The sequence below is a fragment of the Nicotiana tomentosiformis genome, chromosome 12, assembly GCF_000390325.3.
Source record: "Nicotiana tomentosiformis chromosome 12, ASM39032v3, whole genome shotgun sequence".
NCBI classification, from domain to species: domain Eukaryota; kingdom Viridiplantae; phylum Streptophyta; class Magnoliopsida; order Solanales; family Solanaceae; genus Nicotiana; species Nicotiana tomentosiformis.
In genome coordinates, this window is record NC_090823.1 from 136,747,965 (window position 1) to 136,819,567 (window position 71,603).

The 71,603-nt window shown below is 40.9% G+C and overlaps 4 protein-coding genes across 12 annotated transcripts; 1 reads left to right on the forward strand and 3 right to left on the reverse strand.

Moving 5' to 3' along the window:
* Window positions 1–1,509: 1,509 nt before the first annotated feature.
* LOC138903456 (protein CHROMATIN REMODELING 25-like) lies at window positions 1,510–3,452 on the reverse strand. The gene is made up of 5 exons (XM_070191429.1): window positions 3,336–3,452; window positions 2,924–3,042; window positions 2,706–2,838; window positions 1,745–1,864; window positions 1,510–1,659 (listed from the first exon to the last, which is right to left on the reverse strand). The coding sequence occupies exons 1-5, from the start codon at window positions 3,450–3,452 to the stop codon at window positions 1,510–1,512; spliced, it is 639 nt and encodes a 212-aa protein (XP_070047530.1).
* An 11,457-nt stretch (window positions 3,453–14,909) lies between these two features.
* LOC138903457 (uncharacterized) lies at window positions 14,910–15,737 on the reverse strand. Its single transcript, XM_070191430.1, has one exon. The coding sequence runs from the start codon at window positions 15,735–15,737 to the stop codon at window positions 14,910–14,912; it is 828 nt and encodes a 275-aa protein (XP_070047531.1).
* A 5,969-nt stretch (window positions 15,738–21,706) lies between these two features.
* Window positions 21,707–42,302, forward strand: LOC104113755 (uncharacterized). 9 transcript variants are annotated; one of them, XM_033660671.2, is made up of 12 exons: window positions 21,707–21,863; window positions 22,330–22,435; window positions 23,038–23,084; window positions 23,206–23,358; window positions 23,519–23,574; window positions 24,463–24,535; window positions 25,115–25,220; window positions 25,435–25,566; window positions 39,846–40,331; window positions 40,438–40,506; window positions 40,586–40,658; window positions 41,916–42,302. In XM_033660671.2, exons 5-11 carry the CDS (start codon window positions 23,537–23,539, stop codon window positions 40,648–40,650), a joined length of 969 nt encoding a protein of 322 aa, XP_033516562.1. In that variant the 5' UTR covers window positions 21,707–21,863; window positions 22,330–22,435; window positions 23,038–23,084; window positions 23,206–23,358; window positions 23,519–23,536; the 3' UTR covers window positions 40,651–40,658; window positions 41,916–42,302. The 9 variants fall into 9 exon arrangements, with proteins under 9 accessions (XP_033516562.1, XP_033516563.1, XP_009622320.1 ...); XM_033660672.2 differs by lacking the exon at window positions 22,330–22,435; XM_033660677.2 differs by lacking the exon at window positions 23,519–23,574 and having other exon boundaries at window positions 21,708–21,863.
* A 779-nt stretch (window positions 42,303–43,081) lies between these two features.
* On the reverse strand, window positions 43,082–46,855 carry LOC104113757 (tubulin alpha-5 chain). The gene is made up of 5 exons (XM_009624037.4): window positions 46,581–46,855; window positions 45,355–45,569; window positions 45,059–45,258; window positions 44,274–44,782; window positions 43,082–43,579 (listed from the first exon to the last, which is right to left on the reverse strand). Exons 1-5 carry the CDS (start codon window positions 46,691–46,693, stop codon window positions 43,267–43,269), a joined length of 1,350 nt encoding a protein of 449 aa, XP_009622332.1. The 5' UTR covers window positions 46,694–46,855; the 3' UTR covers window positions 43,082–43,266.
* Between the last annotated feature and the right edge of the window lie 24,748 nt (window positions 46,856–71,603).

Sequence of the window (71,603 nt, forward strand, 5' to 3'; positions counted from 1 at the left end):
TGTTGTAACAATATATCCTCTTCGAAATATTTTGCACAAACCCGAGCTTTCGGGTCGATTGGCCAAATGGGCCGTAGAAATCAGTGGGTACAATATTGAGTATCGACCACGAACCGCCATCAAGTCTCAAATCTTGACGGACTTCGTGGCTGACTTTACGCCGGCCCTCGTACCCGAGGTTGAAAAAGAACTACTGATAAAATCGGGTACATTTTTGGGAGTTTGGACCCTCTTTACGGACGGTGCTTCGAATGCGAAGGGGTCCAGGCTAGGCATCGTACTAAAATCACCCACATGTAATATAGTTAGACAATCTATCAGAACTACAAAATTAACTAACAATGAGGCCGTGTATGAGGCCATGATTGCAGGTCTCGAACTAGCTAGAAGCTTGGGAGCGGAGGTCATAGAGGCTAAGTGTGATTCCCTCCTCGTGGTAAACCAAGTTAACGGGACTTTTGAAGTCCGAGAAGACTGAATGCAGAGGTACTTTGATAAACTACAAGTGACTCTACATCGATTTAATGAATGGACCTTGCAATATGTACCTCGAGAATAGGATAACGAGGCCGACACTCTTGCATACTTAGGTTCGTCGGTCGAGGACGGCGAACCCAACTCGGGGACTTTTGTACAACTCATGAGATCGGTAATCGAAGAAGGTCACGCCGAGATAAACTCCACAAGTTTAATCTGGGGTTGGAGAAATAAGTACATAGAGTACTTAAAGAAAGGGAAGCTTCCATCAAATCCAAAGGAGTCGAGAACTTTGCGCACAAAGGCAGCACAATTCACTTTGTTCGAAGACGGAATGCTGTTTAGAAGGACGTTTGATGGACTGTTGGCAATATGTTTGGGACCGGGAGATACCGACTACATCATACGGGAAATTCATGAGGGCACTTGTGGAAATCATTTCGGTGCCGATTCGCTGGTCCACAAAGTAATCAAAGCAGGGTATTATTGGACCGATATGGAGAAGGATGCAAGGGAGTTCGTTCGAAAATGCGACAAATGCCAAAGTTATGTGCCCATGATTCATCAACCAGGGGAACTACTCCACTCGGTCTTGTCCCCATGGCCCTTCATGAAATGGGGAATGGACATCGTTGGCCCTCTCCCATCGGCCCCGTGTAAGGTTCAGTTATTTTATTTATGACTGATTATTTCTCTAAATGGTTGAAGCACAGGCTTTCGAGAAAGTCAAAGAAAAGGAAGTCAAAGACTTCATTTGGGACCACGTCATATGTCGATTCGGTATGCCCTCCGAGATTGTATGTGATAATGGAAAATAATTCATCGGCAACAAAGTAACTAAATTTCTCGAGGATCACAAGATCAAAAGGATCTTATCAACACCTTATCATCCCAGCGGGAACGGACAAGCCGAATCGACCAACAAAACCATCATCCAAAATCTTAAGAAGAGATTGACCGATTCCAAAGGAAAATGGAGAGAAATACTACCCGAGGTTCTATGGGCATACCGCACAACATCGAAATCCAGTACTAGAGCAACGTCATTCTCGTTAGTTTATCGCGCCAAAGCTCTGATAGAGCTGGATTCCAATCAGGATCAAACAAAACCAGACGGTTCCCACCGATCAAATTAAGACCACAACCTCCAGCCTTGCTGCTCAACAGAAATGCAAACTCATCCTAAAATATGCACTAAATAAGTCTTGCTAATGCCAAATCTGTGAAAGCATAAAAAAAATTAAAGTGTAACAACATCCCCGTGTACCTTTGTTGGATCATTGAAACGATTAACTAGCTTCTGTCTTTTACTAATTGATGTAGTTCCATCAAGTCTTAAGAAGGGATATCTCCTTTCACGGCATAATTGAGAGAAAAGGTCCAGCGTCTGATTATTCACAACGTACACAGTTAGGACAGACGCAAAAGAAAGAAGAGAAAAGTAAAGTGAGATTTCAGTTACTGACTTATACATTAGAAAAGTTGATTATAGGTAAACAAATAAATAATGATATATAGCAGTGTTCGAATCTTGAAAGCAGGCTGTTAACCTTTGCTATCTTATGAAACAGATGTTATAGTCATCAAAATAGTCTGATTGTCTGACTGATGCTAAAGTTTTACCAGCAGAAATTAAACCGAGTAACTAAAGGAGCTAGAGACTAGATAGATAATACAGCCACTTGATCCGATTACAATTATGGAAATCAGATTATTAATACCGAGAAAAACATTCGGTATTTAGGAGATGAAGATCATTGTGGCATGTACCTCACTTTTAGAAAACATATGAGTACTCGACCAAGAGTTAGAAAGGGAAGAACAAAGTTAGCAAATCTGCAAAAGGAAGTGCAATTCCTAGGATTGACTAAATATGGAAATTATACCAGACTAAGGTAATGACAACAAAAGCACCGTCAATAACTATCTTCCCTTTCTTTTCTAACATTATCCTGACAGAGCCCATCAAAAAATACAAATGCTTTTAGACAGTATAAAAAATGACTTGGTGATCTTAACAGGCCCATTAATTAATGAAAACACTAGTGGCGAGTACATTAAGCCACCCAAAAGCCCTCCCAGAACATTAATTCATAATTGTGATCAGAAGCTGAAATTAAAGCCAGAGCAAACTAAACATTCGTTCAAATCGAAGAAAACTAACACATGTAACAGAAAAACTTGTATTTCACACGTCTGATTCTGTTAATAGAGTTACTCCTCGATACCTGTGTGTAGTTGGAAACCAAAACAATCCTATCATCAGTTTTCTGACGAAGTTGAGCCAGTAGCCGGGCTAAGACATGCATTTTCCCTGACAGTTCAACCCACAACCCAGATCCGCCAGTCCATGAGTCACACCTAGCAGATTATTTGTAAGATTCCTTTATTTGGGAAAAAAGCTGAAGATCGATTTTCAGAGAGACAGTGGGCTAAAATAGCTTACCTTCCAGAAAACATTTCTGGAGGGAAAAAGCGGATGCAGTCCTCAAATCCTGATGTCCCTGGACTTCCACTTCGTATTGTGTCGTATATCAGCTTCAAACATTTGACATTAGTAAGCAACTGTTTTGTTACTTGCAAAACTGACTAAACTCAAAAGGATAATATCATGGTTTGGACTTTGTTGGAGTAGGAACTTTTGGCATTTTAAGGTGGTATGAAAGTAATAAGGAAAAGCAGTAACAAGTTAACACAAGGGGGACAGGACCCAGGGCTTAGGTCTCGTGTTAAAGAACCAACACGTGATGTGGGTGTTAGGTGCACGTTACAGGTTCAAACCCTGCGGTAGACAAAGTGTGGTGTTTAAGTTGGAAGGAGGGTCAATTGGCAAACCCATACTCCCCGGAGTTTCTAACCTGTGCGCTGCTGGAGTCAGGCAAGAAACCCACATGAAATTTCTTCGATATCAAAAAGAAAAGAGAACCTAGCATCAGGTTTCGATATGCAACACAGGAATCAAATAACGAGACCATGAATACGAGCCTAGAATTGTTGGACGAAAAATGCAAAGCCGCTCTCGTCCGATTGGCCGCCCAGAAACACCGGATCGAAAGGTACTACAATCGAAGAGCCAATCTTAGACATTTTAACATCGGGGACTTGGTGCTAAGAAAAATCACCCTCAACACCTGAAATCCGAATGTAGGGAAACTGGGTCTGAATTGGGAAGGACCGTACCAGGTTCTCGAAATCATCGGAAAAAGATCCTACAAGCTCGGCACGATGACCAGCGAACAACTACCGAGAAATTGGAATGTATCGCACCTAAAACGATACTACTGCTAAGGTACGCCCTCTTCCATTTTCATTTATATTTTAAACTAACCCTTGCAAGTGTTCGACCAGAAACAACGATGGATTCTTCGACACGAAGCTTTTAGGTTTGAAAGCACGCATTGCACTCTTTTTCTCTTAAACCGGTTTTGTCCCAAATGGGTTTTTCGGCGAGGTTTTTAATGAGGCAACCTTTGATCGTGCTAACTTAGAAAAATTCAACAGTATCCGAGGCTTCTTTACAATCAACCTCGAATACTTGGGGGCATTGCCCTCGAATGTCAACTTTGATGCAAGGAAGTTACTTCATGGCAGCACAGTCTCGATAGGAAAAATTTGTAAGGGCCAAATGGTCAAACGAACTGTGCCCGTGTAGTTTGCTCGAGTCTTGGCACAGAACATGTACGCATGTATCATCATTTATAAAGAGAAGTATTTTTCTTTACCGATATCTCATGCCTTAGAAAAAATTTTCTACTTTACAATTTCATGCTCTTGATCTATTATATAAACAGGCTTAAGGGCTGACCATAACTCGGATAATTACCCCCACGCTCGGGGACTGCCTTCCGAAAAATAAACGAGATCGAATTATTAAAACTCCGAGATCATAAGACCTTTTAGGCAACCCTCGATTTTTATAGGCAACGGCCACCCCACTCGGGGACTGACAGTTCGGGCAAGCTCGAAGTAAAATGGGAAGATAAGCTCAAGGGGCAAATCCCGAACTAAAAAGGTTACAGCTGAATTAACACGGTTCGGAGACGTCCGAATTCCTTAACAAAACACGCCTTCTAATTCTTTTATAAACCGGTTAAAAAGGCTGATCTGTGCCAAACCCACACTACTATTGAGTAGCGAGGCGGTCGATGCAATAATAAACCCAACAAAGGTCGGGATCGAATCCACAGGGAGTTAGAATATGGGATTAGGTGTATATCTAAGTTAATTACAAGTTTTTGGTTTAATTACACTTCCACAAGTTTGGGTTTGATTTCTACTTCTAACTTTACTCTAAAGATTGCAATAATTAAAATTAAGGACAATATTTTTGTTGTTGTTTTTCAAATGTTTAAAGAGACTAGGGTAGTGACTTCTACCTAGGTGGATATCTAACGAGTAGCAAAATCTAGGGTAAACTTGATTAGTTAAGATTGTAATATAGCTATCACACCCGGGTACTCACTCTATACCTCTCGGTAGTTTGAGTAATTTTGCCCAATTTGGCTTTCTCAAGTCCAAATGGGTATTCATGCAAATCAAGTGATATTAGCTCAAGTTGGGTATTACTATTTCTAGGTTTAACCCTTTAATTGGAGCTATCAATTTCTTGAGTTCACCCCAATTCCCTGTTAGCCTAGTTTTCCTAGACTTAGTCCCTCTTTCTCAAGTAGAGACTAAGTCATAAAGGCATGAATCAATTTTTACAACCATTAATTCTTGAGTTCTAGCAAGAACTAGGCTAAATATCACTAACCCATTCACATTCAAGCCCTAAAATAAAATACCCATTAAATACCCACACTAGGGTTGGGTCACAACCCTAGCTATGGGTTTAGCTACTCATGGAAATAACATAAATTAAAGATGAAACGAAGATAAAATCCATAATATTAATTTATGGAATGAAAATCTAATGTTAAGAAGTGAATCTAGTACAAAATTTCCGAAAATAGAAAAGTCACCCATCACAGGTGCTCATATAAAACATAGCATCCCCTAAAAATGACAAAAAGTTATATTTATACCAAGCTGAAAATATCTGACAAAAATGCCACTGCGGAGGTTGTGCGGCCGCGTAATTCTGAGTGCGGCCGCACTCTTATTTTCGCGGCCGTATAATTCTGATGCGGTCCGCGTTCTTCTCTTTTGGATCTGGGTTGGGCTGAACTTTCGCGGACCGTATAATTCTAAGTGCGGCCGCGCTTCAGAGTATGCGGTCGCATAAAAGTGATGTGGTCCGCACTTGCTTGAGTTTGGCTTGAAATCAACTCTCTGATTCTTCATCTTGCGGACCGCATAATTTCGATCGTGGCCGCACAAGGGACTTCCACAGCCGCACAATTCTGGTGCGGTATGAACTTCTCTCTTTTGCTCAAGTTGTCACCTCTCTGAATCTCAGTCATCGTGGTCCGCATAATTTCAATTGCGGCCGCACAGGAACTTTCGCGACCGCACATTTTTGGTGCGGTTCGCGCTCATCATTTAGCCCAAAATCTCCCTCTTGCGGACCGCATAATTATGATCGCGGCCGCACAATATTTGTGTGCTCCGCACTTGAGACCTTTTTGCCCAGCCTTGGTTTTTGTTCAACTTTTGACTCCTTTGTATTTGATTTTGATTCCTTTGGCTCATTTTGAACAATTCCTGCAAGCAAGCATATTTCATTAGTTTCCGGGAATACCTTCAAGTATTTTTTGCCTAAAACACAAGTAAAAGAGAGCAAATAATAGGTTAAAATACCTACTTATCAACTCCCCCAAACTTTAGCTTTTGCTTGTCCTCAAGCAAATAAGGTAATTCTCAGTTTCCCACCTCCACTAGAAAAAAGGATATTTCAGTTGGCCTAAGGTGAATCAATCATGCATAAATTGGGACTAACAATTACCCTCAACACAAATGAATTATCAACAACACCATGTTTTGACCTTTTGAGTACCATAGTTCTAATGTGACACTAGAGCATCAAGAGCTGACTTAATTTACCAAGGAAGCTCGCTCTATCACGTAGGTCATTGTGGAACCCAAACTCCTCCTCCTCTACTCTCCATGAGCAAATCTCACTTTAGAATGTAACACTCAAAACAAGGATTGTGAAAAAGTGCACTCATCTCTCTCAAAAGAATGTCACAAGTCCGGCTCTAAGTACCATAAGTTTTCCCTTATGTAAATCACCACTAATGTAAGCTCACTCAACTTGAAATCATATAGGGATTTTGCGGGAATGTAATGAAGACTTTTAGATCAAGGTAGGACTTATCGGCATATGATGGTTTCATCTTTCCTTAAGCACTCCATTTCCTCTTTTTGGCTCATGCTTTCTTGACTCTTTGAGTCATTTTCTTCTTCCTTATGGGAACTAGAGAGACGTAATTTCACTCTTTCTTGCTCATGACAATCATTTTTCTCCTTTTCTAATCAATCCATGCCTTTCATCATTGCTTTCTTTGAATCCCTCCAACTTTCTACTTTATTCACTTTCTTTTTGACATATTTCTTTTTGGCCTTTCTTCCTTTTCTTTGCCTTCCCTTTTCTTTATTTTTTTGTTCTTTGTACCTTTTATCACTTTCACATTCCTCGTCTCTCCCCCAAACTTATACTTTTGCCAATTGTATCAAGAATGCTAAGGAAAGATCGGGTGCCAAAAGAGGGTCATTATAAAATGGATAAAGGCTTGTAACATAGCTATTGAATGATAAAAGGGCTTCAACTCAAAGGGGTTGAGTAGGGATATCACATTGGTAGGCTACGGAAGCTTTCAAGTTTAAAATTGGATCAAGGAGAACCTACAATCATTTCTCAAGTCGAGCTACACTTAGAATTTCGCCTAGACAAACATTCAGGGCAAGTTCTAAACTTATTGGCACGGAACTTGGACTTGCAATTCAATACCTCACCTCTCAAGCTACTGGATTGTTAAATAGAACATAGTCAAGGGTCCACAACAACCCTAGCTAAGATTGAAAATCACAAATGGCTCAAAGAAACCACTCGATGATTGTTTTAGTCAACAGAAGAGTCTAAAGGTCACAACTAGAGCTATTCTTTACCAATCAACTTGTTTCTAACCATAAGGTCGAAGGTAAATATGTTAGTACCAAGTGAAGCCTGCTTGAGACACCTTTTTTCATTACTACTATATATACAAAAACATAAATAAAACGGACTCAATCCCTTAAGAAGGTTGTCACGCCATCCATCGTTGGGAAGAGCTACATGGTTCACACAACATTCACCTTTGGAAAGAACCGTGGCATTAAGAAAACAAAAGGCTTATTGTTCACACAAAACATAAAAAGAAGCTAACAACTTAAAAAGAAGCTACTAAAGTAAATAAAAAGCTATGCTACTAAGGAAAAACAACAAAAAAAGTTATGAAATAACTACAGAAAGTAGACTGAATATGTACAAAATGAAGTAAAGTGAATATATCCATAATGGAAATGAATATATACATCGAATGGTAAGAATATATACATACCAAAAGTGAAAATAAAGATAAAGAAAAATAGTATAATGGTTATTACATACCAAATGTCATCAAATCAAAATGGACCACCCCCCAAATGAAAAATAGCATTGTCCTCAATGCTCATAACAAATAAGGACAAGGAAAAAGGGTAGAGAGTAGAGAAAACTCCCTATGTGGTCTTTGTATGCATCGGGTCCTCAACATGGACGGGGTCCTCGGCATGCATGGGCTCATCAGCACCCTATGTATCCTCTAACTGGATCTCCACATCCTCTGACTGGGGGACTACGGGTTGCTGAGCATCTGAATCAGCTCATCAGCAGTATGTGAAGTGGCAACCGGCTCCTCAGACTAGCTGGCTGCTGCCTCTGATGCCTCGAGCACTGCTGCATGTGCTGATGGGATTGTCTCCTCCATGAGCAGGTCTAGTGGAATATCACTAGAAGAAGCAATCTTCTCAACCTCTTTGCTCAACTTCTCCACTGACTCCTTAGATGCCTGAGTCTTCCGCTTCTTCATAACCTGCTTCCCCAAATCCTTGATAATCCTCCCATGTGTATAAAGAGTCTCTCGGATCTTCTTCTGGTCATCCAGAATCTTCTTCAAAGAGTCCTCCACTGATGGAGGTACCTGAAGCTCTGATGGGGCTAAAGACTGTGCTGCCACTGCAGTGGATATGGCAGTCAACTTTGTGGTAGTTGCCTGCATCCAGTTGTTGAGACCGAAAAGTGTCTGTGAAACCCGCAGTGCAGTCTGAAGGTAGGTAGAAGATGTGGGCACTGGCAGTGGCAATGAGAGGGATGGTCCGGAGGAAGGAGGAGGCATGGTAGCTCCTTCGACAGAAGTACCGGCTATTGTGGAGGGCTCGACAACTGACCCGGTGGCCACTACCCCTGGCTCTTCAGACTGGCCAGTGGAGGTAGTGGCTTTACCCTTGAATTTAGGGTTGTCTGCTCCCTGGAGGTGGTAACATGAGAAAGGCTTTTTAGCCTTCACCTCTACATCAAAATGTCTCGTCTCTACCCCTTGGTCTTGGAAATACTCTGTGAGGAAGTTGGGGTAGGGATAGGATCTTTCTTCTTTCTGGACTGCATTGGAGATGTTGTAGGATATCAAGTTTCCTACATTAATAGGATAGCCTGCCATGATGGAAGCTACCAATACTGCCCGGGGGAGTGGAAGGACATTCTCATGCTGGCACGGGTCAAGACGGCTGCACACGAATGTTTGCCACCCTTTTGCTTCAAAGTTAAGAGTGGATCTGACAATTTGAACTCCTGCTGTGAGCCATGCATGTGTTGTCCCCGGAATAGCAAGTATATCAGCTAGCTATGGGCGAACTGCATCACCCAAGGCTAGCTTCTCCAGGTATTGCACTACCTCGACCTCCTCAAATCCTATATACGTGTTCAGTGTGTGGCCATCAAACATGATTTTCAAGTTCCGGAACTTCGTCACCTTTGTACCCTTTTTGATGTGGGCAACATTGGCATAAAATTCCTTGACGAGGTATTCATTGGCATCTTGCAACCGGCTGGCAAACCATTTCCATCATTTTCTCTCCGTAAATTGCTTTAAGACATTCGGATTGTGCTGGCTTAGGTCTTTGGTTATGGATTGTCGCTCAAGAGTGAGCGACCTTTGGGGCCACCATTCCCAAAATTTTGCATACGCCTTCTCACTTACAAATCTATCAGCCCACACCTACGACTTCCTTGATATAGCTAGGCCTCCCACAATTGTGTCACCCCCTCTCCCGTCATTCGGGGCCTCATCATCATCATCTAAATTGATTGGGGTAGCTGTTGTGGCAGGTGTTGTAGCAAGCGGGGAAGATGGTTCAGATGCCTGACTACCTCCCTCTGAGCCATCAGAAGAACTAGAGGAGGAGGTAGGTTCATTGACTAAACGTAGTCTATTGGGGAATTGTTGTGATTGTGCCCCCGGTTGTGGTTGTACAGAATCCCCCTCAGAAGTTTCCCGGGATGTGAGGTATTCACTAGTGTCTGAGGAGTCCGGAGGTGGTCTACTGAGAGTAGTCTTTTTGCCCTAGACTTTCTGGATTGCTAGTGGCATGTTAGGTTTTCCTCTACCCCGACCTCGGGAGGATTCTGCCCTCCCTTTGGAAGTATTACCTCGACCACGAGAACGCACCATTGTTTGCAACACACAAGCAGTGAAAGTCAGTTAGAATTGGGGTTCAATATATGTTATTGAATTACAGTTGAAAAGAAAGACATTGCTTCTTAGAACAGGGAAGCGCGGACCGCACAAAAGTGAGTGCGGTCGCGGACTGCCCATCGCGGACCGCACAAAAATGAGTGTGGCCGCATAATACCCATCGCGGACCGCACAAAATTGAGTGCAGTTGCGGAGATCCCAGGTTCAGACTACTGGTTCTCTGAAGTTACCTCAGCGCGGACCGCATACTTTTGAGTTCGCCCGCAAAAACTCATCGCGAACCGCACAAAATTGAGTGCGACCGCATAATCAATTTGTTGAGTTTCTGAAGTTTAATTGTGCGGACCGCACAAATTTGAGTGAGGCTGCAAAAACCAATTGCGTACCGCACAAAATTGAGTGCGGCCATACAAACTTAGCAATGACAAGTTCCTTCAACCTAGGGTATCGCGGACCGCTTAATTTTGTATGCGATCACATACCCTAGCGCGAACCGCACAAAAATGTGTGCGACCGCGAAATTCAAATCAGAGCGGCACTGAAGTACGATTAATACTAGGGTTTTCACTAATTAGGCATGATTTGTGGCAATTAAACAATAAAAGCTACTAACCCCAACCTCCATTATGCATTCAAACACTACCCACGTGCTTCTAAGCAAGAATTAAGCATCAATTTGACATTTTTGCCATGAATCTAATCCTGGATAAAAAGAACACTAAAACAAAGAGAAAAGAAAAGAAAAAGATGAAATTAATTCATTGAAATCAACAAAACAGTAATGAAATGTAGTAGGAAATCAACACTTGATGAATACGGGATGAGATTGAAAACAAGAAAGAGTGCACTGTGCTTTAGTCTAGCTTGAGAGGTTAGAGTGTGTAAAGTGTGAATAGTCTCAAAAAGACCTATTTATACTCTGACCATGTTGGCCCACCGACTTACCTGAGTGCGGCCGCATAATTTTGGTGCGGTCCGCACTCTTTACCTTTTCTAACTTAGCAGCTGATTCAGTGACGCGGTCCGCATAAAAATGGCTATGGCCCCACAATATGTGCGGTCCATAAAATTTTGATCGCGGCCGCGATTTTGTCAGGCCAAACTTTAGAGAGTTGGAATTTTCTATCTTTCAGCTGTGTGACCGCACATAGAATTGTGCGGCCGCGAAGGGCTTGTGCGGTTCGCATAATTCTGGAGCGGTCCGTACTATTTCACCACTTGGCCAATTTTTGTCTTGTCAATTTTCTGCACTGCACACCCAATTCCTGCATACACTTCACAAACCATTTAGTCAAAAATAATGCCTAATCTAACAAGAAAATCAAAATAAAGAAAAACACATGGGTTGCCTCCCAAGAAGCGTCTGATTTAACGTCACGACACGACGCATGTTACCATTATTCATTTGAAATGGAGCAATGCCACAACATGGCCATCATCAACCTTACCAAGGTAGTGTTTCACCTGGTGCCCATTGACTTTAAAGATCTCACCATTTTTATTTTTCAAATCAAGAGCACCAAAAGGAGTCATATGTACCACTTCAAAAGGACCACTCCATTTTGATTTAAGCTTTCCCGGAAACATCCGTAACCGAGAGTTGAATAAAAAAACAAGGTCACCTTCTTTGAATTCTTTGTTCAGGATATACTTGTTATTAAGGTACTTCATCTTGTCCTTATACAAGGACGAACTGGAGTATGCATAAAATCGAAACTCATCAAGTTCATTCAATTGCTCCACCCTAAGATTTGCAGCTACATCCCACTCAAGGTTAAGCTTCTTCAACGCCAACATAGCCTTATGCTCAAGTTCTACCGGGAGGTGAGAAGCTTTTCCGAACATTAACCGATACGGAGACATACCAATTGGTGTTTTGTAAGCTGTTCTATAAGCCTAAAGAGCATCGTCAAGTTTCTTCAACCAATATGTCCGGTTGGCATTCACAGTCTTTGATAGAATACTCTTGATCTTCCGGTTGGAGACTTCAACCTGTCCACTTGCTTGAGTATGATAGGGGGTCGACACTTTGTGAGTCACACCATACTTAGAGAGTAAAGTATCAAAAGCTTTGTTGTAAAAAGTGTGATCCCCCATCACTAATGATGGCCCTTGGAGTACCAAACCTTGTGAATATGTTCTTCTTCAAGAAAGCTAACATACTCCGAGCTTCATTATTGGGCAAAGCCATGGCTTCAACCCATTTGGACACGTAATCCACAGCTACCAATATATAGGTGTTCCCACATGAGCTCACAAATAGACCTATAAAATCAATGCCCCAAACATCAAAAATATCAATCTCCAGGATCGTGGTGAGAGGCATCTCATTTTTCTTGGAGATCCCACTGGCCCTTTGACATTCATCGCAACGCTTAACGAGATAGCTTGCGTCCTTGTAAAGGGTAAGCTAATAGAATCCACAGCTTAACACCTTTGTAGCAGTTCTCGCTCCACCATGGTGACCACCATATGGAGAAGAGTGGAAAGCTTCAAAAATACCCAATTGTTCTTCTTCTGGTACATATCTTCGGATAACACCATCAGTACAAATTTTGAAGAGATATGGCTCATCCCAATAGTAGTCCAGGCAGTCTCGTTTGAGCTTCTTTCTTTGGTTTGAGGAGAACTCATTCGGAACAATGCCACTCACAAGATAGTTGGCCACATCGGCAAACCATGGCATCCCAGTCATAGAAATGGAAAGGAGTTGTTCGTCAGGAAATGAATTATTAATCTCAAGGTCATCATGTGGCCTCTCTCCTCCTCCAATCGGGACAAGTGGTCTGCCACTTGATTATCACTACCCTTTCGGTCTTGAATCTCTAGATCAAACTCTTGAAATAGAAGCACCCACAAAATCAACCTTGCCTTAGAGTCTTTCTTGCTTATCAAATAACGAAGTGCCGCATGGTCGGTCTGAACAATCACCTTTGTACCCATTAGGTACAGACGGAACTTCTCCATAGCAAAGACAATGGCTAGGAGTTCTTTCTCGGTCACCGTATAGTTGACTTGGGCCTCGTTAATTGTCTTGCTAGTATAGTAGACCGGATGAAAGATCTTATTAATTCGTTGCCCCAATACCGCACCAACCGCCACATCGCTTGCATCACACATGAGCTCAAATGGTTAGCTCCAATTTGGCGCGGTGATAATAGGAGTGATAGTCAAATTATACTCGAGTAGTTCAAATGCCTTCATACAATCTTCATTGAAAAGAAACTTGGCATCTTTCTCCAAGAGTTTGCACAAGAGGTTTACCACCTTAGAAAAGTCCTTGATGAATCGGCGGTAAAACCCTGCATGACCTTGAAAGCTTCGCACTCCCTTTACGGAAGTAGGGGAGGGAGTTTGGATATCACTTTAATTTTTGCTTTATCAACCTCAATACCATTCTTGGAAATTATGTGACCGAGGACAATGCCCTTCTTGACCATAAAGTGACACTTCTCCCAATTTAACACCAAATTAGTTTCTTCACAACGTGCCAATACCTTATCCAAGTTATCCAAGCACTCTTCAAAACACCCCCCACGATAGAGAAATCATGCATGAAAACCTCAAGAAAGTCCTCCACCATATCGGTGAAGATGGACATCATACACCGCTGAAAAGTTATCGGTGCATTGCATAACCCGAATGGCATCCGCGAGAATGCGAAAGTGCCATATGGACAAGTGAAGGTGGTATTCTCTTGGTCTTCAGGTGCAATAAGAATCTGGTTATATCCGGAATATCCATCCAAGAAGCAATAATAAGCACGTCCGGCTAACTCATCCAACATTTGATCAAGAAATGGAAGCGGAAAATGGTCTTTCCGCGTAACTTTGTTGAGCTTTCTATAATCCATGCACACTCTCCACTCGGTGACAGTTCTTGTGGGCATTAATTCATTTTTGTCATTTGTTATCACAGCCATGCCCCCTTTCTTTGGGACACATTGCACCGGCAAGGTCCACGGACTATCGGAAATGGGGTAAACCACCCCGACATCCAACCACTTGATGATCTCTTTCTTTACTACCTCTTGCATGACCTCATTCAATCGTCTTTGATGTTCCATGGAGGGTTTGGCATCCTCCTCCAAAATGATTTTATGCATGCAAAAGGCGGGGCTTATACCCCGAATATCCGCCAATGTCCAACCTATTGCTTTTTTCCTCCTTTGAAGCACCGCAAGGGTGGCATCTATCTGCACATTAGTTAAGAACGAGGAAAGAATAACATGTAAAGTGGAACAAAGGCCTAGAAACTCATACCTGAGGTGTGAAGGACAAGGCTTTAAATCCAATGTGGGAGGCTCTTCGATTGAGGGCTTTGTTGGTGGAGTCTTCCGATTTTCGAGATCCAAGGAAAGTTTTCGGGGCTTATAAGTATATGATCTCATTCCTTTAAAAGCATTGGCACATTCTACAAAGCATTCCTTCTCGTCCTCATCATGATTATACAACACAATTTCCAAGGTATCTTCCATATTTATCACGACACTTGTGTCATCAACAATTACTTCAGTCACAAGATCCACGATCGAACACACTTCGTTGCTATTTGACTGCCTCATTGATTTACAAACATGGAACACCACTTTTTCATCGCCCACCCGGAAGGCGAGCTCTTCAGCTTCCACATCAACTAAGGCCTTCCCTATAGCAAAGAAAGGTCTCCCCATAATGATTGGCACCTCATAGTCAACCTCACAGTGAAGTATCACAAAATCTGCGGGAATGATGAACTTGTCGACCCTAACTAACACATCATCAATTATCCCCAATGGCCTTTTCATTGTTCGATCCCAATCCCCGACGTTTTGAACACAGAATAGGGCATCAAGTTAATGCTTGCCCCCAAATCACATAAGGCTTTGGCGAAATCGGCACTCCCAATTGTGCACGGGGTTGTGAAAGTACCGGGGTCTTCCAACTTTGGAGCCATGGAGTGCACCATAGCACTCACTTGATGTGTCATTTTGATCGTTTCACAGTTTGTTGATCTCTTTTTTGTTACCAAATCCTTCATGAACTTAGCATATATCAGCATTTGTTCTAAGGCTTCAACCAACGGCACATTTATGGACAAACTTTTCATCATATCAATAAATTTCTTGAATTGATTCTCATTGTTTTGCTTTGCAAGTCTTTGAGGGTATGGATAAGGAGGACTTGACATTGGTACCTTAGCCTTTGGCACTACCGGTTCCGGCATGTCAGTCACGTGCTCCCTAGACGGGTTCACTTCTTCTTCCATCTCCTCCATATTTTCATCAATATCAATCCTTGCTTCTTCATTAGATTGAATATCATTGCTTATCTCATCATCATCTTGCACCAACACATCATCACCCACATGTCTTCTTTGGTTTGAGGTACTAGCAACTCCACATCTCTCACTTCTTGTTGTCACGGCCATTGCATGCCCCGTATTCCCACCTTTAGGGTTCACCACCGTATCACTAGATAGTGCCCCCTTTGGGCGAGTATTTAAAACTTGAGAAATTTGGCCAAGTTGAACCTTCAAGTTGCGGATAGAAGTGTCGTGGGAGGCTAATTGGGCATTGGAGTTGATGTTTTTCTCCATCATTTGCTTAAACATGTTTTCAATCCGTCCCATTTCACTATTGGAAGAACTAGGACCTTGCGACGGATATGGAGGTGGGTTGTTTGGTTGTTGATACATCGGGGGGCCTCTAAAAGCCCGCTCCCCGATTTCCTTGATTGCTATTGTTCCAACCCCCTTGATTATTGTTGTTCCCCCAATTGCTTTGATTGTTGCCACCCCAATTACCTTGATTATTTCCTCCCCAATTGCCTTGATTACCCCAATTGCTTTGATTATTGTTGTTGCCACCACTCCAATTTCATTGGTGGTCTTGGTTGTTCTAGTTTCCTTGATTTCCTTGTGATCTCCATTGTTGATTTGGAGCATTGCTTCTTTGACCTTGATAATTGTTGACATGTTGAACCTATTCATCTTGCTCATCATATGAATCATCTTGATTATACCCACTATTACTTTGCTCAAATTGTTCCGGATGGTTTTGTACTTGTTGACCTCGTTGTCGTCTCTTGTTTACCATCATGTTCACCCCTTCCATAGCATTCACCTGTTTCGACCCTTGAACCTATTGAAGCTGAGCCTTGGCCAATCGGTTCATGGTGGTTGTCAACTCCGCAATAGCTTGCCCATGATCATGTAGCTCCTTGTGTAGGTGAATAACATTTGGGTCACCCTGAGGAACATTGGCTCTACTTTTCCATGCCGAAGAGGTGTCCGCCATCTCATCCAATATTTCACAAGCTTCGGAATAAGGCGTGTTCATGAAGTTACCCTCAGCGAATTGATTTACCACACACTGATTTGTTGTGTTGATCCCCTTGTAGAAGGTCTGTTGGATCATGGCCTCGGTCATCTCATTGTTCGGGCATTATTTGACCATGGTGCGATATCTTTCCCAAATCTCATGCAATGGCTCATTGGGCTCTTGTTTGAAAGCTAAATTTCATCCCTTAGTGTAGCCATGTGCCCCGGAGAGAAGAATTTGGCAATGAACTTCTCGGCCAACTCATCCCAAGTGTGGATGGAATGATTGTGCAATCTCTCTATCCAGTGAGTTCTTTGCCCAACCTTGGTTTTTGTTCAACTTTTGACTCATTTGTGAGTTGATTTTGATTCCTTTGGCTCGTTTTGAATAATTCCTGCAAGCAAGTATATTTTATTAGTTTCTGGGAATACCTTCAAGCATCTTTGGCCTAAAACACAAGTAAAAGAGAGCAAATAATATGTTAAAATCTCTACTTATCAAAGGCTACCCCCGGCAAAATTATAAAAGGTTTCGATAATATCAAGCCTCGAAAACTCTAATGAGTACAAAATTGTTCGAACTCTCGAACAATTCCTTATTTCATGCTAAGGCATTATAATTTTTGCGAATACAAATGATAAAAAAAAAAAAAAAAACTTTTTCAAGATGAAAAGGGGAGAAAGCCATAAATAATCTTTTTACAAAAGCCTAAGGGCTGTTTTGGCTTTAAGTTCGAGAGACCATCCTCGCTCAAATAAAAAACTAAGGTTTACCTTACTTCGAGTTCGAGCAAGCACTCACTCGATCGTAAAGCCTAAGGGCTATACTAGTCCGGTTTCAATCAAATTATCTAAACCTCAGACCTTAGAATACAACTTCATAATTGTATAAGGCAGAAAGGAAGAAAGTTTTTATATATATGTAAAAAACCATTTACAAGGGCAGCATGGCCCGATCAAATTTCTCTACAAAAGACTGAAATGGTCTTAAAAGAAACACAAAAAATACTAATCCTAAAGGACTTAGTCTTCTTTGGGAGCAGCATCGAGGCCTTCTCCTCTTTCAGATCCGCTCATACTCCCAGAATCATCATCATCAGGAAAGGCCAATACTCTCGCTTCAGCTTCAAGCTCCTTAGCATTCTCGATCTTGGCTGTAAGATCAAAGCCACGAGCATGGATCTCTTCGAGAGTTTCCCTTAGAGACTGGCATTTGGCATGCTCGGCAACCCAGTTCACTCGAGCTTGAGAAGTTTCGGCAACCTTCTTTTCTCGAACCTCAGCAACTTCAGTGTCGGACCGGTAGACGGCCACCATTGCATCAGCATTAGCCTTGGCCGTTTCGACCTCCGATTTGGCCGCTGCAAGTTCTGTGACTAGCCTCTCTCGATTGGAAGTTGCTGAACCCAACCAAGACTGGAACTCCTCAATTTTCTTAGCTTGTACCAAGGCCTTCTCTTTCAAGCTTCAGAGTTGGGTCTCAGCCGAAGCCAGTTAAGCTCGGACAGCCTCATTTTCTGAGGCAAGGCGGTCCATGTTCTTCTTCCATGCCTCGGCCTCCGCTTTCACTGCACCACTTCCTCACGAAGTTGTCCGATCACATCAAACTTTCGCTAGACCTGTGGGACCGAACTGTTAGCCACCACGCCCGAGTCAGTGTCATTAACTTCAAAGATTCTTTTTACCTGCTCGGCCAAATCAGCTTGTTCTTTCTGAGCTGCTTCTAGCTCAGCCCGAAGTCCTTTTGCTTCCCCTTATATCTGTTCACTGAGAAGCTTGAAGGCATCTCTCTCCTCAGTAAGCCCTCGGATTTTGGCTTCGTACCGGCTTAGCTCCCCTCGGGATCAGAAGAAAGCCTCGTAATGAAGCACAAAAGCCTATAAAAAAATAGAAATAAGGAATTACATAATGGGAAAAAAGTACAAGTCTAAAAATTGACAAAGAAAATATGAACTTACCCGGTTCAGGGGCCTGTTGAGCTTCGATAAAAAGACAAGGCGCTCCCACCTCGTCCATCTAGGCTTGGTATTCTTCCATGACCAAACATCGAAGGTAGCTAGCCACCCCTACGGGGGCAGCAAGAACTCGGGCATCATCCGGGACCATGATAATGATTGTTCGCTTGTACCCGGGATCAGCACTAGGGGCCGAAAACTGATTGGTCAGTTTAAAACTCGAGTAAGCCTCGCCCAAACTCTTCTTCGGAACCTCCAAGTCACTCAGACCGGTGACACCTTCTACCCCAACAAAATAACCACGAAAAGAATCTTCCTCTCCGTGGGCTCCTTCCCCGTAACAAGTCTCTACGGCTTGAGCGTCGCATATCATCGACTCGAAAAATAAAGGAAACGAAGGGGAATCCCCTATCTCTATTTCCCTAAGTGGGTCTTTTGGGGCGCCACCTCCGTCTTGGGGAGCCTCGAGCCCGGTTTCTGCACCAGCATCCACCACCTCTTCAACGGTCTCTTTGCCCCGAGACAAGGAATTTTTGATTCCTCTTGGCTCGGGGATTGGGCCGAAGTCTCCTCCTCGACCTCATCGAGCCTAGAAGTAGCAATATTAACTCCCACCGGTTCCAAAGTTCTCCGAATCTTGGTGCTAGCTCGCGCACGGGACACCGGCCCAGAATCATTTTCTTTCTCTTCTTCTTCTTCTTCCCTTAGCCTTTGGACTGACTCCGTAGTCAGTGGGATTATGTTCCCCTTGGGTTTACAGGCTGTTCTTTTCTTGGGTTCTTGACCCTCATAGTTCAAGGCCCTTTTTCTCTTATTCTCCTTTGCATGTTTCGAGATAGGTGGTGAAACTTCTTCATCATCGGATGGGGGTCTCATAGTTGCGTCCTTTCTGAGACTTACAAAAGGAGAAAGTAAGTAAACTCATGTTTGAAAAAATGTTTGAACGATAGACAAATCGGTAAGTCAGGAAGAAGGTTTACAATGAGTACGAGCCTCCCACCGACCCTTTGACAAATCACGCCATGCGCGCTCGGCGTGTGTTGACATCGAGACTAGGCTCCTAACCCAGTTCTCGAGGTGGGGAATCGCACCCGGCATCCAAGCAACGACTGCATCTAGAAAAACACTGATAAGAAAGGAAGAAGAAGTAAGAACAACGAACAGAAATTAAAGACGGAATCATACTTACGTTTTATATTCCATTTCTCAGGAAATGCATGCTCTCAACCGGGATTAGGTCCGTGATCTTCACCCGAACGAACCGACCCATCCATCACCGATCTTTGTCTTCATCTATACTCGAGAGGAGCGACTTGGTGGCCTGACGTTGAAGCTTTATCGGCCCACCTCGATAGAGTCGAGGCCTATATAATCTTATGAGGTGATCAAGGGTGAAAGGAAGCCCGTCGATTTTTCTCACGAAGAACAGAGCAATATCACGATCCTCTAGAAAGAGGGGTGAATTTGGTTGAGGGTCACCTGATATTTCTTGCAGAAGTTTACGATGACCGGATCGAGGGGACCCAGCGTGAAAGAATAAGTATAAACACTCAGGGACCCTTCCACGTGGGTGGTAATCGCTTCTTCTGGTGCCGGTATCACAACCTATTTGTCTCCCCAGTTGCAATTTTTCTTCACCTGGTCAAGGAAGTTTTTGGGTATCGAGCACATATATCTCGATATCGACTCGCATCGACCAATGACCGATGAAGGTTTCTCGACCTTAAAGTCGAAATTAATAACACACACCCCGGGAATAAGTTCTTCAGGGTGTGGCTCCACCACTGGTTTCTCGCCGGCGGACCGAGATGAGGAAGCAGTCTCTTTCTGCGGAATAATTTTAGATATTTTGGCCATTTAGTTTTTGTGGGCAAAAAAGAATGGAGACTGAAATATTCGGTGTTTTAGGAAGAACAAGCAAAGAAACGCAAAGACCTGAAGATATGAAGCTTTGAAGCTTTGAATAAGATAAAGAACTATGGAGATTGGAATGAAAAAGATTTGAAAGTGAAAGTTTGAAATAATGAAGAAAGAGGGCTATTTATCAGTTTCACAACGACGATTCAAAACTGGTAGCGGCCGACCGTCGATTGACACGCATTAAATACTTGGAAAACTGTACCGACAAGACATTTCAGTCACTTGTGATGCTTATGTCATGATGATTATTTCATGGTCGAAGGCCCAAATCGTTTATTGTCATTACTCTCCAAAAAATGAGGAGATTATCTTTATACAGTAAAAATCGGGATTGCCCGATTTCGTATGGTTAATCGAGACCGGGGGTGGCAAACCGAGGTTCGATCCCAAGTTATGTTGGATCGTTACATGAATAGATATTGCATAGCTCGTGATTCAGGGATCGAGATCGAGACCAACTAAGGTCGAGACCAAGAAGGATAGAGATCTCGAGATCGAAATAAGCCTGCTAAGTCGAATAACATAAAGTCGAGAAATCCGTGACCGGGCGAGAATTGTGGCGGAGATCTCGGCATGTATCAAGATAAGACCGGTTGATTAGCCAATCAGGAGATTTCCTTCTATATTTAGAATTGTATCATATGTGGAACTCCTCTACTATATAAAGGGGGTTCCAGTCATTTTATAAAAGGGAATCGATGCATATCAAAGCAGTTTATAACATTTTCTTAAGCATTCTTATTCAGTTGTCCAGTTCTTGCTTTTCAATAATATGCTCAGTTGGTTCGAGGGCGACCTAGCTCGAGGGCCAAGGTAGCACGCTACGTTGGTTTGCTTTGCTTTATAGTTAATTTCTAACTTCAATTCTCATATTTCTTAATTTGTGCCAAGTAAAATCATATATTCTTAAAATCACTTATAAATTTAATTGTTATCCGATTTTAAGGGTAAACAATAGATTTCTAATCCCATCAAATATCTATTACTAGTATGAAAATAAGGACAAGGTAAAGAATTTTTATACTACTATTATATTTGAGCATGTTGTACTAAGTAATATTCCTAATTTAAGTTACTAATCCATAGATCATTACTTGTAATTATCTTTAAGTGATTTGGTTGTGCAATATTTTTAAATATATATACAAACTAAACTCAGATGTTACTAATGAACTATTTCATTGCAATTGCTATGCTAATTTTTTCTCCAATAGTAACAATCACAATAAATTTGGTAAAATAGTTTATATAGTGGAGTAGTAAAGAAACAAATGTGTGTCTGTAATATATATTCTCGACCAACAAATTCATAAAAGTTAGTAAAATTATTCTATAATTTGGTAGCAAAGGAAAAATTCTCTTTACCGTTTGTTATTTATTTCCTATTCTAAATTCACGAAGATATTTTCAAAAAGTAATTAATCAGAAAAGGAAAAGAAAAAGATGGAAAATTCAGTAGTGGAGTTACAAGAGGAATAAACACAATCCAACACTTTCCTCAATACTGGGGAACTGCAACCACTTCAATCGGATCAACAACTTCACTCCTTTTTTTCTTCAAGTAAGAAATAATTTCTGAATTTCAACTCAGCTTATGGTTGACTAGCAACGGATTTCAGTTTGTATGTCCAGTTCAACGCTATAAGTTTTCTGGGTTTTTGTTTCTCGGAGTTTTTCTTAGTTCTCGCCGACCCCGACTAGTTTAGTATTAGGAATAGTTGTTATTGTAACTGGGTGGACCGACTGTGGAGTTTAGCTTTGGTTATCCCTTCGAGTTGTTCGACTCTTTGAGCGCTTTCCTAAGAAAGGTTTAGTATTGTCGCTGATCTTACAATCCTAAGGTTGCTGCACTTTCCGTTTGCTCTCTTAGCTCAAGATTAAGAGCCCAATTTTTAAGAAACAATTAGTCTTTATGGCTGGTTGTACAAGTCTAATCCGTTTGGTTTCTACTGTCAGCTCAAATATAAAAAAAGATTAGTTTTTTTTGTGACCCTAAAATGCTGTGCTCTCTGTTTGGTTGCTTACAGCTCAAATGTAAGAAAGAGTTGTCTTTATTGCTGATTTCATAATCATAAGCTGCTACTTTCTCCCTGTGGTTTCTTGGCCAAAGATTATGAGCTCATATATAAGAAGGTATTAGTCTTTATGGTTCTATGTGTAACATTTTTATCTATCATTCCATTCTCTCGGAACAACAAGCCTATATATCTGAATTGTTTGCATTTAGGCACTACAATCCCATCTAATTTCACCTCAATTAACTGTTCTAATGTTGTCTAAATTTCGAGTGCATATGTTTAATCTTACTTCTACTTATCCTAAAATCCTTACTCTCTAGAGTGCTTCTCCATAGTTCAATCCTTTGGTTGACACCCTCGTTTTCATCAATTAGCACAATATCATCAGCAAATAACATACCTCATGGGACCGCATCTTGTATTTTGTTAGTTAGTTCATCCATAACTAGGGTAAATAAGTACGGGTCAACACCGATCCCTTGTGTAAACCCACGGTTATGAGAAACTCTTTTGTATCTCCTACAACTATTCTCACACTAGTATTAGTTACTATTATTTCCAATGCCTCTCTTCATGTGTAATCAGGGTATATGAAGAAAAATATGATGGCATAGCATACTCGGAGTTAGGATCTTTGCTACTCTAGTGATTTGATTTATGTTTTGATTGTCTTGAATATTTAGTAGTGCTGTTTCATTTTGCTTTGCTTTGCTTCAGATTGAGATGGTCTACACCCAATCAATGAGCAATTTTGAGTGCTCTAGGTGCGTTGCTTGATTTTGGTGGGGATAGTTCTATAAACTGATTTTACATTGGATCTTCTAGTGTTTCCTCAGTAAGGTCATTGCCTTGTATGTTTAATGAAGTAATATGGGCTTATAACAGGGTCATGGTCTAAATACAATGGCAGCCACTTGCACGGACATACTTTAACAAAAATCATATCTTGAAGGATATGAAATCAAAAAGCTGTCTTCAAATCCTAGATTAAGGGCCTTACTACAATATCTGAGAGGAACAAAGAAAAACTCTTGATTGGTGAGTAAGGGAAGATCTGTATATAGTTCATAAAGAATTGGTTCATTTGTTTTCTTTTCTTTCTAGTTCATCCACTTCAAGTGCGCTTCTGAAATTTTCTTCAACCAATGTCTGCTAACATCCTTTTGGGTTCATATTTCCCACATCAATGACGCTGTAGTTCCATTCTATCTCTGCCATGGAGGTTTTGACCAAGAGTGGGTGGAACTCGCTAAGGTCTGGACACTCTGAACATTATTTTGTCGATTTTCTTAACCTAAGTGATTTTTTCCTTTTGGTTTCCATCCTCTTCAAGTCATTTTTTCTCAAGATTCCTACAGTTAGCAGCTCATAGGCCTACTATTTTTATATGTTGTTTCCAACATTGATCTGAGGAATAAGTAAGACATAGAGCTGAAAATCATCATAAACATGTTGTCCCTAGAGAGGGTAAATGAGGGAATGAGTGACATTACAAATCTTCCACCTTAGAATGGATCTTTTCCCTGTTTTGGAGCTTTGAGAAGTTCTTGGCTTAAAATAGCAAAATATAGCTCTATTTCTTGCTTTTGCAACTTCTGCAAGTCTGTTTTTGCATGGCGTGTAAGTTATGCTTTTAATTAACCTCCGGGCACAATAGTCTAACGTTTCATTATGCTTCACACGATTAAAACTGTGAGATTACTGGGCTTTCATGCAGTCCTGAATTGAGTAGTAAAAAGTAAAGAGAAATTATAACACACATTATAAGTCTCGTGTAAGGTGGAGTGCTGTATATTCTATTGGTTCTGACAGCAGAGTTCTCAAAGCCCTGTTTCCATCAGGAACATGGCCTGAAGAATCTTTTGCATCACTTGAACTCGTTATGTTTTTATTTCAAATATAGCCACACACCGTTCCTCTCGCCGATGACCTTTTGACTGCATTGGTGTATTCTGCTCCCAGTTCTTCTCTTCCAACTCTCTCCATGCCTATTGAAACATTACATACTGATTCGGAGTCTGTTCTTTCCAAAGTTTAATAATAGGTGCCATTGACTACCTTTTGAGATATACTAAGCGATGATTCACAGAAGCTCTACGGTGTAGACTACTGCTGACAAATTCCATAAATCCTGTATTGCAGTAATTTCTGGTTTGAAGCCGCAAAAATGTCCAGTGGAGATGGAAGAATAGTCTCTTCTGAAGATATACAAATGGTATGCTTTTGATCTTTTTTACCTATTATGATATCTTCATACAGTTCTTTTATAGAAAAAAAGGAAAAAAAGAAGAACTTTTCATGCGATTCTGTTTAAGTATCCATTCTGATCTATTTGAGCCCAGTTCATTCCCCCCCCAAAAAAAAACCTATATCTCCCAATTGTCAATTATTAGGGACTAAGTTGCTGTGAACTACTTATTATTTGATGCCAGAGTGCTCCTTAGCTGCCCAGAAAACTTAATTTGACTGTTTTACAAATATTTCTTTTTCTTCTTTTTCCCAAGGCAACCTTTTCCTTCAATCTGCTTGTTTGTTTGAATTCTTGTTGCTCTTGGGCTTTGACTGGATGAAATACAAGTAACATTATTTCAACCATAGAGATTGGTGTGACACTGAGGAAAACTTTGATTGAAATGATAAGTTAGTTGTTACTGAACTGAATTTTTCTCATTGTCATCTTAAATCGGCTTGTCTAAGTAAGATTATGATGATTGACGGTGTTCCCGAATGAATAATCATGATAGCTGCAAAACTGCAGGGGAAAATATTTATTGAATGTTTAAGCTAATTTCAGGTGCAAAATCGAATAGAGCAGTGTCTTCGGCATTACATGAGTCAGAAAGAAGTTCTGGAAACTCTCTTCATTCAGGACAAGATAGAGCCAGGATTTACGGAACTTGGTATGTTATCTAAATTTCAAGGATCACAGTTTTCCTCCATCTTGGTGTCTTCAACCATTGAAAAATAGCTGAAGTTAGGTTAGTGGTTCCGCAATCTGATAGTTATATAAAGTTGCTGTCATCATTTAGCAGTGTTGCACGTGTGGATTTACCAATTTCACAGGTTATGTGATCATTTCTTACTCTATCATTACAATCATCTCATGGCTTGCAGTTTGGCTGAAACTGGAAGAAGAAAATCAAGAATTTTTCCAGGCGTATCACCTGAAACTGATGGTGAAAGAGCAAATAATGGAATTCAACAGGTTGCTTGCAGAACAGGTTAAGATGACGCATCAATTACCGAGTACAATTCCTTCTCTACCTATGAATAATGGGTATCATATTTATGGATGTGGTCATTTTACCTGGTTGATATTTTGGGAGTGTATTGATTTCTTGTCTATCCTTGAACATCTTAGCTCATTTCTGCTTTAAGACTTTGAGACTCTCCTACAGGTCTAGCTTTTCAATACTTTTGCAACAACAACAACAACGACAGACCCAGTGTAATCCCACAAGTGGGGTCTGGGTGAAGGTAGTGTGTACGCAGACCTTACCGCTACCTTGTGAAGGTAGAGAGGCAGTTTCCGACTTTTCAATACTTTTGCACTTGAGAAAAATTATTTGTTGAAAGCATTAGCAAATAGCAATTTTCTACTAAGCTGGAAACTTCAGTATTAAACAGATGCCTAATCCCAGTGCCTAAGTTTTAATCATTGTCAGGTCGTTAATGTTTCATATATGAGGGTACTGCGAGGGAGAGGGGGCTAGTGAAGCCAAGAGGGACCAATATTTCATCTATAATTATAGTGTTACTCAGAAAAATGAGTGAATTCTACTCTTACGGAAATAAGAGAAGGGGAGGGTGACCTACATGTATAGTATACCTATTCCAAATGCACCAGTTTGGTTGAGTTATATACTTCTCCCACATGGGTTGTGTAAAGGCTTCTAAAGGAGTTTATATAGGTTTTGGGCTATTCAACTCATTGCCTTTTAAGGTTTTGGGTTAGATGCTCAGATTCTTCATATGGTATCAGAGCCAACCTTTGGCAAGTCCATTTCACTTGTAAATTAAGTTTATGTGTGGACTCAAAATTAGGTGACACGCGCAAGAGAACGTGTTGTCCCATATGGATTTTATAAGGTCTTCCAAAGAGGGTTTATCAAGGCCTCGGGTTACTCAAATTAAGGTGGCTTGTTTCACATGGATAGTGAGCAATGAAGCTTGCCACACACTTGAAAACTTGCAAAAGAGAGGTATCAGTTTAACCATCAGATGTTTTCTCTGCGGGATACAAGCAGAAAGTACTAGTCAGTTGTTTTTGCATTGTCAAGTGACTGCTTAACTGTGGCTGCTTTTCTTGAATATGATTGGGTTGAAGTGGGTTATGCCAAGGTCCACGACTGATTATGAAAGGTTACAACAACACATTCTTAGTGCTGGATTTTTAAATTTACCTTACCTTTTCAAGAAAAGGTCTTGGGTTACTCCACCAATGGCCTAACGTTTTGGGTGCTCAAATTCTTTTGAACTAATAAACATTTTTCTTTTCCTTTCACATCCCGAACAATGTAATGTTTTTTTGAGATGGTAAAATATCCAATATATTAATAAATCATCAGCACAATTTTGTATTGGAACCAAGATTACATCAAGAAGAACTAGGACAAAAACAAAAATTAAACTTCCTTGTTCTTCTTACAAGGAGCCTAAGACTTCTATGATTGAATCCTGGTCATCTATATATTCTGCTTTACACTAAAAACTAAAAAGAAGAATGCAATTCATTTTGATCTTCTGTACAGGGCTACTTTTATTTCTTCAAAACACCTTGCATTCCTCTCCTTCCAAATTGTCCACCAAATGGCTGCTGGGACAATTTTCCATCTATCTTTGTTAGATGTAGAGCTCCCCTCGTGTTCCAGCTAGACAAAAGTTCATAGGTTCTTCCTGTCATTGTCCATCGGATGCCCCTGATGTTCATGAACAACTCCCACAACTGTCTTGTCACTCTACAATGTAGAAACATATGGCTAATTGTCTCTGCATCTTGGCCACACAAATAACATCTAGAACAGATTGATAACCCTCTTTTCATGAGGTTTTCTTGAGTGAGTACTGTTTCTTTAGCCACCAACCAAGTAAAGCATGCCACTTTATATGGTATTTTGACTTTCCAGATATGCTTCCAAGGCCATAGGCTGAGTTGAGATCCTACCCGATTCAGATTTTTATAAGCTGATCCTACAGTAAACCTCCCGCTGCTATGTTTCTGCCATACTAGAGTATCTTCCGCTTCTTGTAATCCTCTGCATTGTTCCAAAGTATTGTAAAATTCAATTATTGTAGTTAGTTCCCAGTCTTATCTTCTGAATATCAAGTTCCATCCTTCAATACCCCATAACTCCTTAACTGTTGCCCCTTGTTGCTAATTCAGAGTAAAAATATCAGGGAACAAATTCTTCAAACTTTCAATTCCTAGCCAGTTGTCCTCCCAAAATAACGTTTTCCTTCCATCCCTCACATTAAGACTTAAGTCATGAAAAAGGTTTGGCCACAAGTTCCGGATTGATCTTCATAGACTAATTCCATAAGGGTTCTTCACCTCTTTGGTCATCCAAAACCCTTCTTTTCCATATTTTGCCTTTATCACCTTGCCCCACAGTGTTTGTTCTTCCTTAGGAAATCTCCATAACCACTTCATCAATAGACATTTGTTCTGCTTCCTAAGATTTCTGATTCCTAATCCACCTTTTCGTTTACTAATAGTCAGCTTCTTCCCGTTAACTAGGTGAAATTCTTTATTTCCATGCCATAAAAAGTTCCTTCCCAGAGCCTCCTATCTATTTTCTACACTTACAGGTAGAGGAAATAAAGACATCATGTAGGTAGGGAGAGCATCTAGCACAGAATTAATAAGTACTAGTCTACCTCCCAGAGAAATATACTGTGTTTTCCATCTAGCTAGCTTTTTCTCACATCTTTCCAGATTTCTTTGGATTTGCTTTTTGCTCCCAAAGGCATTCCCAGATAGATAGTTGGAATTGTGCCAATTTCTCCTCCCAAGATATTTGTCAGCATTTGAATATTAGGCACCTCATTAACCGGGAAAATCTGACTCTTTCTCCAGTTAATGTGAAGACCAGAGATAGCTTCAAAGAGGATGAGGATAATCCTGAGGTACTTTACTTGACTCTCTTCTATTCCACAAAAAATAAAAAATAAGGGTATCATCTGTATATTGTAAGTGAGTTATTTCTAACCTCTCATTTTGGTTATTTGCAACATTGAATCCCTTAATCCACCCATTACTGTGAGCAGTCTTCAACATATTGTTTAAACCTTCCATAGCCAGTGTGAAAAGGAAAGGTGAAAGAGGGTGTCTCATTGGAGATTCATTAATCAAAATAGAGAACCTAACAATACTGATACAGAATTTCATCCAGCTGATCCACTTCCTTCCAAACCCCATCTTGTGGAGAATTCACAGGAGGAAATTCCAATTGACATGATCATACGCTTTCTCGATATCTAGCTTGCACATTATTCCTGGCTTCTTCTCCTTAATCCTAGAGTGTATACATTCATTAGCAATCAATACAACATCTGTGATTTGTCTCCCTTTAATGAAAGCCATCTGGTGTGAATCAACTAGTTTGTGCATTACTTTCTTAAGTCTTTCAGTGAGAATTTTAGAAATCAACTTGTATATGCTTCCTATTAAGCTAATAGGCCTGAAATCTCTTAGCTCCTTTGCTCCTTTCTTTTTAGGAATCAGAGTCACATAGGTTGCATTAAAGCTTTTCTCAAACATCTCCTTAGAATGAAAGTTATGAATAGTTGCCATGATGTCTGTCTTCACCACCTCCCAGCATTTGATGAAGAATCCTATAGTGTACCCATCTGGTCCAGGGGTTTTGTCTATTGCACACAATTTCAAACAGTGTAAGACCTCTTATTCTTCAAAATGATTATGCAAAGCTTGTTGTTCTTCTTCTGAGATTGTAGGGCAATTGGTCATGCTGCAGGTAGGTCTCCAACCCTCCGTCTCTGAATACAACTTAAGATAAAGTCAGTTATCTCTTTTTTAATAGCTTCAGGCTCTTCAATGATCAGCCCTTCCACTATCAGGTGTCAATAGTATTGTTCCTCTTATGCGCATTAGCAATTGTTTGGAAAAACTTAGTGTTCTTGTCTCCCTGTTTGAGCCATAATACTCTGGATCTTTGCCTCCATGCTATTTCTTCCTTTCTTGCATACTCTTCAAATTCCATGAAGAGTCTAGCTTTCCTGGCCCTTTCCTCCTGATTTAGGTCCCTTTGTTGTTGAATAACATCCAATTCAGTTATTTGATTCAGTATAACAGCTTTCTCCCTCTCCAGATTGCCATAGCTACTAAGACTCCACTCTTTCAGCTTTCCTTTAAGTGCTTTGAGTTTGCAAGCAAGGATATAGTCGGGTTTTCCTTCTATCTCAAGGGAAGTCCACCAATCTTGAACTCTGGCAGTGAAACCTGCAGTCTCCAACCACCAATTTTCAAACTTGAAATAGGACTTAGTTTGCTCCCAATTCCCACATTGCAAGACTAAAGGGGTGTGATCACCAGACTCTAGGAAGAATCTCCTGCCTGATGTTCCTGAAACACTCACTCCATTCCACTGATATGAGAAATCTATCAATTCTCGAGGATGTCTCATGTCTGCTCCCACTGGCCCATGTGTAATTTCCCCCTTCCATCTAAAGGTCAATCAGCTCCATATCCTCATTAAAGTCTGAAAATTCTGTCATTGCTCTAGTGAATCTAGTGCAATTTCTTTTTTCAGAGGGAAATCTGATTATGTTGAATCTCCGGCAACCACCCAGGGTCCAAGAAAGAGACCCCTTACAGCCCCAATCTCCCACCACACTTCCTGCCTTTCTCTATCACAATTTGGAGCATATACCCCTGTCATATGCCAACTAAAATCTTGGGTTTGTGACTCAAACCTGCAGGTTAGAGAATAAGAGCCTGTAGTTATCACCTCCCCCTTCCATACTCTACTATCCCATAACATTAAAATACCCCCCTAGTACCACTAGCCTCCAATTGCATAAACCTAATTCCCCTGTTACCCCATAGTTGATAAACCACCTCTTCTATATCTCCTTCTAATTTTGTCTCCTGAAAGCAGAAAATATCAGCTTTCCATTTGGTAATCAGGCTACCAACCACCCGCTCTTCTTTCTACGGTTCAATCCCCTCACATTCCAAGAAATAATCTTGATATTCATGGATCCACAATTGAGGTTTCTTTCCCCCTGTTCCTTGCCCCAGTGCTTTTGAATTTCATGCCAGAGATCAAACCTTTGAGCTCATTGTTGCATTTTCTCTTGGGAATCTCCATGTTACTGACTTCTGCTTGTTGTTTCTTATTTTGCCTGCATCTATCAATTTTCATGAATATGGCCAAAGTTTCCTTTTCGCATTCTTGAAATTCAACTCCAAATTGCTTGCTAAGTTTCAAAATGTTTTGATGGACCCATAAAGATGAATCCAACTCCCCCTTTCTCCTCTTCTTGCACATGTATCTTTAAAGGTTCTGCCTCCTCAACAGACCAAAGATTAGTCTATGTTGTATCAAACATTTGCATGTTGCTTCTATCTTCCCCTGCCTCAAATTGAGTGGCCTCACCTTCAATGTTGGTCATAGCATCTTCAAAATCATCAGTCTCTTCGTGAATGACCATCTGATTAAGTGACTGAATTTGAGATGGAGTAGTTTCTCTCTCTTCGTTTTCTGTTTCTGCAGAGATTGGAGAAATATCATGAATAAAAGTGTTTGCCTCTATTTCCACCAATATTGGGTCTAATGTATTAGAGGAAGGCATAATGTTATGGGCTATTAGTAAAATTTGGGCCTCATTAAATAAAAATGAGCCCAAATTTTCTCCTTGCTCCTTGCCTTTTTTTAAGTGTTGTTGGGCTGGTCCATGACCCATATTCTTCTTGGCCTTATTCTCAGGCCCACATACACCCTTTCCCAGATCACTTATACAATTTAAAATGGGAACAGTAATGGAGGTTCCCATGTGCCCTCCCATGTCTAAAGTACAGCTGTGGCTATCACCTCTGGCTATCACCTCTGTCAGAATAGGGCTCTTTTGCCCACTGGTTTGAACCAAACCCCCTCCTTCATCTTCTCCGGCTGAAACCCTCGTCGGCGATTCGCACCAAAAGGGGATAGTAAAATCTAAACCCTTATCTGATATCGTCACCTCCTTCGGAACATCACCCCCATCTCCTTTGATTTCTCGCCCGTTTCAAATGATTTTTAACAAAAGTTTCCTCCTTTGTTTCCAGCCAACCTCCACAGTGATCTCCGATGGCTCTGAAAATGTTTTCAGTCCAGAAGTGCAACGACAGACCTATGGCTCTAATTCATGTCCATTCTTTTTTTTGTTGGAAGGAGCAGCAACCGGCAGTCGGCGACCACCATTCTAGAAGGATTTTTACTTGGTTCCATCTCCATTCTCCTTGAAGAATGTGTTCCGCCATGTGTTTGTTTGGAAACTGGAAGAGAAATCCGGATTCACCCATCTCGTACACATCGATTCCAAAAGCATTTTTCCAGGAGCTTACCGACCACCTTCGAATATCAGTGAGAGTAGGTTTCTCAGCCAGTCCTACGTCGAAGCTACCGGCAACACATCTGCCCAATAGACCTTCATCATCATTTACAACACCACCGGAAATCAATATTTTGTTGTTAGGGCCCTTTGTAATATGAACTTCATTGGACTCCTTCGTCTTCCATTTGCTGGCTTTGACAGACTCTGTATATGAAAATTTGGGGTCTATCTTCCTGGCCCCATTTGTCATAAAGGCTCCTCTATCTGCATTAATGAATCTCGTGATCTTTAATGCAATATCATGCCATCCCGAATTTAATGCAACTTCAGGAATAATAGTTACGGATCTTTTGTCGCCTTGGACTGAAACAATGCTTATAAATCTTCCAAACTTGTTGTTCTTCCGGGAGCCAAAAAGGATTGAATATTTCTCTTTGAATTTCCATTTCCTTACATGTGTACCAACATCTCTGGAGGCCTCCTGAAGAACAAAGCATAGCCATTCCATGGATTTTCAGCTGAAGGTTGTTCTACGCATCAGATTACGGCTTCTTTCCTCCCATTCGAACTAAGTTTCTACCCTAGACTTGAGTCTTGTGATATCATAAGATTTAAAACCTGCAGCAAAATAAATCCTATTTTCCCCCATAAAGAAACAAAAGTAGTTTTAGGATTAATCACTGATGAATGAGTAAAAATAAAACTCTGAAAAAGGATGCTAGAAACTATTAGATCATGCCGGAAAAGAAGTGGTCTTTTCTAGCCTCGAAAAGTGTGCCTGAGAGTAATTCATTGTCTTAACAAATTTTCCTTCTTCCGAACAATGTAATGTACTGCTCAGAGAATTCATCTTTTCATGTTAGTATCTGGGATAATTTGGTGTAAAAGTAGGAACGTTATATATAGTGGCTTAGGGTGGTAAGGGTCGGGTTGAATTTGGGAATCATACAGTTTTTGTTTGTTAGCACAGTTCATAATTGGCTTAATTATATTATTATAGTGAAAATTTTCAACTTCCATTCAATCGACAGAATGCTCTCAGGCACTTACCCCGAGGCATTTCTCTTTCATGAATCCTAGGATTGTACCACCACCCTCCAAGAGACAAGCCTATCGCGACCAAAACCCAGCTAGAATCTCCGGCGTACGACCACCCACGCGCCCTCACGCACGGCCCAGTTCCGGCGACTCCTTTGCCACGCGCCGGTGCGTGAGCCATATCCCGGCCAGATCTCACTTTTTCTTTTTCAGACAGCCCCACCGCAAGGCTGTTACGAGCATTCCCGTCCAAGAAAATCCTAATTTCGACGTCTTTTACTATTTTCCGGTGTACCTTCTCATCGGAATCCTCTTTTTCTTTCTTAAAACCCAGTGTTCACCCACTGTGATCACTGATTAAAACTCATTTTGTTCTGTTTTTTAGTTAAAGTCCTCTGCTCATCCATCCTGCAATGAGGGAGGATAACATCGTCTATTTTGCAGTGAGCTTCAACTCATATGACATTGTTAGATGCTCATCCAATGCTGAAGAATGGTATGAATGGACAGAACGAGGTCGAAATCTCATTAGAAGATCTACTTTCAGCAGGAAGACGATGGTGTGGTTGTGCGAAAAATTAAAGGAAGCATCGAAGATGAAGGGAAACTATGCTAAAAGATGGAAAACCAAGGAACATTACTCAGAAATATTCTGTGCGAGGCACTACAACAAACATGGTCGTTATATAACCATCATTAGGGTCCAAGGCAGGGGGAGGTCAGTTATTATTGTTCCAGAAGTAGCATTCAATTCGGGTTGGTTAGATATTGCAGCAAAAATCGAAAGGTTCATTAACAGCGGGGTACGGAGGAATGTCATTAATGCTCCCAAAATCATTGAGGAAGGTCTTCTTTACTCAAACACAGTCAGAAATCATAAATGAGCAAGCAGAGAAATGAATGAAGCGGCGATCCAACCAGAAGGAGACATTATTCGCATCTCAGGTGATCTAACACATAACGATTTGCTAGGCAGGTGCTTGGTTGGGTTCATCACAGAAGAAAATTCCGAAATTGCAACTCTATCGGAAATTCGCAGATGGGCATCTAGTTCTTGGAAACAAGCACATGGAACCAATATCTATGAGATGGATCAGAATCGGTTTCTCTTCGAATTCTCTTCGAAATTAATTGCTGACCATGTTCTGAGTAGCGACTGGTACTGGAAGAAACACAAAGTTAACCTTCAATGATGGGCTCCGACGGTGAGATCAGTTCCAAGCAATAAGACGATGAACCATGCATGGATTAGGCTAGTAGGACTTCCGTTACATCTATGGTCCCAAAAAGTATTCAAAGAAGTTGGGAGTTTTGTGGTGGCTGGATTCAAACTGAGGAAGAGACGGAGCTAAAAAATCACTTGAAATGGGCAAGAATAAAGGTTAGAGGAGATGGATCCGTAGTACCAAAAGCAGTGAAGGTAGAATTTGAAGGGGTAGTCTTCGAAATCCAGATCTGGTGTGAAGCTCCGGTGAGAACGTACACCGGTGCAAATGGTGAAGAAAGTCGCCCGTACCGGCGGGTAATAGAGGACAAGCAGAGACCAGGGGGATGGGCTCAATGTTATACAGTTCTGACAGGGCACGTGGGGAGTTCGAAATAGGTACAACCTATCCCTAAAAACTCACATGACCAGTCACGTGACTCTTTAGTCACAACTAAAAAGGCTGCCCAGCAATGTAATTTAAAGGAATTGGGCCCAGATTTTTTGACCCAATTTATATTTGAAGAAAAGGCATTTAAAGTGCCCAATACAAAGCCCAGGCCAAATCCTTTTAATGAAGAAGTTACAAGTCTACACTTTGAATCTTCTATGGGAAATCAAATAACCACTTGCGCAGTGGATCCCAGTGACAACAAAATCAATAACAATACAGAATAAGATGAAGAAAAGAGGGACGATGATGGAGAAAAGGAGAATCAACAAGAATCTATCCATGGGGATAATGCTATGTCGATTATTGCTGAGCACGAAGGGAAGGGAGACGAATCAGAAGATTACAATAACATGCACATGCAATCAAAACAATCTGATATGTTTGTGGATTGGGCAATTGAAGAAGCAGTGCCGCTAAACCATCAAAGCTTAGAGGTAGAAGAAGACCTAGAATATGAGGCATCGATTTGGGTGCATCAGAATATCATCAGATTGAGCAAAGAGTTTGGGGTGGATTTTAACGGGTGTGAGAGAGAAGCACTGGAGCTTTTCATGAAAATTGATAACAAAAGGCATGCAAACAAAGGGAAAGAAGTTACACAGGTGACACAGACTCCAAATAAGAAGGGTTTCAAAGAGCTGAAAAGTCTGGATATTGGAAGTAATTTCAAGAGCAATGGAACCAGGAGTAGAGGGGGATGCAACATCAGTCATAGCCAATGTTAGTGAATATTATATCATGGAATGTTAGGGGACTTAATAGCGTTAGACAAAAGGAGATTGATTAAAAGTTTGATACTCAGTTGGAAGGCAGAGATTTTTTGTTTCCAAGAATCTAAAATAGAAGGGGATATCAGGGAGATAGTAAAGGAATTATGGGGTGATAGATGGGTGAAATTTGCACAACTAGAAGCTAGTGGGACTAGAGGGGGTATTGTAGTAATATGCGATGGTAGAATATGGAAGGGGGAAGTTTGTTGTGTGGGAGCACATACAATTACTTGTAAATTTTTAGGTAAGACTCAGGAATACACATGGAATCTTTCAGCCGTGTATGCTCCTAATGACAGAAGAGAAAGGGAGTAAGTTTGGTGGGAGCTGGCAGGTGCAAGAGGCCTCTTTAATGGGCCTTGAGTGGTATGCGGGGACTTCAATACTGTAAGGTTCCCATCAGAGAAGAAGAATTGCTCCAGATTCACAAGAGCTATGACTGAGTTCTCTAATTTTATTGAAGACATGGAACTGGTAGACACCTAACTATCAGGGGGTGAATACACATGGAGAAAAGGTGACAGGCATGTAATAGCAGCTAGACTGGATAGGTTCTTGATTTCTGCTGACTGGAATGAAGATTTTAGAAACATAAAACAATCATTGCTTCATAGAGTTACTTCAGACCATTCACCACTGATGCTTCAATGCGGTAGTTGGGATCCAGTCAAATCATACTTTAAGTTTGAAAACTGGTGGCTGCAGACTGAAGGATTCAAAGATAGAGTACAAGAATGGTGGAACTCTTTAACTTGTGAAGGAAGGCCTGATTTCATCCTTGCTTTCAAACTTAAAGCCTTGAAGGCAAAGCTCAAAGAATGGAGCAAAACTCTCAAAGGCAACTTAGCACTGCAGAAAGCAAGCATCCTCAACCAACTTGCAGAGCTGGAAGAGTTACATGACCAAAGGAGCTTCACAGAGGAGGAAATATTTACAAAAACGTCCTTGTCCATGGAGTTTGAGGTGATTGCAAACCATGAAGAAGTAGCATGGAGACAGAGGTCCAGGGCCCTCTGATTAAAAGAGGGAGACATGAACACTAAGTTCTTCCACAGAAAAGCTAATGCTCACAGGAGATATAACAATATTAATCAGTTGATAGTAGAAGGGGAATCTCTGCAGAATCCAGAAGATATCAAGAGGGAGGTTATCAGATTTTACAAAAACCTCTACACAGAAGAAGAGGAGTGGAGGCCACTAGGTTCCATCAGAAACAGTCAGATGATTACACCAGAAGATAACTTAATGCTACAGAGCCCATTTTGAAGAACATGAGCTATGAGAAAGTGTAAAGGCATGTGCTGAAGACAAAGCACCTGGCCCAGATGGATTCTCAATGGCCTTCTTCACTAATTGCTGGGAAGTGGTTAAAAGGGAAGTGGTAGCAGCTGTTCAAAACTTCTATGACCAAGGAATATTTGAAAGGAGCCTTAATGCTACTTTTGTGGCTTTGATTCCTAAGAAGGTGGGGGCCAAAGAATTGAGAGACTTCAGGCCTATCAGTTTGATAGGCAGTATATACAAGATTATATCCAAGTTATTGACTGAGAGGCTCAAGAAGGTGGTCAACAAACTGGTGGATTCTCAACAGATGACATTCATAAGAGGCAGACCGATTATGGATGCTGTCCTAATTGCCAATGAATGCATTGACACAAGGAAAATAAGCAAGGAACCTGGGATATTATGCAAGCTGGACATAGAGAAAGCATATGATCATTTGAACTGGAATTTTCTTCTAGAAACCCTCAGGAAAATGGGTTTTGGTGGAAGATGGATTAACTGGATAAAATTCTGCATTTCTACTGTGAGCTTCTCAGTACTCATTAATGGAGCACCGACTGGTTTTTTTCCTTCTCATAGGGGTCTGAGACAAGGGGATCCCCTTTCCCCTTTCCTATTCATTATTGCCATGGAAGGATTGAATGATATGTTGAAAGAGCTCAGACAAATAATTGGATAAGGGGCTTCAATGTGAATTGTAGGGCTGATAGCAACATGATGATTTCCCACTTGCAGTATGCTGATGACACCTTGGTGTTTTGTGAAGCTGATAGAGAACAACTGAAAGTATTAAGGGTGATCTTCATTCTTTTTGAAGCCACTTCTGGGCTACACATAAATTGGCACAAAAGCTTCGTTTATCCAGTCAACGAGGTAATGGAGCTACAAAGTCTTGCTGATATTCTTGGTGGGAATGCAGGTGAATTACCTACTGTATGTTTGGGGATGCCATCGGGAGCCAAGAGCAAATCAAAAGGAATTTGGAATGGTGTGCTGGAGAAATGTGAAAAGAAGCTAGCAAATTGGAAGAATCAATATCTATCTATGGGGGTAGACTAATCTTGATTAACTCTGTACTTGATGCCATGCCTACTTATATGATGTCTCTATTCCCAATTCCAGCCAATGTAGTGAAAAGAATTGATGCACTAAGAAGAAATTTCTTATGGGAAGGCAACAGTGAGAAGAAGTTCCATTTGGTTAAATGGAATTCTCTTACTACTAGCAAGAAGACCGGGATTGTGAATCAAAAACCTGAGAGTCCAGAATCATAATTTGATGATAAGTGGCTATGGAAATTTGCGGCAGATGAGCAATCACTATGGAGAGAGGTCGTTAGGGAAAAGTATGGAATGGAAGGAAAATGGACAACCAAACTAGTGAGAAGACCATATGGTGTCAGTTTGTGGAAGTCAATTAGGAATTTGTGGCCAAAAGTGATTAAGAAGTCCAGATTCAAAGTAGGAAATGGTATGAAGATTTCCTTGTGGGATGACAATTGGCTAGGCCAAGGCCCTTTGAAGCTACTTTTTCCTGACATATATACTTTGAATCAACAGCAACAAGCAACACTAGATGAGGCATGGACTAATCAAGGTTGGAATCTTACCTTCAGAAGACTCCTAAATGATTGGGAGATTGACAGAGTAATAGAGTTTTACAATACTTTGGAGCTATTAAGTAAAATCAATTCTAATCAAGATCTCATCATACGGCAAGAGAATAGGTAGGGGAAGTTTTCTGTTAAGTCTGCTTATAAGGAATTCAACCTGTCTAATAACCAGGTTGGATGTTGGCCATGGAAGATGATATGGAAAGTAAAAATCCCTTACAAGGTTGCTTGCTTTACATGGTTACTAGCAAAAGAAGCGGTTCTAACACAAGATAATCTAATCAAGAGAGGTTTTCACTTGTGCTCTAGATGTTACTTATGTGGAGAGGAGGAGGAGACAATTAGTCATCTCTTTTTGCATTGCAAATTCACTGTTCAAATATGGAGAATTTTTATCAGTTTTAGGGGAATTATATGGGCAATGCCGGGAAGAATTCTTGATGTTCTAGCTTGCTGGATTAAAGAGGGCTACCTTTCTAGTTATAAAGAGAGATGGAGAATTGTCCCAGCTTGCGTATGGTGGACAATCTGGGAAGAGAGAAATTAGAGATGTTTTGAAGACAAATCCAGTAACATTGAGAAGACGAAGATGAAATGTCTAGCTCTTTTCTATTTTTGGTGTAAAGGAAAGTTTTTGGAGGATCATGAATCCATTTTTGATGTGCTAGATTCCTTGTGAGAAAACCAAGGATTATAAGTGTTTTAATTTTCTTTTGGGCACTCATTTTGTAATTATGGGTGACTTCACAAAGTTAGTGAAGTCTATATATTAATATACAGATATGTTACCTTCTCAAAAAAAATAAAAAAAATTGGCTTGCTGAGTCTGGATTTTTTATTGCATTTCATGAGCTATTCAAATTCCAAGTCAGGATTTTCACTTGTTGCACCCTTATCTAATGAGTCAGGATTCTATAATGTCTTCATCAAAAGCATAGACCTGATTAAATGTTTTCGGTAGTTTCTCCATGTTAACTTTTTTGTTTATAAAGTAAATGGTATAGGGACTTTGTTTGAGCTAGAGGGGAAGGTCAATGGTGCCGGTTACCTGGAGGTTACATATTATGTGGGGTGTGTGTGTGCGGAGGATGAGGTTATACCTGCTAGAGGGGAGGATCGTTTCAAGAAGAATCTTTGATTATACCTGAAGAACTCTAATTGCTCGTCCCATTTTCTTTTCTTCCTTGTATCTACAGAAAGCTTGCTTCCTAATCTGGTAATTCACCAGAAATGCAGAAAGCAGTCAGGAAGTGATGTATTTAGCTTGTTATGTCCTGCGATACCTCTGCTGATCCACTGAGTTTACTATTATTCAAAACTCTGATAGCAACATGTGGAATTTTGAGCAGCTGTTTGTGTGTCAATTGTTTCAATATTGTGTGCAACAAGCATAGAGAGTATTGTTCTCTACTGGAGTGGACTGCTGCTGTTCCTGTCTAAACATACCAAGTTGATTTCTTTAATATATAAGATTAAAACATATCCAAGTTGATGTCCATTGTTTATGTGCTTTTTTTTGCTTATTTGTGCTGCTAAATGTGTTCTCACAAAACCTGCATTTAAGTAGCTGTCTCCTTCTAATGTTAAACTATTCCCGCCTTACTACAGTTCACCAAAATTTGGCTAGCCGTGCTGTAGAAAATGTTGGATATACTTCAAAGCCTGAACACATGCATGAGTCAATTCCTACCAGTTTACCCAACACTTTCAGTAATTGCAGCTCGGCAGTTCTTTCCTGCATGCAACCAGCAGATGATGTTTCTGCACAAAGCAGGAAGATTAATGTTACTCCAAATATCTTGTTGGCCCAACCCTCGAATATGGGGATGAGACAAACAATGGAGGGAAAGATTATTAAGACAGAACCAAACTATGCTAACAATTCTCATTTCAATATTGGTGCTCATAGCAGTTTCTTGGAGTCACGTTCTGCACTGGGTGGTGCATCTATTTTGCCATTTAATAGCATGCAGTTGAAGTCACAACCTCTCAACAGACTTCCAGATGCTGACACCACTTCATTTGGATTTTTAGGGGAAATTCCTCAAAATTTTGGTCTCTCAGGCTTGTCAACTGACTTCTCTAATAGTTCTGGTAAGTCTACTTCTCCTGCCCTTTGTAACTTTTCCAGTCATTTTTTTTTGTTTCCATTTTCCAAGTTCTGGGTCTAATCATCTTGATCTCTTCCCACCATGTTCAGATATACTAGAGAGCTACTCCAGGACTTCCTTTCTAGCAACAGACACAGGAAACTTGCTTGATCCAAATGGTAGGTACAGCATCAAGGTCAGATTACTGGTATTTTGTTTATTGTTTTGGGTAACTAATGCTGCATGTCTTGCTTTCAGGAGACATTGAGAGGTTAACCAATGCATCAGATAGCTTGCAATATGAAGGTTTTGCTGGCGATTGATTCTATTGGTAACCTTTTTCCATCTCTTAGATTGCGAATATAGAATTTACTTCGGGTCTCAGGTGGTATTTTGTGTCCATTGGGCACGAAAGCGCCCGTGATATGTTCTAAGATACCTTTGCTGCTTTTTGGGGATTGCATGCGGTTCTATTTCCTGAAGAGTGAACAATTGAGCTTTAGCATTTTGCCTCTTACAATATGTGTCCTTTTTTTATTTGGGTTCTTTTTACAGTAGGGCTCTGTTAAGTAACTTAGTATCTAATTAGGAAATATTGTAGTAAGAAATTGAAAGGAAAAATATCAAAAAAGAGATTCTAGGTGACATTGTTCTGCCATGAGGCCAATGATGGTTATTTTGGGAAAATCATCTGCAAGTTTCCACAACTTAAATTTCAGGTTGAACGAAGCGGTCATAAGACTCCACTCTAGCTAAATTATATACAAATGAAAACTTGAGGCAAAAATTAAGATAAACCATTTAGTCATCAATTAGGAGGACATAAATTAACATCCCAATAAGCTACCTTTACTTCCATGGAATATTCATTTCCACCTTGCTTTATGATTCGTTTTCCTAAAAGTTTTATATAAAGGAGCTACAGACAAAACTGAAAAGTAAGTCAAAGAAGAAAGATTATAGAGTATAAACAGTTATATCGTATTAATTTTACTTATTTGAAAGGCATCTGAAATAATCTCATAGATTAACAGAAAGAAACAAATGCAGAAGGATGATTATTTTCATGGTAAGAAGATGCACAGGTATATAAATCGATTCAATTGAATTAAAAAGGGCTGTGGTTCAACAGTAAAGGTAGTACAATGCATGATGTATCATAGGTGCACGTCACGAATTCTAATCCTGCTGGTGAACCAAGTCTGGTCTATTTAAGTGGAGAGGGGTAGAGTGGCCTAGTATCCACTGAGTTACGGAACTGCAAACAACAAATCTCACTTCTAAAAAAAAAAATGGGTTAAACGTTTATTACATGTAATGATTGGCTAAAATTAGGCCGCGCAATTTAAAGAACACTACCTGTGTTGCATGATAATAAGAGAATTAGCTATGTCTGAACAGAATTTCGGTTACATTCATAGATGACTACAAAGATTTTTTGTTAGAATCTTTTTTTTTTGGTTTGGGCGGGGGGAGTTGGTTGGTTGAGGAGGTGGGGATACTACTTTAGTATTACTTCTACTTCACTGTAATCCTTTCATTTGTGAGAGTTCTGTATAATTGATTCATTTTTATGTTTTTGCTGCAGATCCAGCCTCATGCGTTCAGGACAATAATTTTTGTAAATGCTTTTGAAGTGGTTCAGGATTTTTCACTTTTAATATTATGGATTGAGGCTGTCGGATATTATAATCTAAAATGATTAGTTTCATGAACATGCTTGTACAAAGTTGAATGTGAGTTAGCTGGTTGATACTTAAGCAAGTGATAGTATAGATGTCATTCAATGCCCATTACAGCCTTAGTTATGACTTGATTTTAATGGTAATAGTGAAGTAGATGTGCACGGTGGACTAGAAAAGTTCCACCATTTGCTTTCGTTGTTTGGATGATGAAGGTATAGTACTAGTTAAAATATACTATTACTTATTCGCTTCTTATTCGAAAATGAAATTTGGTCATTGTATTTTCTGAATCCATGATTCATTGGCCTATTAAGGTTTCCAAAACAAATCTAATTGAGTCAGATATGCTGGATTTAGTCAAATATAAATACTGTAGAACATCCATCTTTGCAAATATTCAGCAAAAATAGAGTCTACAGATTTTTAGTTAGCTGAATTTAATTAATGATAGTCATCAGGTAACGTCACTTAAGAGTTCAGAAGATGCCTGATTTTCTACATTGTCTATTTGATGAGGATACTATGTTTAATTTATCAATGTAGATTGGATGTCTGTAATTTTTTAATGTGAGATTTGTCGCCCTCGTAACTTGCTATTTACTAATGTTTGATGGTACCTCTCCCTGTTCATTCTCCTATCCGAGGAAACTACCAGACAAAATCAAGTCTTGATACTTCATTATCAAGAGTTGAGTTTCCCAACAAGTGTTTTTGAAGATAAGTCAAACACAGTCCAACAGATGAAGTTAATTGTATACTTGTTCTCTTTTTTGGTGTATAGAGGAGTTTGTAAATGATGCAGAATCAACCCTTAGCATCTTAGAATCCCTATTAGATGTGAAAGGGACTCCTTTTTTGGGTTTTGCTCAACCTGTAATTGCATCAGCACTTAGTGCTGTTTTTATAATACAATATCTCTTAAATAAATCACCTTTCTCTCTCTCTCGAATAAATAAATAAGTAAAGACTTGAGCTTCCAAGGGTTCACCGTTACTGCATCAAGAATCTCATATCTTTGTTGAACATCTACAAATTACTTGATAAAGAATAGAATGGAGAGATCATACGATCATATGAACAATCACTGTTCAGCATAGTAAAAATATTTGGACATGAATGCAAAGGAATGGCAAACTACAATGTAGACAACTGATATGATATGAGAAGTTATACAAGACAGCAAACTACAACAAAAACACATGCAAGGCACTAGGCCGACACTCTGAACCCTGTCTTCAAAGATGTTGGTCTAAATCAATATTCATCACCGTCTTCCTCGTCATCAACTCCTTCAGCACCCACTTCCTCGTAATCCTTTTCAAGCGCAGCTAAATCTTCACGGGCTTCAGAGAACTCCCCCTCTTCCATACCTTCACCAACATACCAGTGGACAAATGCCCTCTTAGCATACATGAGATCAAATTTGTGGTCAATGCGCGAGAACACCTCTGCAACAGCAGTATTGTTACTGATCATGCAGACAGCTCGTTGCACCTTGGCCAGATCACCCCCAGGTACTACTGTTGGAGGCTGGTAGTTGATTCCACATTTGAAGCCAGTTGGGCACCTGTTCAAATCCAAAACCAAAAAAATTACGATTTGGTGGCATCCACGTTAGATGGTTTAGACACATCATGCCTAGTCTGTAAACATACAAGTCACATCATGCCTAGTCTGTAAAGGTACAAGTCAAATACGATATTCAACAGCACCCAGGCACTAATATATTGAAGTTGATCCCAACAAAGCTCCACATACTTCTTGAAGCGTGGGCCACATGTTCATGCAATGATGGACCAGAACACTAAATCATGCTAAATAACAATATCATTGCCAGGTACCAGCTAAACATCTGTTACTCTCAAACTAAGCAGTACTAACCACACTCCCAACCATTGATCACATGTATTCCCAATATACTCCCATTAGTGCACTTGATTACGACTAAATAATTATGCATATCAGACAATTGTTTCTTGAGAAGAAAAAAACATGTTGCTAAATGGGTTCCGAATCATGTAACTCTACCTATAAAGGGTGTCAATGGAACAAGATGGGGGAACAAACAGGATCAGATTTAAAAACTTGTTTACAAATGTAGTTTTTGGTTCACTGATTAAAGGCCTTTCCTTTTACCATCAAATTCTAATCAAAGGATCTAATTTAGATCAAATTACCTATAAGGCCACTAAACAGCTAGTGTCTAAGTAGTTTATTATAACAAGAAAGGCTCGTGCTTGCAACTAGTGCAAAATACTTACCAGTCAACAAACTGAACAGTCCTCTTCGTTTTAATAGTAGCCACAGCAGCATTGACATCCTTGGGAACAACATCTCCGCGGTACATGAGGCAGCAAGCCATATATTTTCCATGCCTTGGATCACACTTAGCCATCATACTTGAGGGCTCAAAAACTGCATTTGTTATCTCAGGGACAGATAGCTGTTCATGGAATGCCTTTTCTGCTGAGATTACAGGGGCATAGGATGAAAGCATAAAGTGGATGCGAGGATATGGTACCAGGTTTGTCTGGAACTCAGTAATATCCACATTAATGGCTCCATCAAACCGTAATGAAGTGGTCAAGGATGATATGATTTGAGAGATCAGTCGATTCAAATTGGTATATGTAGGCCTCTCAATGTCTAGGGATCTTCTACAGATATCATAAATGGCTTCATTGTCCAACATGACAACAACATCGGTGTGTTCAAGAAGGGAATGGGTTGAAAGAACACTGTTATAAGGCTCAACAACAGCAGTAGATACCTGAAATTAACAAGAAAACTCAAGTTAGTAAGTACAGAAATAACCTACAGATTAGTGTCAAAGGTTACATATGCTGTTAGTAAAAACATCATCAAACATTATGGAACATGAGCTAAAGATAATACCTAAGAGTTAGCCATAATGTCATTTATCATGAAAGCTACTACTATAACAACCTATATGGAGAAATCTCATCTAAAATTAAAGTCTTAATCTTGTGCTTTATTGCTATGCTAAACAAATGTAATAGTGCTTTGCTAAAGCATGACTCTGCACCTGGGGAGAAGGATAGATAGTAAATCCAAGCTTAGACTTTTTTCCATAATCCACAGATAGACGTTCCAGCAACAATGACCCCAATCCAGAACCAGTACCACCACCAACAGCATTAAACACCAAAAATCCTTGCAAACCCGTGCAATTGTCAGCCAATTTCCTTACTCGATCAAGGCATAGATCGACAATCTCCTTCCCAACTGTGAAGAAAGTTAATACAACCAAAAATTAGGTGCATCTAACAAAAATTATACACAAAACAAAGAAATGGCTCCCGAGTTCTCCAGGATAACTACCTGTATAATGCCCTCTGGCAAAATTATTTGCAGCATCTTCCTTTCCTGAAATGAGCTGCTCAGGATGGAAAAGCTGGCGATAAGTCCCAGTTCTCACCTCATCAATAACAGTGGGTTCGAGATCGACAAATATAGCTCTTGGGACATGCTTCCCAGCACTGGTTTCGCTGAAGAAGGTATTGAAAGCATCATGTCCTACACCAGGTGAGTTGTCACTGCAAGTAAAACAAAGAACTTACTCATCAGCATGCACTAGAACTTCACCCTTTAGCTAAAAGAAGGAGAAAAGAGAAACCACACCAACTTCCAACTCAAATAATTTACAGGCAGAAGTTGTATTGCTTGTCAATCATAAACCTGTGGCCTTGTGACCATTAATATTGCCATGACAAAACTTTTGCACATATCAGACGAAAACAACCTCTGGTTAGAAGATTCCTTTTCATTTTGCATGATAAGTAGAAAGTATCACAAAACAACAACAAAGAAAAGAATGCACAAAATTGCATCAAACAACAAATTGTTACCATTCATCAAATCAATCAACTATCCATCAATCCCAAACATAGTAGAGGTCGGACTGTATGAATCCTCTATATCCATTTTGCTCTATCCGGCTCATGTATCATAAATGAAAAGCATATATATCATCACAAACCCTCAGAAGGAACATCACAACAAAAGCCAATTATGTAATCCATGTTCCTAACTACACCAGCAAATGTCAATTGAAGACAAAGCATAGCATAAGCAAGGCCTAAACCAATCTATCCATCATTAGTATTACTGGGACGAGACTTTGCACATCTTGAGTCAAACTACAAAAGATCATTTTCATTTCCCATGAATAAAAAGGTGAATCACAAAACAAACAGCAAATAATCAAATCATGAAATTGCTAGATGAGAGAATTTGAATGCGTTTGGGTATTTGACAAATCGAATGGCCAACTGCAACCAAGTTTAAATGTGTTCACAAAAACCCTTCGTAACAAAGCCAAATATGTTAATGGGTATCCAAAATTAAATATGAAAATATCAAAAAAAAAATGACGAACACGATATAAACCAATCAATCCATCATACATCTTCCATACATAAACCAACAGAATTATCAATTAATCAATCAACTAGACCTTGATCCCAAACTAGTTAAGGATCGGAAATATAGATCACATATATATTTTAATAAGATAGATATAACAATATTGATATATATATATATACCTAGGCATCATGCCATCAGGGTGGATGTCATGTTCAAGGCAATAGAGCTCCCAACATGAATTTCCCACCTGAATCCCAGCTTGACCTATGTGTATGCTTATTATTTCTCTCATTTTTCCCAATTTCAATATTTCTCTTCACAATCAAAACCTAATGAACAACCAGCCTCTTTTCTCTTTCTAGGTTTGTGATTGTGAAGAAGAAGAAGAAGAAATGTAACTCTCTTTCCTCACTCTATATGATATTAATATATGGAGGTGGGGGTGGGTGCCCTTTTTTCGAATTCTCTTAAAGGGTAAGGACAACTTGATAAGTGTTTGGAATCCGCCCATTTGCTGCCAGCTTTTCTCTGGGCCCGCCCTTTCCGCCAATCGTTTTGCCGCCCATTTTTATATGACCTTTTTACCCCTTTGAGATATTTTTTCCCAAATACGCAACACCATTAGATGTGCATATTTTCACCCAAATGAGAAAATTAAGTGGGCGTTTGGAGGGCAGTCCTACGTTCCTACCACATCAGGGTCGTCTTACATACACGCTCAAACGGGTCATCCACTTCATCAGGATGCATCATCCAACCATGGTTTATACAGTTCTCATCAGGGTCAGTCATCTCTCAGTGCACTTCCAGCCCAGAGTACGTCCTGTGCTCCTTCAGTTCAGGGATCATATGTGCCAGGTTCTTCTGGTAGTTATTCTGGTTCTCGAGGTCCGCCTCAAAACTTACCAGCCTTTTCAGAGAGGGGTTGCTTTGAGTATGGAGGCTTGGGCCACATAAATGATCTGAATGAAAATTTTAAAAAATAGTTTTTAGAGTTTTTTAAATTTTCGAAAACTTCCAAAACTCATCTTCAAGTAAAATTGAAAAATTTATGGCCAAACACTGATGTCAAAAAAAGTAAAAAATTTTCGAAAAAAAGTAAAAAAAATCTTATGTCCAAACGGGCTCTTAATTCAAAGAAAAAAGATACTCCCTCCGTACTGGGCACAATTTTTTTTTTAAAAAGATAAGATTTTTAAATTTGTGATGTAAAATAAGGCACATATATTTTGCGTGACTATAAATCGTTGCATAAATATAAATTATTTTCAAATATGAAAAGAGACCATTCTTTTTTTGCACGAATCAAAAAGAAAATACGTTCACATAAAATTGAAACAGAGGGAGTATATCATATATGGGATAATTTTCAATTCTGATTTTATTTTTGTGTCTACATATATATATATATATATATATATATGAGGCACACAATTCTTTTGTTTTGTTTTGTTTCTATTCTATTCAGTGGCTAAAACCTTAATTTGAGTCGCCTCATCACGAGTATTCAATTAAAGATTCTCTTCTTTTTTAAATAATTGAATCTTATTTGTGGAAATTCATTTTGTATGTTGAACCTTCTATTTTACTATATCAATTATGTGAGGAAAAAGTGATGTTTGCAAGTATTTCTTTGCATTTTTTAACCTAAAAAGGAATAAAAGTAAATGTAAAACAGAAAAAGAAAATGGGATGGATTGGAGCTTTTAATTTTATTCCATTTATTACTTCCAACCAAGAGGTTGTGAGTTCGAGTCACCCCAAGAGCAAGGTGAGGAGTTCTTGGAGGGAGGGAGTCGAGGGTCTATCGGAAACAACCTCTCTACCCCAGGGTAGGGGTAAGGTCTACGTACACACTACCCTCCCCAGACCACACTAGTGGGATTATACTGGGTTGTTATTGTCGTCGTCGTCTTTGTACCACTCATGGATACAATTCTTTATTTTATGTACATCATAGCAGAGGCAAATATAACATTATAAGTATAAGTTAAATTGAACTCATAACTTTTGACGAGTAATATAAATTTATACGTAAAATCTATTTAAATTAAAATAAATAATAGGCATAAGCTCATAACTTTAAATATATAATACGCTAATGCTAAAAATCTTAAAAGTTGAACACATATGGTTTAAATCCTGAATCCACCACCGTAAGGAGTGCATGTTAGAAGTAGTTTGGTACAATCTCGTGCACTAAGAATGTAGTGTATTTATTACTTATTTATATGATAAACCTTAATTTGCTTATTCTAATACCATGCATGGTAGTATATGTGAAGTCAAGTAATAAGGTGCTCACTAAGTGTATTTGTAGGTAATAATATGTCATGAAATTTTTATCTAAATAGTATGTTTTGTTGTTAATAATGTGAAGATTAACTGATTCCTTTGTTTGGAGAAGATATATAGATGGTATTGTAGAAATTAGTGGCATTCGTTTCCTCTACTGACATATCAGAGTTTTGAGTAGAATGAGCAGTGATTTATAATTTAGATTACATAACATTTCTTAAGAATAGTGTCAGTTCAATTAAAGTATCCAATTAACATTTCCTCAGTGAAACTTAAAAATTAATCAAGTTAACCTTCGTAACTTAGAGTAGGTCATAGTATTTACTATTTAGAACATAAATAGTAGTAATTGCCAAACGATAATACAAATTAAGGGGTAGAAACGAAATTATGTAAAAAGATGTGGACCACGGTGTCCATGTGACGGGATAAGTGAGCCTTCGATGTGCACTTAACAACTAGAGAGGTGTGTGTTTGCTGGATTTAATTGGCTGCTTCGCTGTTTCTTGTACTAAAAATTTTCTATTTTTCAAATCATACAAACTTGTGTTATTTTCCATTTTCCCCTTCCTAGGGAGTGATTTTAGATTTTTTCTTCTTTTCCAATTAGGAAGGGTGTATAATTAAGTAGTCAAAATTTGAAATACTCGGCGTTGGTGTGAGTTGGAGTGATTCTATAAATATAAGATTTATAGAGGATACAACAACAACAACCCAGTATAATCCCACTAGTAGGATTTGAGGAGGGTTGTGTGTACGCAGATCTTATCCTTACCCTGGGGTAGAGAGGTTGTTTCCGATAGACCCTCGGCTCCCTCCCTCCAAGAACTCCTCACCTTGCTCTTGGGTTGACTCGAACTCACAACCTCTTGGTTGGAAGTGGAGGGTGCTCACCACTAAAGCAACCCACTCTTGTCAAGATTTATAGAGGATAATCATGATAATCGGTAGAGTCAATCCTCGACAAAAGAGGATATATATATATTTACCCGAAAAACGGATAGAGTTAAATTTGTACGTAGTTCTAAGGGTATGTGGTATAACTTGACACAAATCGTAAGAGTAAATAGAAATATCGAATATTAACTATAAAGAAAAGATTCAAACCGGGTTGAAAAGAAGATGATTTATGGATTAAGCAAGATGAATCAATCTATGAGGCTAAAAAAGGATAATTCTTCAATATGAGAGTGTATAATATATGAGTTACAATGTATGCAAAACTTGATCTCTTTACAAAAATATAGTAATCCCTCTTATAGTGGGGGGATCTTACTTTAGATATAATTAAAAAATACATAGTAGGGAACCCATGATAAATTAACTTTTCCTTAATTCCCGCCGAGATTCTCTCCCTTAGTGCGGTTGTAACGGCTCTTGTCTATGAGCTCGATCTTGATCGGACTCGGTATTTGTCGGTTTTCAGGTTTAGAACTCGATGTGGGTTCGAGATCGATGTTGACTCGGAGCCCAGTATTGGGCCGGTATTGGTTGGCCTCTGGCCCTTAAGCTCGATTCCATCACTTCTCATCATAGTTCGATTTGGACCCGAGCTCGATAATGACTTCGAGCTCGGTATTTGACCTGTCCCTGAAACTCGAAGCTCGTTTGTGCCTTCTTCGGATCCCATCTCGATATTATGAAGACTTTCTTCGGTCCATTATGTCCCCATCTCGATCAGTCGTACGAAGGTCGAAATCAATTTCGACCGTATACAGATAGTCCCCTCGTTTCTCGGGAAGGATGTGGCGAGAAACGATATGATTTCCCAATGGCTCGATTGGATATACACTGACGTTTGCATCGAGCCCGACCATGACATATGTGATAGTTGTCCCGTTGGTTCAGTTTACCAAGGCATTTAATGCGTGTCAGACGGTGGTCGGTCACCGCTGATATTGAACCGCCATTGCTCAATCTATAAATAGCCCCTCCTTTTACCATTTATCACTTTTACATCTTCAATCTTCAAATTTTCCAAGTTCTTTTTCGTATCTTCTGAGTTAATCTGTAAGTCTTTGTGATTTTTCTGCAAATATCTTTCTTCTGTGATTTTCACTACAAAATCTTTCTTCGAAACTCCACATCTTTGTCGTCTCCTTCTATTTTCCATCTCTAAATCAAAAATGGTGAAAACATCTAAAAGCTTCTTCATCACAGCCTGCCGTTGACAAAAACACCGGTGGAGCCACGGCTTGAGGAGTGTGTTCCCGGGGCGTGTGTTCTTACCTCCGATTTTAAGGTCGATAAAGGTTCGTCAGTGTCCGGTCGATGCGAGCCAATATCGAGGTATATGTGCTCGATAACCGAGGGGCACCTCAAGCAGCTGAGGAAAGACTGTAACTGGGAGAAAATAGAAGTGATAATCCCGGCTCCCGAAGAAGATATCACTACTTATGTGAAAGATTTTTTAAGTGTGTATACTTACCCTTTCACACTGGGCCCCCTCGACCATGTCGTCATTGATTTTTGCCGCCAATATCGAATAACCCTAGGCCAAATCCATCCTTCATTTTGGCGGATCGTTATTCTGATCCGCTTCTTCGTGAACAAGATCGAGGGGATGCCTTTTACCCTCGACCACCTCATTCGATTGTACAGCCCCCGCCTCTTTCGAGGCGGGTTAATAAAACTTCAGCGCCGGGCCACCAAGGTTCTGTTCTCGAGTATAGACGAGGAGAAAGATCAAGGTTGGATGGGTAGGTTCGTTCAAGTGAGGACTTCAGACCTAATACCAGCCGAGAAGATGCCATTTCCCGAGGAGTGGAATATGAAGCGTAAGTGTAACTCTGTTGTTATCTCCTACTATTTTGTTCCTTCGTTTCTTTCTCATTGATATCCCCTTTTGTGATGTAGCGGTTCCTTGGATGCCCGGTGCAGTTCCTGACCTTAAGAACTGAGTACGGGACCTGGCTTCGACCTCTACATACGCCGAGCGCTCATGGTGTGATTTGTCAAAGGGCCAAGCAGGTAATGGTAATATTAAAAACCCATGGGCTCTATTCTGGAACGGTGGCTAATATTTCGATCTCACAGCTGCAACAGAAGCTTGAGGTGATTGGGAAGCTTCGTGAGGAGGTCGATATGATAAGGGCGGAGACCTTAGGATGGAAAGATGGCATGGACTGTCTTGCCGCATAAAAAGAAACTGCTCGAGCACAATTATCATCGGCCGAAAACCAACTTCAAAGCATGAAGGAGAAGAGCTCGGTTCAAGCAAGAAAAATAGAGGAGCTCGAGGCTCGGTTGGCCTTCGAACTTGCCAAGGCCAAATCTGACGTCGAAAAAGCAAAGGCCAATACAGATGCATTTGTAGCCGTCTATCGGGCCGATGATGAAGCTGCTCAGGTTCAAGCAAGAGAGGCAGCCGAGACCGCTAACACTCGAGCATATTGGGTTGCTGAACTTGCTAAATGCCAATTTCGGAGGGAGACCCTCGAAGAGATCCATGCTCGAGGTTTCGATCTCACGGAAGAGATAAAAAGGGCTAAAGAGCTCGAAGCCGATGCTGAAGCCTTGGCTTCTGATGATGATGATGATGGGAACAAGAGTGGGTCCGAGATTGGGGAGCAGACAGATGGAGAAGAGACCGCTCCCGAAGATAACTAAGAAACTTAGCCCTTAGTTTCCATTTTGGTTTTTTGTGTAGGGTCCTGTTCGGACGTTGTAAACACTCTTGTATATATATATATATAAAGATCTTTTCTTTTCCCGACTTGCCTCTGTTTTATTATCTGCCTTGTGAAGTGTTTGTTTCATTTATGCCTTATGATGGTTTTCATAAGGCTTTAGGCAATTTGATCGAATTCGGACCTTGTAGCCTTTATAACCGAGTGAGCGCTTGCTCAAACTCGAAATAAGGTAGCATGTAGGCTTAGTAGTCGAGCGAGTGATTGCTCAAACTTGAAGTAATATAGCCCGTAGGCTTAGAGGCCGAGTGAGTGCTTTGCTCGAACTCGAAGAAATATAGCCCGTAGGCTTAGTAGTCGAGTCAGTGATTGCTCGAACTCGAAGTAATATAGCCCGTAGGCTTAGAGGTCGAGTGAGTGCTTTGCTCGAACTCGAAGAAAGGTAGCCCGTAGGCTTTTATAGTCGAGTGAGTGCTTTGCTCGAACTCGAAGAAAGGTAGATCGTAGGCTTAATAGTCGAGTGAGTGATTGCTCGAACTCGAAGTAAGGTAGCCTGTAGGCTTAATAGTCGAGTGAGTGCTTTGCTCGAACTCTAAGAAAGGTAACCCGTAGGATTTATAGTCGAGTGAGTGCTTTGCTCGAACTCGAAGTAAGGTAGCCCATAGGCTTAATAATCAAGTGAGTGCTTTGCTCGAACTCGAATAAAGGTAGCCCGTAGGCTTAATAGTCGAGTGAGTGATTGCTCGAACTCGAAGAACGGTAGCCCGTACGCTTAATAATCGAGTGAGTGCTTTGCTCGAACTCGAAGTAAGGTAGCCCGTAGGCTTAATAGTCGAGTGAGTGATTGCTCGAACTCAAGGTAAGGTAGCCCGTAGGCTTAATAGTCGAGTGAGTGCTTTGCTCGAACTCGAAGTAAGGTAGCCCGTAGGCTTTATAGTCGAGTGAGTGCTTTGCTCGAACTCGAAGTAAGGTAGCCCGTAGGCTTTATAGTCGAGTGAGTGCTTTGCTCGAACTCGAAGTAAGATAGCCCGTAGGCTTAATAGTCGAGTGAGTGTTTTGCTCGAACTCGAAGAAAGGTAGCCCGTAGGCTTAATAGTCGAGTGAGTGATTGCTCGAACTCGAAGAAAGATAGCTCGTAGGCTTTGTGTGGGGCTTTCAGTTGGTAGTCCCCAATTAATAGGCTAATGGTCGTTCCTTGAGCCTGTTTGCGTAATAGATCATGAAATAGAGGATGGGTTTTGAGACATGAGATATAGGCAAAAAAGTTTCTTTTATGTCACTATACATGTGTTTATATTTTGTACCGGGGATCGAGCAACCTACACGAGCATGGTTCGTTTTGACCATTTGTCTCTTACAATTTTTCCTGTCGGAATCTTGTTGTTATGAAGTAACTTTCTTGCATCGAACTTGATAATCGAACATCGAACTTGATATATTTGATGTTATGAAGTAACTTTCTTACATCGAACTTGATAATCGAACATCGAACTTGATATATTTGAGGGTAATGCCCCACCAGTATTCGAGGTTGATTGTAAAGAGGCCTCAGATACTGTTGAATTGTTCTAAGTTAGCACGATCAATGGTTGCCTCATTAAAAACCTTGCCGAAAAACCCATTTGGGATAAAATCAGTCTAAGGGAAAAAGAGTGCAACGCGTGCTTTCAGACCTAAGGCTTCGTGTTGAATAATCCATCCTTGTTCCTGATTGAATTCCTGCAAGGGTTAGTTTCAAAATATAAACGAACATGGGAGGGTCGTACCTTAGCAGTAGTATCGTTTTAGGTGCGACACATTCCAATTGCTTGGTAATTGTTTGCCGTTTATAATACCGAGCTTGTAGGATCCTTTACCGATGTTTTCGAGTACCTGATATGGTCCTTCCCAGTTGGACCCAGTTTTCCTTCATTTGGATTTCGGGTGTTGAGGGTGAATTTTCTTAGCACTAAGTCCCCGATTTTAAAATGGCGAAGATTGGTTCTTCGATTATAGTATCTTTCGATCCGCTGCTTTTGGGTGGCCAATTGGACGAGAGCGACTTCTCGTTTTTCATCCAATAATTCAAGGCTAGTATTCATAGCCTCGTGATTTGACTCTTCTGTTGTATATCGAAACCTGGTACTGGGTTCCCCGACTTCGACTGGAATCAAGGATTTGGAGCCATATACTAAGGAGAACGGGGTTGCCCCCGTATTGGATTTTGATGTTGTTCGATATGCCCGAAGAACTTCGGGTAGAATTTCTCTCCATTTTCCCTTAGCGTCGTTCAACCTTTTCTTTAGGTTTTGAATGATAGTCTTTTTCGTCGATTCGGCCTGTCCATTCCCACTAGGGTGATACAGTGATATCCTTTTTATTTTGTGGTCTTCGAGGAATTTCATCACTTTGCTGCCGATAAATTGTTTCCCATTGTCACATACTATTTCGGCGGGTATCCCAAATCGACATACGATATGATCCTAGAGGAAGTCTATAACCTCTTTTTCTCTTACTTTCTCGAACGCCTGTGCTTTAATCCATTTAGAGAAATAGTCAGTCATAAATAAAATGAACTTAGCTTTACCCGGGGCCGATGGCAGAGGGCCGGCGATATCCATTCCCCATTTCATGAATGGCCATGGGGATAGGACTGAGTGAAGTTGCTCTCCGGGCTGATGGATCATCGGTGCAAACCTTTGACGTTTATCACATTTTCAAAAAAACTCCTTTGTATCTTTGTCCATATCGATCCAATAATATCCTGCTCTAATTATTTTTCGGACTAATGAATCGGCACCGGAATGATTTCCCCAAGTGCCCTCGTGAATCTCACGTAGGATATAGTTGGTGTCTCCTGGTCCTAAGCATACTGCCAATGGTCCCTCGAATGTCTTTCGGTATAACGTTCTGTCTGCAATCAATGTGAATCGAGCAGCTTTGATTCGTAGGGCCCTCGAATTTAGGGTCTGATGGGAGCTTTCCGTTCTCCAAGTATTCAATATACTTATTCCTCCAATCCCATGTTAAGCTTGTAGATTTTATCTCGGTATGACCTTCCTCGTTCACGTATCTCGAGAGTTGAACGACAGTCCCCGAGCTGATCTCATCTTCCTCGACCGATGACCCCAAATTTGCAAGTGCATCGGCCTCACTGTTTTGTTCTCGAGGTACATGCTGTAAAATCCATTCTTTGAAACAGTGCAAAGTTACCTGTAGTTTGTCCAAATACCTTTGCATTCTATCCTCTCGAACTTCAAAGGTTTTGTTTACTTGATTTACTACCAGTAAAGAGTCACACTTGGCTTCAATGACTTCTGCTCCCAAGCTTTTAGCTAGCTCGAGACCTGCAATCATGGTATCATACTCGACCCCGTTGTTAGTCAACCTAGTAGTTTTGATAGATTGCCTAATAGTGCTACTCGTAGGCGGCTTTAAAACGATGCCTAGTCCGTACCCCTTCACGTTCGAAGCCCCGTCTGTGAAAAGGGTCCAAACCCCAGATGATGTACCCGATTTCAATAAGAGTTCCTTCTCAACTTCGGGTACGAGGGTTGGCGTAAAATCGGCCACGAAGTCCGCTAAAATTTGAGACTTGATGGTCGTCCGAGGTTGATATTCGATATCGAACCCACTGAGTTCGACGGCCCATTTGGCCAACCATAACAAGCTTGTCCTAGATTCTTGATACCCATTAGATACTCACCTAGGCGGAAGTCACTTCCCTAGTGCCTTTTAACACTTGAAAACTTTCACCAAAAATATTGTACTTAGCTTACACTTAGTATACAATAGTATAAAATTGGAATAGAATCAATTGCAACAATGTTTGGAAGTGCAATTAGGAATAACACGCACATCTAGATTAGTTAGATACCCAACTCCAAGCTAAATTAACTCCCTATGGAAATCGATCCCGACCTCATTGGGTAAAACTGCATCGACCATCCTCGCTACTCTATAGTGGTGTAGGTTTGGCCTCGATCACTTTTTGGCGCCGTTGCCGGGGAGTTAGACGGTGTTGGCTATCTATCTAACTATTTGTGTGTCTTGTTTTTATTTCCTTCTATTTTTCTAACTTTTGTGTATCAATCGCTTTAGGTACCATATGGCTCATAATGATGCTCTCAGACATGTTTTTCCGGGGGAGGAGGTAGATGCCAATGGTGATGATGAGGTTAATCTAGAACCTCAAGTCCAAAGAAGAGGCCGCTAGGCTAATGTCAACATTCCAAACCCTCCCCCACCTCCTCCACGGGCAGCACACCGGGTGCTACCCAATGAAGGTTATGCAAGTGCAATTGTCCCGCCACGGATTCGGGCGGAAAATTTTCAAATTACAAATGTCATGCTGACCCTATTGGAGCAAAGGGGCTTCTTCACTGGAGCTCCTCATCAGAACGCATACAAGCATCTAAAGGGTTTTGTAGACACATGCTGGGGGAGCAAGCAGACGAACGTGTCCGAGGACGCTTTGAGATTGAGACTTTTCCCATTTTCACTCAGAGGGAAAGCTTTGGACTGGCTCGAGAGGCTACCCAACCACTCCATACACACGTGGGATGAGTTGACAGAAAATTCTATAGCCAAGTGTTTCTCACCGGGTCATATGGCAGCATTGAGGGATGAGATCTTAGCCTTTAAACAAGAACCTAATGAACCCTTACATGAAATCTCGGAGCGATACCGGACAATGATCAAGGAATGCCCAAATAATGATATGACTGAAGCAATGATTCAGCAGACATTCTATAGGGGCATCAACACGACCAACCAGTGTGTGGTGAATCAACTAGCTAGGGGAAATTTTATGAAAATGTCTTATGCCGATGCTTATGACATTCTTGATGAGATGGCTGACACATCCTCGGCTTGGCAGAGTCGGACAAATGTTTCTCAGGGTGACCCTAATGTCATCCATCTTCACAAGGAACTTCATGATCACGGACAAGCCATAGCCGAGTTGACAACTACTATGAATCAATTAGCAAAGGCCCAGCTTCAACAAGTTCAAGGGACAAAGCAAGTAAATGCCATGGAAGGGGTAAATGTCATGGTCAACAAGAGGAGACAGCGTGGTCAACAAGTGCAAAACAATCAAGATCAATATGAGAAAAGTGGTAGTTGTTACAATCAAGATAATTCTTATAATGATCAAAGTGAGGAAGTGTTATATGCCAATAACTACCAAGGTCAACGGAGCAATGCTCCAAATCAACAATGGAGATCGCAAGGGAACAATCAAAATTGGGGCAACCAAGGCCAAGGGAATTGGAACAATGGCAACAACAACAACAACAACTCGAACAATTGGGGGAACAACAATCAGAATTGGGGGAACAATAATAACAATTGGGGCGGCAATGGAAACCAAGGGGGTTGGAATAATAATAATCAAGGCAACCAGGGGTCGGGCTTTCAAAGGCCCCCGATGTATCAACAACCCAACAACCCGCCTCAATATTCATCTCAAGGGCAAATTTCTTCAAACAATGAGATGGGGCGGATATAGAGTATGTTCAAACAAATGATGGAAAGGAATGCTGACTCCGATGCCCAAATAGCCTCCCATACTACCTCTATTCGCAACTTGGAAGTACAAATGGGTCAAATTTCTCAAGCATTGAATACTCGCCCTAAGGGGGCACTACCAAGTGATATGGTAGTAAACCCGAAGGGTGGGAACAATACAGGCCATGCTATGGCGGTCACCACAAGAAGCGGTAGAGGTGGAGATGCAAGTACCTCTAATCCAAAGAAGTTTGTGAGTGATAATGTTATGTTGCAAGAAGATGATGAGATTCAAGCCAATGATGAGAATGTGAATGATGAAGTGAGGATCGATATTGATGACAACATGGAGGAGACTCAAAATGATGTGAACTCGTCTAGGGAACACGTGATAGACATACCGGAAACGGTAGTGCCTAAAGCCAAGGCCCATTTGCCAAGGCCTCCTCCACCGTATTATCAAAGGTTTGCAAATCAAAATAATGAAAACCAATTCAATAAGTTTATTGAGATGATGAAAAGTTTGTCAATCAATATGCCCTTGGTGGAAGCTCTTGAACAAATGCCGGGATATGCCAAATTCATGAAGGACTTGATAACTAAGAAGAGATCTATGAATTGTGAGACCATCAAAATGACTCATCAAGTGAGTGCCATTGTGCACTCGATATCCCCAAAGCTTGAAGATACCGGTGCCTTTACAATTCCATGCACCATTGGTAGCACCGATTTTGCAAAAGCCTTGTGTGATTTGGGAGCAAGTATTAATTTGATGCCATATTATGTGTTCAAAGACACTAGGTATTGGGCAACCAAGAGCTACTTCCATGAGATTACAAATGGCGGATCGGACAATGAAAAGGCCGCTTGGTATTATTGATGATGTTCTATTCCCGGTCAACACGTTTATTTTGCCTACTGATTTTGTGATTCTCGACTGCGAAGTCGACTATGAGGTGCCTATAATATTGGGGAGACCTTTCCTAGCAACAGGAAAGACATTGGTTGATGTGGAAGCAGGGGAGCTCACCTTCCGAATGGGCGATGAAAAAGTTGTATTCCACGTGTGCAAATCAATGAGTCAACCAAATAACAATGAAGTTTGCTCTTTTATGGATCTTGTGACGGAGATGATAGTTGATGACACGAGTGCCATGATCAATGTGGAAGACCCTTTGGAAGCTGTGTTGTTAAACCATGAGGATGATGAAAAGGAAGGCTTGGTTGAATGTGCAAATGCATTGCAAGGAATGGGATCCTACGCATATGGGCCCCGTAAACTTTCCTTGGACTTGGAAAACCAGAAGACTCTACAAACAAAGCCCTCAATCGAGGAGCCACCAACATTGGAATTAAAGCCTTTGCCTTCACACCTCAGGTATGAATTCTTAGGCCCTTCTTCCACATTACATGTTATTCTTTCTGCTTGCCTAACTAACGTGCATGTAGACTCCACCCTTGCAGTGCTTCAAAGAAGGAAAAAGGCAATTGGATAGACTTTGGCTGACATTCGGGGTATAAGCCCCGCTTTTTGCATGCACAAAATTATACTAGAGGATGATGCCAAACCCTCCGTGGAACATCAAAGGAGGTTGAACTAGGCTATGCAAGAGGTCGTCAAGAAGGAAATTATCAAGTGGCTTGATGTAGGGGTTGTGTACCCTATTTCGGATAGTTCATGGACTTCACCGGTACAATGTGTACCGAAGAAGGGGGTATGGCTGTGGTCACAAATGAGAATAATGAGTTGATCCTCACTCGTACTGTCACCGGATGGAGGGTATGTATGGACTATAGAAAGCTGAGCAAAGTGACCCGCAAAGACCACTTTCCATTGCCCTTTCTTGATCAAATGTTGGACAGACTTGCCAGGCGTGCCTACTATTGCTTTTTGGATGGGTACTCAGGGTACAACCAGATTCTCATTGTACCGAAAGACCAAGAGAAAACCACCTTCACATGTCTGTATGGCACATTTGTATTCTCACGGATGCCGTTTGGTTTGTGTAATGCACCGGCTACCTTTCAACGGTGTATGATGGCAATATTTACGGATATGGTAGAGGACTTCCTCGAGGTGTTCATGGATGATTTTAGTGTTGTGGGGGATTCATTTGAAGAATGCTTGGATAATCTTGACAAAGTGTTGGCCCGATGTGAAAAGACCAACTTAATGCTTAATTGGGAAAAATGCCACTTTATGGTCGAGGAGGGCATTGTCCTCGGCCATAAGATCTCAAAGAACGACATTGAAGTGGAAAAAGCGAAGATTGAAGTTATTTCAAAACTCCCTCCTCCTACTTCCGTCAAGGGAGTTTGGAGCTTTCTTGGGCACGCGAGGTTTTACCGAAGGTTCATCAAGAATTTCTCAAAAGTGGTGAACCCCTTGTGCAAGCTGCTAGAAAAGGATGCAAAGTTTGTGTTCAATGAAGATTGCATGAAAGCTTTTGAGCTTCTCAAGTATAAATTGATAACCACTCCCATCATTACCGCACCCAATTGAAGCTTACCATTTGAGCTCATGTGCGGTGCTAGTGACGTTACGGTAGGAGCGGTTTTGGGGCAAAAGGGTCAACAAGATATTTTATCTGGTCTATTATGCAAGCAAAACAATGAATGACGCCCAAGTCAATTATACGGTGACCGATAAATAGATATTAGCCATTGTCTTCGCCATGGAAAAGTTCAGGCCATTTCTCATGGGTGCCAAAGTGATTGTGCACACCGATCACGCGGCACTCCGATAGTTGATGACCAAAAAGGACTCGAAGGCTAGGTTGATGAGATGGGTTCTTCTGCTTCAAGAGTTTGACCTTGAAATCATCGATAGAAAAGGAAGTGATAATCAAGTGGCAGACCACTTGTCCTTCTTAGAAGAGGAGGGGAGGCCCCACGATGGCCTCGAAATTAATGATTCGTTCCCGGATGAACAACTCCTCTCCGTGTCTTTGAATGGTATGCCTTGGTTCACCGATGTGGCTAACTTTCTTGTGACCGGCATTGTCACGAGTGAGCTCTCTTCTAACCAAAGGAAGAAACTCAAACGGGACAGCTTGGATTATTATTGGGACGAGCCCTATCTTTTCAAGATTTGCAATGATGGTGTGATCCGGAGATGTGTCCCGGAAGAGGAGAAAATGAATATTATTGATGCTTGCCATTCCTCGCCCTACGATGGTCATCATGGTGGGGCGAAAACTGCTTCAAAGGTTCGTAGCTGTAGATTTTATTGGCCTACCTTGTATAAAGCTGCAAGTGAGCTTGTTAATAGGTGTGATGAATGCCAAAGAGCTGGTGGAATTTCCAAGAAGGATGAAATGCCTCTCACCACTATTCTTGAGATCGATATTTTTGACGTGTGGGGCATAGACTTCATGGGGCCATTTATGAGTTCATGTGGTAACACTTACATTCTGGTTGCTGTTGATTATGTTTCCAAGTGGGTTGAAGTTGTAGCTTTGCCCAACAATGAGGCACGAAGTGTGGTGGCGTTCTTAAAGAAAAATATCTTCATAAGGTTTGGCACTCCTAGGGCGATCATCAGTGATGTGGGTTCTCATTTCTGCAACAAGGCCTTCGACACTTTACTTTCCAAGTATGGTGTCAATCATAAGGTGTCAACCCCTTATCATCCCCATGATAGTGGGCAAGTTGAGGTCTCCAACATGGAGATAAATAGCATATTATAAAAAACTGTCAATGCAAACTGGACGGATTGCTCAAGGAAACTTGACGATGCTTTGTGGGCTTATAGAACTGCGTACAAGACTCCAATTGGTATGTCTCCGTACCAGTTGGTATTTGGGAAAGCATGCCATCTTCCGGTTGAGTTAGAGCACAAGGCCATGTGGGCACTCAAGAAGTTAAACCTTGAATGGGATGTAGCAACCAATCTCCGGGTAGAGTAACTCAATGAACTTGATGAATTCCGGTTTCATGCCTATTCCAGCTCGTCCTTGAATAAGGACAAGATAAATTACTTACATGAAAAATATGCTCGGAACAAAGAATTCAAGGAGGGTGACTTGGTTCTTCTATTCAACTCTCGGTTACGAATGTTTCCGGGAAAGCTCAAGTCAAAATGGAGTGGCCCTTTTCAAGTGGTGCATGTAACTCTTGATTGGTGCTCTTGATTTAAAAAACAAAATTGGTGAAATCTTCAGAGTTAATGGGCACCGAGTGAAGCACTAACTCAGAAAGTTTTATGACAGCCACATGGTGGCCTTGATCAATTTCACATGATGATGGTAACATGCGTCGTGTCGCGATGTTAAATCAGGCGCTTCTTGGGAGGCAACCCATGTGTTTGGATTAGATTAGGCATTGTTTTGGACTAACTTGTTGTGAAGTTTGTGTAGGAATTGGTTGTGCAGTGCAGGACTTTGACAGGGAAAAAATCTGACTAAGTGTGGGAATTTCGCGGTCCGCGTTAGCATTTTGCGGTGGCACATTTTATCCGCGGACGCGTACTTGAAGAGCCCAAAATATCAACTCTCTGAAGTTGAGTTCGCATTCGCGTTCATAATTTGGCGGACCACGGTGACATTCGCGGCCGCGCCCAGGATTTTGCAGCAGCTCTTCGAAAGGTAAAAAGCGCAGACCGCGCTAAGGTAAGTCGGTGGGTCCCCATCGGTTTGATATAAATAGCAAGTCCTTAGGACTTTTACACTTTTTGAACCTCAAACTTTCACCACATTAGAGCACTGTTCATATTCCTCTTCTTTGACTGTCAATCTCATTTCATATCAATCAATAATCCATTTTCCTCTACAATTTCACAACTGGTATGCTCAAATCTTTGCATTAATTTTATCTATTTCTTTTCTTTTCTTCTAGTTTTAAATTTTCTCTTTAGTTAGGGTTTAATACATGCCACAATCTCAAAATCATGCTTAAGTGATGCTTAAATTCATGTGGGTAATTATTTTACATGCCTAATGAGGGATAGGGTTATTAACTATGCATGTTAATTGCATTAATTTTTGCACTTAGTGAAAGCCCTAGGTTTCAAATGTGTCAGTTCCCGTTTTGTTTGAACTCCGCGGATCGCGGTCCATTTTATGCGGTTCGCATTTTTTAATTTGTGAGAGCTGAGTATAGTTGCATGTTCGCGGACGCAGTGATTTTTTTGCGGTCCGCGTTTGAACTTACGCGGCCACGTCCAAAATTCGCGGTCCGCGCTTATGCGTTTTAGAGAGTTTTGCAATTGCTTCCGCGGCCGCATCCATTTTTACGCGGTCTGCGTTTGATCTTTCACGGCCGCGTCCCAAATTTTGCGGTCCGCGGAAGACCATGACCAGAGAGTTGGTAGTCTGAGTCCAACGTCCTCGCGACTGCGCCCATTTTTAAGTTGTCCGCGATTGCCCTTCCGCGGCCGTTCCCATTTTTCCGTAGTCCGCGGTGCATTATTTTGGGAAGCACTGTTTCATTTCATCTGCATTTCTTTAAGGATTCATTGAACCACAATACTAATGATCTTTCACTAATTTTGTGTGCTGATAATGGTGCGATCTCGTGGTTGTCCCTAAAAATCAAAAGGGAGGGGAGAATCCTCCCGAGGCCGAGGCAAGGGGAAGCAGACTGCATCCTTAACACCTAAAAAGATTATTAGCAAAAAGGCCCCACCTGTGAGACCTCAGGCTAACTCCTCGGACACTAGTGAATACCTCATTTCCCGGGAGATTTTTGAGGGAGAATCTGCACAACAACCCGACGCTCAATCTCAACCTTTCTGTCTCGTCAATCAACCCACCTCCTCATCTGAGTCGCCTGATGGCTCAAAAGGAGGTAGTGAGACTTCAGCACCATCTCCCCCACCTGCTACAACTCCGGCCTCAGCAGGTGCTCATATTGATATTGATGATGAAGAAGAGGTTCTGGATGACGGGAGAGGAGGTGATACCCATGGGGGGGGGGGGGTTTAATAGATCAAGGATGCCGGTAGTGTGGCAAGATAGGTTCGTGAGTAAGAAGGCCTACCACAAATTCTTGGAATGGTGGCCACAAAGGTCGCTCACCCTTGAGCGACATTTCATAGAAAGAGACCTTCTCCCTCACAACCCGAATGTGAAGAGACAATTTGATGAAAGAGTAGGGTGGAAATTCTTCACCAGCAAGTTGCCGGAAGCAAATAAGTACCCAGTCAAGGAATTCTACACCAATGCTGCCCACATCAAAAAGGGTACCCATGTGACTAAGGTACGAAATAAGAAGATCCGGTTCGATGGCAAAACTTTGAATACATATGCCGGGTTTGATGATGTAGATGTTGCTCTATACATTCAAAAGTTGGCATTAGATGAAGCAACCCGTCCATGGGTAGCAGAGGTGATAGCCATACCAGGGACAACACCGGCATGGCTTACACCGGGAGTCTCAATTTCCAGAAACACCCTTAGCTTTGAATCCAAAGGGTGGTGCACCTTCGTCTACAGACGCCTTGATCCGTGCCAGCATGACAGTGACATTCCACTCTCTCGGGCGATCCTCATAGCGTCCATCATGGCGGGGTGCACAATAAATGTGGAGAACCTCATGGCCCAGAACATATCTAAGGCAACCGGGAAGGAATAAAGGTCCTACCCTTACCCCAATTTCATCACTATGTACCTAGAGGACCATGGGGTTGAGGGGAGACACTTTGACACGAAGGTGAAGCCCAAAAGGCCCTTCTCTTGGTACAGCCTTCAGGGAGAAGACAACCCGAAGTCCAAAGGCAAAGTCATTACCTCCACTGGCCAGTCTACAGAGCCAAGGGTAGTGGCCACTGGTTCCGAGCCTTCCACATCGAAGGGTTCTTCAGTTGCTATGCCACCTCCCTCATCCGGGCTATCTGTCACAGCCCCATTGTCTGTGCCCTCATCTTCCGCATATTCTCAGACTTCACCGCGGGTCTCTCAGATGCTATCCAGCGTTAACAACTGGTTGCAGGCAGCTACATCAAAGCTGTCTGTCTTATCCAGTTCAGTCGCAGCACAGACAGCCCAGCACAGCTTCAGGTACCTCCATCAGTGGAGGATTCATTGAAGGAGCTTCTGGACAACCAGAAGAAGCTCCTGGACAACCAAAAGAAAATCCTGGAGACATTTACTCATAGGAAGGTGATCAAGGAGCTAGGCAAGCAGGTCAAAAAGATGAAGAAGACTCAAGATTCAAAAGAGTCAGTGGAGCTGCTAAAGAAGGAGGTAGAGAAGTTCACTTCTACCGGAGATATTCCACTGGACCTACTTATGGAGGAGACTGCCCCTGTAGCACAGACATCACAGGCATTAGAGCAGGAGGCTGACAGAGAGCCGGTGAGAGGATTTGTGGTGCCCCAGTCAGAGGACCTGGAGATACAGTTGGAGGACCCGGAGGGAGTTGATGATCCTATGCAGTCCGAGGCCCTCACTAGTGAGCCTGACCCCATGCAGATAGAGACCACATAGGGAGTTTTCTTTACTCTCTACCCCTTCCCTAATCTTATTTTTGCTTTTAGCATTGAGGACAATGCTATCTTTTATTTTGGGGGGGGGGGGGGGGGTCTTATTTTGATTTGATGACTGACATGTAATAATTATGATACTATTTTCCTTTATTTTTACTTATCGTTATTTTCACTTTTGGTATGTATATAACTTTACCATTCCATGTATATATTCATCTCTATTTTGTATATATTCTGTTCACTCCATTATTGTACATATTCATTTTACTTTCCGTAGTTTACTTTATAACTTTTTTTGTATTTTTCCTTAATAGCTTAGCTTCTTATTTCCTTTAGTAGCTTCTTTTTGAGTTTTTAGCTTCTTTTCATATTTTTGCGTGATTAATAAGCCTTTGATTTTTTTAATGCCACGGTTCTTTCCAAAGGTGGATATTGTGTGAACCGGGTGGATTTTCCCAATGATGGATGGCGTAACAACCTTCTTAAGGGATTGAGTCTGTTTTTTCTTTTTGCTCTGATATGTAGTAGTAATGAATAAAAGTGTCTCAAGCAAGCTTCACTTGGTACTAACACATTTACCTTCGACTTCATGGTTAGAAACAAGTTGATTGACAAAGAATAGCTCTAGTTGTGACCTTTAGACTCTTGAGTTGACTAAAACTATCATCAAGTGGTTTCTTTGAGCCATATGTGATCTTCAATATTAGATAGGGTTGTTGGGCCCTCGACTCTGTTCTCTTTAACAATCCATTAGCTTGAGAGAGAGGTGAGGTATTGAATTGCAAGTCTAAGTCCCATGCCAATAAGTCTATAACTTGCCCTGAATGTTTGTCTAGGCGAAATTCTAAGTATAGCTCGACTTGAGAAGTGATTGTAGGCTCTCCTTGGTCCCATTTGAACTGTGAAAGCTTCTGTAGCCTACCAATATGATATCCCTAGTCAACCCCTTTGAGCCTAAGCCTTTTTCATTCAATAGCCACATTACAAGCCTTTATTCGTTTTATAATGACCCTCTCTTGGCACCCAATCTTTTCTTAGCATTCATGATGAGCAATTAATAATAACATAAGTTTGGGAGAGAGACGTGGAATTTCAAAGTGATGAAAGGTGCAATGAACAAAAAGAATTGATGAAAAGGAAAGGCAGAGAAAAGGATGAAGAGTTAAAAAGAAATATGTCAAAAAGAAAGAAAAAGTTGAAGGGATTCAAAGAAAACAATGTTGAAAGGCATGGAATGATGAGAAAAGGAGAAAAATGATTGTCATGAACAAGAAAGAGTGACAATGTGTCTCTCTAGTTCCCCTGAGGAAGAAGAAAATGACTCAAAGAGTCAAGAAAGTATGAACCGAAATGAGAAAATGGAGTGCTTAAGGAAAGATGAAACCATCATAGTTCATTATGTCCTACCTTGATTATATCCCGCTAAAGCCCTATATGATTTCAAGTTGAGTGAGCTTACATTAGTGGTGATTTACAAAATGGGCAAGCTTATGGTACTTAGAGCCGGACTTGTCATGATGAGAGCACTTCTTTACAATCCTTGTTTTGAGTTTCACATTCTATAAAGTGAGATTTGCTCATGGAGAGTAGAGGAGGAGGAGTTTGGGATCCACAATGACCTACGTGAGAGAGCGAGCTTCCTTGATGAATTGAGTCAACTCTTGATGCTTTTGTGTCACATTAGAACTATGGAACTCAAAAAGTCATAGCATGATGTTGTTGATAATGCATTTGTGTTGAGGGTAATTGTTAGTCCCAATTAATGCTTGATGAAGTCACCTTAGGACAGCTGAAATTTTCATTTATTTTTCTTGTGGAGGTGGGAATTAACTTGTTTGCTTGAGGACAAGCAAAAACTTAAGTTTGGGGGAGTTGATAAGTAGGGATTTTAGCCTATTATTTGCTCTCTTTTACTTAGGTTTTGGGCCAAAAATGTGTGAAGGTATTCCCGGAAACTAACTTAATGTACTTGCTTGCAGGGTTTTATTCGAAATGAGCCAAATAAGCCATAACCAACTCATAAAGGAGTCAAACTTGAACAAAAACCAAGTTTGAACCAATACTGTGGAACGCGGATCGCGATAGAAAAGGGCGGCCGCGAAATTATCATCGCTGAGGCGGTCATTATTCCACGGACCGCGAAATAAAGATCCAGAAAGGCTATTTTGAGCACTAAAATTGAGCGCTGAGAGCGGCAGAAAGACACGACCGCAAAGTGACTAGTACGGCTGCGGTTGGAATTTAGCGGACAACGTTTGTCGAGGTTCAAAGACTTTGCAAGATGGGCATAAATGAAGAAGGCGGCCCGCGTCCAAATTATGCGACCGCGAAGGAATCTCACGTGGACGCGGTGAACATTATGCGATTCACAAAATGAAGATCTACCCAGGCCCAGATATGAAGAAACGCGGACCGCGCTCACTATTGCGCGGCCGCGAAATCCCAAGCGCGGACGCGGTCAGAATTACGCGTCCGCGAAACCTTCGCAGGGGCATTTTTGTCTGGAATTTTCAACCTAGTATAAATAGATCCTTTTATCAATTTTAGGTTAAGTTTTGTTTAGCAGAGCACGTGAATGGCTGGTTTTTCCCTTTTTGGGCAATTTTAGAATAGATTTACCTTCAAACTTTAGATTTTCATCTTGTACTTTAATATTGTGGCTTATATTTCATCTTTATCTTTGATTTCTGCTGTTATTATGAGTAGCTAGAACCCATAGCTAGGGTTGTGACCCAACCCTAGTGTGGGTATTTAATGGGTCTTGAATTTTAGGGCTTAATTATTTATGGGTTAGTGAGATTTAGCCTAATTCATTCTAAAATTGTAGTCACTGACTCATGCCTTTATGACTTTGGCTCTTCTTGAGAAAGAGAGACTAAGTTTAGGAAAATTAGGCTAACAAGGAATTGGGGTGAACTCAAGAGATTGATAACCCCAATTAAAGGGTTAAACCTAGAGATAGTAATACCCGATTTGAGACAATTTCACTTGTATTGTATGAACACCCATTTGGGCTTGAGAAAGCCAAATCGGGCAAAGTCACTCAAACTATCGAGAGGTATAGAGTGAGCAACTTATGTGTGATGGTTATATCACGACCCCAATCATAACAAGCTTGTCCTAGATTCTTGATACCCATTAGATACTCACCTAGGCGGAAGTCACTTCCCTAGTGCCTTTTAACACTTGAAAACTTTCACAAAAAATATTGTACTTAGCTTACACTTAGCATACAATAGTATAAAATTAGAATAAAATCAATTGCAACAATATTTGGAAGTGCAATTAGGAACAACACGTACATCTAGATTAGTTAGATACCAACTCCAAGCCAAATTAACTCCCTGTGAAAATTGATCCCGACCTCGTTGGGTAAAACTGCATCGACCATTCTCGCTACTCTATAGTGGTGTAGGTTTGGCCTCGATCATTCCTCCTGTTCATTTTTCCTGTTGGCGTCCCTTTCTCTGAAATGATTCCTGGCTCGATCGCTGAGGAACTCTCGTAGGTGGCCCTCATTGAATAGACGAGCTACCTCTTCCCTTAATTGCCTACAATCTTCGGTCTTGTGACCATACGTGCCATGATACTTGCACATCAAATTCAGGTTTCTTTGGGAAGGATCGGTTTGTATGGGTCTGGGCCACCTAGTATCTTTAATCCTTCCGATTGCCGACACAATGTCCGATGCATCGATGCTAAAGTTATATTTCAATAACCGAGGTGCTTCTGTGGGGTTGGCATACTTGTCAAAACCACGTTTTCTCATAAGTCCCCGAGAATTCTGTCCTCAATCACTTCTTCAATTGTTCCCGGCGGAATTACATTCTGAACCATTGTTCCTTCGATATGCAGTATATGGTTGATATCGGTCTTTGTTCGACCTTGAATCCCTGGCGACGTCCCTATGGTTTTTAACTATCGACCTGTTTGGATGTACTGAAACGGAAGAGGCTCCTAATTGGTTGTCCTCGACCCTGATCTTCGATTAATAGCGGTTGTGCACATCTGCCCAAGTTACAGCTGGATATTCGATCAAATTTTATTTCAGCCGACGTGATGCTACCGAACTCCGCCCGTTCAATCCTTGAGTGAATGCTTGAACGGCCCAATCATCTGTGACCTGTGGCAATTCCATGCGTTCCATTTGAAATCGGGACACGAATTCTCTCAGCATTTCATTATCCCTTTGTCTTACCTTGAAAAGGTCTGATTTCCTTGTTGCGACCTTTATCGCTCCTGCGTGTTCCTTTACGAAAGAGTCTACTAACATGGCGAATGAGTCGATGGAGTTTGGTGGTAGGTTGTGATACCAAATCATTTCTCCCTTCGAGAGGGTCTCTCCAAATTTTTTCAACAGCACAGATTCGATTTCATCGTCTTCTAAATCGTTACCCTTGATGGCACATGTGTAAGAGGTGACGTGTTCATTATGGTCGATCGTTCCATTATATTTAGGAATCTCGGACATGCAGAATTTTTTGGGGATCGGTTTTGGAGTTGCACTTGGTGGAAAAGGCTTTTGTACGAATTTTTTGGAATCCAATCCTTTCAACACTGGTGATGCCCCCGGGATCTGATCGACCCTGGAGTTATATGTTTCCACTTTTTTATCGTTTGCCTCGATCCTCCTTTCTCCTGACTCTATTTGTTTGGTCAGTTCTTCGAACATCTTCGTAATTTCGGGATTAGTCCCCGATTCTTGCTCATTTGACCTTACCATAGCTGGCTCCGTTTTGTGGGTGACTTCTCGGGGTGGACTGGGCTCCGACCTGCTCGGTATTTGGGTTTGACTCTGCAACTGAGCTATCGCTACCTGTTGAGCTTGTAACATTTTGAAAATCATATACAAGCTGATTCCGTTTTCCTCAATGTTATGGGTGTCTCGAGCTGCAGATCGAGTACCACCATGAATGTTATTTTCAGGTTCAGAACATTAGTTTGCCTCAATGGCCATATGCGAATTAACGTCTAATGGTACTTCGACTCGAGCTCCAACGACGTCAACAAGTGGCCTTTCGGCCTTGGGCGTCAAGTTGTTGTTCTCACCTTGAATGCTAACTTCGTTGTCGATAGGTAAGGTCATATAATTGAGAACTCGTCGTTGCTAATCCGAAATCAAAGATACTTCCGAAAACAAGCGTAAAATGGTGTGTTTTTACAGATTCGTATCAAATAATCACTATTATCCTTATCCCCACAGTGGGCGCTAAACTGTTTACCCGAAAAACTGATAGAGTTGAATTTGTACGCAGTTCTAAGGGTATGTGATATAACTTGACACAAATCGTTAGAGTAAATAGAAATATCGAATATTAACTATACAGAAAAGATTCAAACTGGGTTGAAAAGAAGATGATTTATGAATTAAGCAAGATGAATCAATCTATGAGGCTAAAAAAAGATAATTCTTCATTATGAGAGTGTATAATATTTGAGTTACAATGTATGCAAAACTTGATCTCTTTACAGAAATATAGCCATCCCTCTTATAGTGGAGGGATCCTACTTTAGATATAATTAAAAATACGTAGTGGGGAAACTCATGATAAATCAGCTTTTCCTTAATTCTCGCCGAGATTTTCTCCCTTAGTGCGGTTGTAACGGCTCTTGTCTATGAGCTCTATCTTGACCGGACTCGGTATTTGTCGGTTTTCAGGTTTAGAGCTTGATGTGGGTTCGAGCTCGATGTTGACTCGGAGCCCAGTATTGGGCCGGTATTGGTTGGCCTCTGGCCCTTAAGCTCGATTCCATCACTTCTCATCATAGTTCGATTTAGACCCGAGCTCGATAATGACTTCGAGCTCGGTATTTGACGCGTCCCTGAAACTCGAAGCTCGTTTGTGTCTTCTTCGGATCCCTTCTCGATATTATGAAGACTTTCTTCGGTCCATTATGTCCCCATCTCGATCAGTCGTACGAAGGCCGAAATTAGTTTCGACCGTATAATATATATATATATAAGAATAATTACTTTTTTATTTTGTTTTACTTCATTCTTAATATAGGATCTAGATAAAACAAATATATACCAAAAGCAGATTATTTCCGTAAATATTTCTTTAAGTAGAAAAGCAACTATATTGACCATTTACATAGAATGAATACTTCCAGTAGGGGAACGAACAGCTCAACAACACATGATATTATGCAGGACAATGCGTAAGTAAATGAAGACAGAACAAATATAATAATAGGACGAAGATAATGTTATATATAAATTGTATAAATGAGTGGAAAATGAAAGAAAAACAAGTGTGCCAACTCAGACGAGGGCCTTTAAATAATGGTTTGGTACTTCTTCTTCTTCTTCTTTTTTTTTTTTTTCATATTGATTGATATTGATCGGTTGCCTGTCG

What these genes read in the sequence shown, in the direction of transcription:
- LOC104113757 (XM_009624037.4), bottom strand. Translation starts at nt 46,693, where the DNA reads ATGAGAGAAATAATAAGCATACACATAGGTCAAGCTGGGATTCAGGTG. An exon ending in CTATCTATCCTTCTCCCCAG is followed by an intron (nt 44,783 to 45,058) that starts GTGCAGAGTCAT and finishes TGTTAATTTCAG; the next exon opens with GTATCTACTGCTGTTGTTGA. An exon ending in ACTGTTCAGTTTGTTGACTG is followed by an intron (nt 43,580 to 44,273) that starts GTAAGTATTTTG and finishes GGATTTGAACAG; the next exon opens with GTGCCCAACTGGCTTCAAAT.
- LOC138903456 (XM_070191429.1), bottom strand. Translation starts at nt 3,452, where the DNA reads ATGGTCTCGTTATTTGATTCCTGTGTTGCATATCGAAACCTGATGCTA. An exon ending in CTGACTCCAGCAGCGCACAG is followed by an intron (nt 3,043 to 3,335) that starts GTTAGAAACTCC and finishes GTAACAAAACAG; the next exon opens with TTGCTTACTAATGTCAAATG. An exon ending in TGGTTTCCAACTACACACAG is followed by an intron (nt 1,865 to 2,705) that starts GTATCGAGGAGT and finishes GTGAATAATCAG; the next exon opens with ACGCTGGACCTTTTCTCTCA.
- LOC104113755 (XM_009624025.4), top strand. Translation starts at nt 23,044, where the DNA reads ATGGTCTACACCCAATCAATGAGCAATTTTGAGTGCTCTAG. An exon ending in CTTCTGAAGATATACAAATG is followed by an intron (nt 24,536 to 25,114) that starts GTATGCTTTTGA and finishes AGCTAATTTCAG; the next exon opens with GTGCAAAATCGAATAGAGCA. An exon ending in GATGACGCATCAATTACCGA is followed by an intron (nt 25,567 to 39,845) that starts GTACAATTCCTT and finishes GCCTTACTACAG; the next exon opens with TTCACCAAAATTTGGCTAGC.
- LOC138903457 (XM_070191430.1), bottom strand. Translation starts at nt 15,737, where the DNA reads ATGGGACGGATTGAAAACATGTTTAAGCAAATGATGGAGAAAAACATC.